Source organism: Artemia franciscana, chromosome 19, assembly GCF_032884065.1.
Source record: "Artemia franciscana chromosome 19, ASM3288406v1, whole genome shotgun sequence".
Lineage (NCBI taxonomy): Eukaryota > Metazoa > Arthropoda > Branchiopoda > Anostraca > Artemiidae > Artemia > Artemia franciscana.
Window position 1 is genome coordinate 4,373,236 of NC_088881.1, and position 56,200 is coordinate 4,429,435.

At 34.4% G+C, this 56,200-nt stretch overlaps 2 protein-coding genes across 2 annotated transcripts; both read left to right on the forward strand.

Annotated features, from left to right (window-relative positions):
- The first annotated feature begins 930 nt into the window (after positions 1 to 930).
- On the forward strand, positions 931 to 14,052 carry LOC136039669 (uncharacterized abhydrolase domain-containing protein DDB_G0269086-like). The gene is made up of 7 exons (XM_065723567.1): positions 931 to 1,077; positions 3,195 to 3,248; positions 5,290 to 5,357; positions 8,259 to 8,310; positions 11,034 to 11,314; positions 12,741 to 13,014; positions 13,926 to 14,052. The coding sequence occupies exons 2-7, from the start codon at positions 3,215 to 3,217 to the stop codon at positions 13,970 to 13,972; spliced, it is 756 nt and encodes a 251-aa protein (XP_065579639.1). The 5' UTR covers positions 931 to 1,077; positions 3,195 to 3,214; the 3' UTR covers positions 13,973 to 14,052.
- Positions 14,053 to 37,619: 23,567 nt separating this feature from the next.
- On the forward strand, positions 37,620 to 55,429 carry LOC136039670 (uncharacterized transmembrane protein DDB_G0289901-like). Its single transcript, XM_065723569.1, has 6 exons — positions 37,620 to 37,668; positions 42,165 to 42,217; positions 44,692 to 44,752; positions 46,822 to 47,129; positions 50,440 to 50,713; positions 55,282 to 55,429. Exons 1-6 carry the CDS (start codon positions 37,638 to 37,640, stop codon positions 55,332 to 55,334), a joined length of 780 nt encoding a protein of 259 aa, XP_065579641.1. The 5' UTR covers positions 37,620 to 37,637; the 3' UTR covers positions 55,335 to 55,429.
- The last annotated feature ends 771 nt before the right edge of the window (positions 55,430 to 56,200 follow it).

Here is a 56,200-nt window from a genome sequence, read left to right on the forward strand (position 1 = left end):
TTTCATCAAATCATGAGGGAAATCCACTCTCTGTGGAAAATTTATCTCTGACCTCCTGCCCTTCGATGGAAGTTTTTCCTGCAGAACATTCCCCCATGGAGAAACTTCCGTAAAAAGTCAAATATTAACAACATATTGACACCCCAAGACAATTATGCCTTCAAAAGAAATTTACACTTTCTTAAGCTTTTGGGTGTCATATTTTTTTAGCTTATTTTTGCAGATTTTTTTTTACAAGGTTTTTTTTTTTAGTTTGGCACCATCTATTACCAGAAACTGCAAAACTACATGGGAGGGGGTCTATTCTATTAAAATTTGAATTCTCAAATTTTCTTAGTTTTTAAAGATATATATGGCTGTGTTAGTTTTCACCAACACAAACAATTGTGGTTTTAGTTACCATTTGTAAATCTATAATTATGGTCCTATATCAGCCTGCTGTTGGTAGTTCTAGCTAGCAAGGGCATTCTGTAGATTCCTTCATTTAAACAACGGAAATTGTTTCTTTGATGATAATGGTCAATTCTTTACATAAATCTTCTCTTATTTTGTGTCTCGTTTTCCCCGTCTTACACTGCAAACCGTTTTGTAATTATTTTCTCATGGTCATTACAGCTTCTTTACATTATTATTAACACCCAAGTTTTTTCTAAAAAACCCCGTTGCGAGGTCTTTTTTTCGTCAAAACACAACTAGTGACAGAACTAAAAGAAAATGATTTAAATATTACCAATAATGCACCGTTGGAAATATAAAACTATATTTAATTTTCAAGGGTAGTGCTTATTCTTTTTAATGCGGACAAAATGTCCTTTTTCATTGTTATTTAATTTAATGATTTTATCTTTTGTTATTAACCAGGGGCATGAAATTATCCTATGAAAGAGAAAACAAAAGTTTTTGTTCCTGCAGTTTATTCCAGTAATCAATTTGACTTAGTACATATTTCGCTGAATCTGTTCAACAAAATCATTCGAATTTCAAGCTTTCAAAGGTTCTAAAGCTAGTTAGGATATTTTTGTGTTTGGTTTTGCTGCGATAGGATAGCAAATTATATCTATTTTATTAGGAAGCTTGGTAAGTACCCAAAAAACTAGCAAAAACTGTTTTTAAAAAAAGCAAATCTTCTATCATTAATAATAATCAATAGCTCAGTGATTTAATAGCTATTTTTAGTATTACTACTAAATAAACCTTAGTAACTAATACACTTCTTTTAGTATTAATAACTCTAAGGGTTTAAAATATATATATATAATATATATATAATAACTCTAAGGGTTTAATATATATATATATATATATATATATATATATATATATATATATATATATATATATATATATATATATATATATATAAAAGAGGAAAATAGTTGCTATTTCAGTTCCACAGTGAAAAAGACCTCCATATGCATTTATGCAGTTTTATTTTTTCTTCATTTTATAACTTAGTGACAAATAAAAGACAAATGTTAGAAAATGGTGGTTTTCAGATATGAAGAGACCTAAGAGGAGTCTAGGGGGTAATATTTTGTTGTTCTCGGTACTTTAAGTTTACAAAAGTAGTAAAGCTGCTCTGGATGCATTTGGTATTTGGTTTTGTTTTGGACAGACAGTAAATTACATCTATTTTACTTGAGACCTCGCAAATATCTAATTAAGTAGCCAGCACATAATTAGGTAGTATCATTATCAAAGACAGTGGGCAAATGAAGATGTTAGAAGCAGAATAGCCAAAACTCAGGGTATTTTTTTTACCGTCGGAAAAAGCTTGGAAGAATAGCAAGATAACTCGGCGAACCAAGATTACAATATCGAGCTACTGTGATAACAGTGGCCAGGTATGGCTCTGAAGCATGGGTTCTCCGAAACACAAGGAAGGATTTGATAGATGTTTCACAGAGAAATTGCCTACGGATTGTTCTGGGTACCTATCTGACAGACAATAGCTCCAAGAGTAAGCTACACGAAAATGTGTCCAGTCCCGCTTTCTAGGACTATAATAAGAGATAGATGAGTAAGACACGTTCACCGGATGAAAGATGACATATTACAAAATATCATTCCTAACTAACAACAGGTCGTCCCCGAATAGGGTGGGAAAATGTACTAAAGAAAGATTTAAGAGAAATGGGAGCTTCTTGGGAGCGTGTATAGAGGGAGGCTTTGAACATATTGGGATGGATTAGAAGTATACTTAGCTGTGTTAGACTCAGGCGGCTTGGTGCTGCATGCGTTGCTAGTAGGGACTGGCTCCTTCCGAACTCTCTAGTACAGTTTTTTTTTACTACTTTTACCGGCTAGATAATTTAGAAGAGGTAGTAGCTCTTTTAAGGATCTGTTTTCTCTCCCATTGATATTCTTTCTGTGAGCTTCTTAGTTCTATGAGAAGGCGTGGAGAAATTTTCAGGGAGGTAAATTTTAAGAGATACTTGCTAATTAACACTGGTAGCTGGGCACCCTAAATATATCATAACAGTTTATGTCCCCCCCCCCCCCCTCCGACAAAGTATCTAGGCTAGTTTCTAAATGACACACCGCTTTTGGAAAACTATATAATGGTTTCATTGGTTTGAACTTTCTGAAAGTGCTTATTCAAATGTACAGAATACTCCAGGTTACTGCAGCTCCACGCACGTTTGCAGTGCTATTAGAACAGTGCTATTAGAACAGTGCTATTCAGTGCTATCAGTGCTATTAGAATAGCAAATATTATTTTTATAGGATGGGCCTTCAGATATCTAGGGGAGATAAGAAATACTGTTCTGTCACGAGACAGTTTCACAGTCACTTTTCAGGATCTCGTTAGTTGAAATACTAAGACTTTTTGGATGAGTAGGCACTGCCCTCTTGTTGCTCTCATCCTCAGAGACCTCTCCCTATAAATGCGTGTTATTTATGATTTTCTTAAAATATTACAAGTTGTGCCGTCAAGATTTTCAAAAAAGAGAAATTTTACTTTTCTAACGCTAGTGCGTTGTTTCTGACTACTCTTCATCTTTTTAAAAACATGGGCTCCAAAGATACTGCACCTCCCAAATGTCTGCACACTTGCCTTCAAAGAATTTTCAAATTACAATATTCAGTAGTTTATATTCCTCATATACATTCTATATATCATATTATATTCTTTATAGTTGATCCTTTATATTGTTCATATTTTTTTTTTTTTATATATATATTTTTTTTAGGTATTGTGAATCTACTGACCATGATCAAAACTATGATTCTTGGACTTGCATTGGGTAAGTATCGTTTTTTTTTATTACATTAGATAAATTTTTGCATTTTATTCTGATTAAGAAACTGAAATCAAACGGATAATTTCAGTTGTTTTTAAAATTAATTATTAAAGCTATTAAATTAGTACAAACAATGTTTAAAGTTATAAAAGTTGTCAAATTAGTTATTAAAGTTATTTCTAAATGAAATAAATTCATTCGCCTCATTAAGTTTCAATTCTCATAGAGCTCATGTGATTGCTCAACAAGGAATTCATGGTTTCATCAAATGAAAAGTCATATCTTAGGTTAAACAATTAGTAACAAATGTCCCTCTTTATATTATGGTATAACAAGTCCTCGTTCAAATGACTGGCTGGAACAGTATACAGTACATTGAATGGATCTAAGATTTACTTGAGGATGTGTTGATTCAGTAAAGCTCAAGATCGTGTACCCACAGTGAAACAGCGGGGAGGGGATTGCTTGTAAAATCCTCGTTATTTTGAAAATTTGGGTTTCTTTTACAGGCGCAGAAGCTCATAGGATGAACCAATGAAGATGATCTAATCAGCAGAGGTTAGCCCATCTGGTCAATAAATTTTTTTGCAATAATATACTTAGATTTTGAAAATACCAAAGTCTGGTGTTGGTAACAAAACCTAGGATTGGCAACAAATTGGGGTTGGGTCACAAACTAGGAGACTTTTGCTGCAAGATGAAACAGTAAGGCAATAGTTTCATTTGTCTTGAGGCCTAATTACAGTAATGGGGTTCTCTCAAAGAACCAACCATCATTAATTATGATTAGTTATTTGCTGTTACATTCATCCTGGCATTGCTCATTATTTCAAACTTTACCCCCTATTAATATACATTACTTTACCCCCTATGTACCCCTATTAAGAAAATGGTGTTAAAATTATTGTTGTTTCCAACTTTGTAATGTAAAGAAGTGACCAATATTTCTATTACTTGGCATTTGGAAAGTAAATAATAATAAATAACTGACTATATTTAGTCAAATAACTGCCATCTGAAACGGACTCTTGGCTAGTATTGAACCCACTCATAATAAAATTTATTTAATTGGCTAATTCTAACTAACTGAGATAGTAAATTGTCACCGTATGGTCAAGGTTTCTTATTTGCAAGCCTTAGTTTCTTCTTAATTTGTGTGTGTAGCCCAAGAACAAATATGTATGGAATCAAAATTAATCACAAAAGCTTCCAATAAATACAGATTTGTAGCTTAAGAATCTAGCTGAATTTTCTTATGAATTGGTCTGGTATTAGATAAATCTAAGCGTTAAAACTAAGCATCAAGGCTATTAAAACTGACTTTTAGTCGGTTATAGGGTTTCAGGACTGACTTTTTAGTCAGTATAGTCAGTTTCATCAATATCAATTCACTGTGCTATTTCTTCCTTCTCTCCCCAAATTTGGGTGTAATATTTATTTGTGTGGAATTGGTTTTATAGTTATAGGGTTATCAAAACTTCAGTTTAGACTTTGAATTTTCCTTTGACAAGTGAATTTCACGCCCACCCAATGGAAAAATGCCTTCCTACGGCAAACATTTTGCAGTTTTTTTTCCAGATTGTAGTTGAAAAATGTTTTTCTCTGGCTTTAAAATAAATAAATTTACCTGTTTAATCATTGCGCAAATTTACTAAGAATAAAATTCTTTATGCATTAAAATTAATAATTTTATAAGATAAACATGAGATTTTACTTCTGTCATACACACTAGACAAATTTCACTTTACAGCGTCACTTAATCCTTTCCGTATGACGAAATTTAACATTTTCTACCTAAGTTAGCTTTATAATCTAGGACCAATTTTAAACTTTCTTAACTTACCATGACAGTATTTCGCTTTTAGTCAGATATACCGGCTAAAATTCATGCGACAACTTTGCTCGACTTGGTCATTTTGTCATTTGACCACTTGTTGTCATGAACAATTGGTCATTTTATTCGACAAATTTGATCATTTCTTTTATCATAGTTCTGCTTTCTGAACTTAACATGACAGTAATCTCATCTGATTTTTTATTTTAGTTGCCTGCATTGCTGCTGCTGAAAATTCCACTGCAACCGATGATGTTAAGTCAGCAAACAAAATAATAGTAAGTCAAAGTTGTTATTAGTATCAGCGGTAGTCATATTGATTAGTCAAACAGTTCGTGGTAACGAATTGTAGTAAGAAGCGACCCAGCTCAATAGTAAACGGAACTCTAAAAAAACGGATTTTTGATACTAATAGATACATAAAAAAAATCAGATTTTTATGATGATTTTAAATATATAAGTTTCATTAAATTTAGTCTTACTCTTCAAAAGTTAAGAGCCTGGGAAAATTTGCCTTGTTTTGGAAAACAGGGGAAAAACCCCCTAAAAATTATAGGATCTTAATGAAAATCACACCATCGCATTCAGCGTATAGAGAACCCTCCTGTAGAAGTTTCAAGCTCCTAGCTACCTAAAAAATGGAACTTAATATTTTTTTTTGCCAGAAGACCGATCACGGGTGCATGTTTATTTGTTTGTTTGTTTGGGTTTTTTCCCCAGGGGTGATCGTATCGACCAAGTGGTCCTAGAATGTCGTGTGAGGGCTCATTCTAACGGAAATTGAAAGTTCTAGCGTTCTTTTTAAGTGACCCAAAAATTGGGGCTACGTAGGAGGATCTTCCCTTGGAGGAATTCATCATGGGAGAGGAGAAACTCCATGAACGGGGTGCAGGATTTTCTAGCATCATTAAAAAACAAAAGACAATGACAAAATAAATATGAAAAAGTTTTTTCCACTGAAAGAAAGGACCAGCATTAAAACTTAAAACGAACATAGATTATTACGTATATGGGGGGCTCATCTCTTCCTAAATACCTCGCTCTTTACACTAACGTATTTTTAGTAATTTCAACTATTTGTTCTACAGCCTTTGTGATTCAGGGATCAATCTTAAACAATTGGAACAAAATTAAAGATTTAGTGTAAAGAGCGAGATTTCTTCCTTCTCTCCCCAAATTTGGGTGTAATATTTATTTGTGTGGAATTGGTTTTATAGTTATAGGGTTATCAAAACTTCAGTTTAGACTTTGAATTTTCCTTTGACAAGTGAATTTCACGCCCACCCAATGGAAAAATGCCTTCCTACGGCAAACATTCAGCAGTTTTTTGCAGTTTTTTTCCAGATTGTAGTTGAAAAATGTTTTTCTCTGGCTTTAAAATAAATAAATAAACCTATTTAATCATTGCACAAATTTACTAAGAATAAAATTTTTTAGGCATGAAAATTAATAATTTTATAAGAACCCGTAAGATTTTACTTCTGTCATACACACTAGACAAATTTCACTTTACAGCGTCACTTAATCCTTTCCGTATGACGAAATTTAACCTTTTCTACCTAAGTTAGCTTTATAATCTAGGACCAATTTTAAACTTTCTTAACTTACCATGACAGTATTTCGCTTTTAGTCAGATATTGGTTTTTGGTGCCATCGAAATTAGCGATCAGTATACCCATTTTTGAATACTTTTAAATTTTTTTTGGTACCGATATGACAGGCGTATAAAAATTAGACGATGTTGCATACATTTGTCTGTGATTGCTGCCAAGACTAGATCTAAAGAGGCCCTATCTGTGTATCAAAAACCACTATAGCTTTTCCGATATTTCTGTATTTGTTAGGATACATTTTTATTTTGATGCTTTCATTTCCACAAAAGCTTTGTAGGTAATATTGTTTACTTGTTTTGAAATATGTATATTAGCTTGTCTTTGCCTTGCTCTTATTATTTTTTTTATTACTTCGCTTATGCTCTATGTAGCATAACGTTTTCAGTAAATTCATTTGCCAATTCAATAGAGGCCAGATTTTGCAAAATATCGCCGCCAGATTTCACCGTTAATCTGGAGTCACGCTTTATATTTAGAACAGAATCTTTGTACGGAAGAACAGAATAAAAGACACCAATAAGCATAAATCTAGCCTTTAGCCCTTTTCTGCCTCAACGGATTGCTTATAGCATGTTTACGTTAGAATTTTGTACAGGTACCATTTCACTTGGAGCAGTTAGAAGGCTAGTTTGGAAGAAAGAAATCATACTTAAGAAAAAGGGTTAGAAAACACCATTGGATTCACAGTCCTTACCGGCGGTGCTGATCATAGTTTCATGGCCCTTCAGCCAGGAAGTATAATGAGGGACTGGATCTCCCCATTGTTCTTGATCAAGCTAGCTTGATCATACATTAGTATTAAGGATTACTGTTACCAGTTTATCTTTGATCATACCAAAGATAAAGGTGAGGGGCATGGCATTGGACTTCACAGTCCTTACCGGTGGTGCCGGTGGCTCTGTTTCATGACCCTTCAGCCATGAAGTGTAATAGTGGGCTGGATCATCCCAATTCACTTGATCATGATGGCCTAAACGGCAAAAATCATTAGACCAAATTAGCTCTGTTTGGCTCATTTTACAGATTGTGTTTCTCAAGTTGAACTGACGCATACCTAATTGTGATTTTCGTAAAATCATTATTTAAATTTGATTTTACTGACGAATTGGCAGAAACAAACCCAGCTAGGGCTGGCTATTGTGATTTTTTGTAAATTGTGATTTTTTGAATTGTGATTTTCGTAAAATCATTATTCAAATTTGATTTTACTGACGAATTGGCAGAAACAAACCCAGCTAGGGCTGGCTATTGTGATTTTTTGTAAATTGTGATTTTTTGAATTGTGATTTTGTAAAATCATTATTCAAATTTGATTTTACTGACGAATTGGCAGAAACAAACCCAGCTAGGGCTGGCTATAGCATTTTTAGCATTAAATTAGTTAATTATTAATTAATAATTGAACTAATTTTAAGCATGTATAGTCACCAGTTTTGGAATCTATAGTTTCATACCCAAGAAGGGTGTATTGAGTTACCATTTGATTTTAGTCATCATATTCGTTTGGGCTTCCACTAGATTGAAACCACTTTAAAGCAAGACCCTGAAAAATATTTTAATTTACAGGACAAACGTGGATTTGGAGGCAACTCTATTGGCTATGGAGCTTCTGCACCAGGTACTAAGTTACTTTTTTTCGCTTTGGAAATCACTTTCATGGTTCAACGTGCCAACGTTGCATTAAAAGTCTCATAATTTTAAAACAAGCTTTTCATTTTATTTTAAAACATCTATAATATTTTAGAACATGTAATAATTTTGTCGTATTTTTATTTACAATAATTTTGAACATAATTTAAAATGAAACATCTTATAAAATCATAGTTTTTAGGTATGAATAGACCTAAGATGACCCAGAGGTAGAAACTGTTTTTATACTTATGTCTTCGGTACTTTAGGCCCTTAATGCCTAGATCGATATTAATTTAGTAGCTTGCAATTAATTGAATATTATAGTAGCCTACAGAAGTGGCGAGTATTGTAAACGATCATTACGGTGGGGGGGGGGGTGTTAATGCATATTTCCTTTATACAGTTTTACTTGTATTTAAACTCGTAAAAGAAAAACGATAAAAAGGAAGGGAGACCAAATTCTAGGAGTACCACTGCACCAATGTACTGACGAATTGTTGTAATTCCAGCTTCTAGATACTTCATGACAAACAAGTACTAGTGGGATATCCAGAGTTTGTGCCACAGTAGTCTAAATCTAGACCCAACGATCCTGTCCAAAAGATCCAGATATTTTGGAACAAAATTTTTCCCAAAGTTAAAAAAAAATTACACTAATGAAGATTATCATAGGTAATCAAATTAGAAAACGTCAAAAAATCTTGTACTGTTGCACCAAGTCTTTCCAAACGACTTCCCACTATTTAACACTCCTCTAACTGTTACATGTATTTCTTTTAATAGACAGATTTTTCATGATTTATTTGTGGTTTCTTTACTGTCCCACATATGGGCATGCTGGAGATGGACCCTTCCTCCTCTCCCTCCTAGAGATCTCTTTTAGAAAACCATGTCATAAATACTACAGGAAACTTGATGTTTCGATAAATTTTCTATAATTATTTTGATTTTAAGCTAAATTAAATAAAAAAACAAGTTTTTTTAACTGAGAGTAAGGAGCGACATTAAAACTTAAAACGAACAGAAATTACTTCGTATACGAAAGAGGCTGCTTCCTCATCAACGCCCCGCTCTTTGCGCTAAGGTTTGACTTTTTCTCTCAATTCTTCTTTTTAAAACGGTAAAAAACTTTAGCGTAAAGAGCGGGGCGTTGATGAGCAAGCAGCCTCTTTCATATGCGAAGTAATTTCTGTTCGTTTTAAGTTTTAATGTCGCTCCTTACTTTCAGTTAAAAAAACCTGTTTTTTTTATTTAATTTCTGAACGTTTTTGAATCAATGCATGTTTTGATTTTGGCTCTCCGCAGAGGAATTATTAAAACGAAATTTGTATTTTATTTTTTTTGGGCTAAATGGCTTTCTCATAATTTTGATCGAATGATTTTGAGAAAAAAAGAGTGGGGGAGGAAGCCTAGTTGCCCTCCGATTTTTTGGCTAATTAAAAAGGCAACTAGAACTTTTAATTTTTTACGAATCTTTTTATTAGTAAAAGATTTACGTAACTTATAAATTAGCTTACGTAAAGAACTTTTGTATTCTTATATTTGTATTACATATATGAAAGTGTTCGCCCCCTCGTCAGTACCTCGCTCTTTACACTAAAGCTTAAATTTTGTCCCAATTCATTAAGAATGACTTCTGAATAAAAAAAGCCGTAGAATAAATAGTTGAAATTACTAAAAATACTTTAGCGTAAAGAGCGAGGTATTAGGAGGAGGTGAGCCCCTCATATGGGTAATAATTTCTGTTTATTTTAAGTTCTAATGTTGTTCCTTACTTCCAGCTGAAAGAACTTTTTCATATTTATTTTTTCATTGTTTTTTTTTAAATAATGCTAGTAAATCCTGCGCTCCCTTCATGGAAATTTTCTTCCCCCATGACAAATTATCGATGGAAAGTTCCCCCAGTATATCCCCCTCTTCTCAACCCCTCCCCCCAACCAAAAAAAAATCCTCCTGAAAACGCCTGTACACTTCCCAAGAACCATTACTATATGCAAGCACTGGTCAAAGTTTGTAACTTGTTGCCCCTCCCACGGGGAATGTGGGGGAGTAAGTCGTCCCCAAAGACATAGTTATAAGGTTTTTGACTACGCTGAATAAAATGGCTATCTCCGAATTTCGATCCGTTGACTTTGGTAAAATAATTAGCGTGGGAGGGGGCCTAGGTGCCCCCTACTACGCTAATACGAACTGTTTGATAAATGTGGAAAAGCTGTTAATTTTTCACTTTAAAATGCATATTTGTGTAACTGCTAAGATTTCGTCAATTTGTCTTTTTTGCTTGACAGATTTGTTTTAAATTATAAACTCACTTTTTAAAAATATTAGATCTTAGCTTCTCTCACAGACCTAGTTTCTGGGTAGGCCTACAAGAATGTACTTTTTGAGAGCATTTCAAATACCCTTCCATTGGTTGGAAAATTGGTGTGACTTTCCATTGCGCTTGATTGAAAATTGTAAGTCAAAATGACAAAATCATTAGAGTAAAAAAAAAAAATGTAAAATGGAAGATTCAGCAAGTAGACAGAGGCAGTAATCATGAAAGAGGAGCAAAAAAATTCATTTCAACTTTATAGATCCTTTTAGTCCTTTAGCTCTGACAATTGTCGTGAATTGTCTGACAACTGTGCATTTGTGAAACATAGTGATGCAATTATCATCTTTATGGAAATTCTAAGCTTTTTGATCAAATTCATTTTTTTCTTTTAGCTGTTCACATTGGGGGTTATGGTGGTGCCTCAGGTATTGCTCAACAAGCAGCAAACCAGGCGAAAGCGGCTCAACAAGCACAGCTGAGTGCAGCTGCTCAGGCTGCTCAACAAGCAACAGCTTCTTTAGCCGCTCAGGCCGTTCAAGCAGCTCAGCAAGCAGCTGCTGTAGTTGCTGCTAAGCAGAATCAGGCAGCCCAAATTACTCAGGCTGCACAAGCTGCCCAGGCTGCTGCTCAAACTGAAGCTTCACTTGCTGCTCAAGTATCAGTTGCTGTGCAGGTAAGCTAAGAAGAAGTGATGTTGTTTTGAACAGCCGTCGACAAAGTTATGTTATAGCCTGACTTTTATTTTGTTTTATTTTGTTCAAAAAGAACTTTCTTTTCAGTATTTGGTAAATAATCGTGTCTTGCGAAATACTTGGTATAGTATGTTATTAAACTCACATCGCAAGCCAAAGACAAAGAGGGGGAAATATTTACTTACCCCTCATTACCACAGTCTATAAATTCCACCAAAATTGTATAATTTTCGTCTCTAATATTTATAAAAAGGATTAATCGCTGTTGATTTTAACTATTCTCCAAAAAATTTAGTATCTACTTCAGACTAAATCATCAGAGATAGTTCCATTAATCGAAATGTTTATCATTTTGGTAAGACCATTTTAGATACAAGACCAGAAGACCATTTAAGACATTTCGGTTCAGCTGCGGTAAGACCAATTGTATCTGCAGTCCAAAGTGATCTTACCTGTGAACAGAATTTGGTTGCGTCCGAACAGTGATTATTTAAACTAATAATTGAGTATTTTGTTCATATCCTTGAATAGAATACTGCTAAAGCATTTCTTCCCCTGTTTCTGGCTAAAGAGTATGTGCCGGGTAGTTTTTTAGGTTGCTTTACTATCTCTTTGGGTTGTTAAAGGATTTATACTTAGTGTTTTGACTGTCTGTTTAGCTTTTGGATTTTATCATAATCTCCCTTAGCCTCTGGCTCGTGAGCTATAATTATTTTCTGAAAGTGGGATAAATTGCCAAGTCTAGTGACATTTCACCTTTTGAGATCAGACCATGCACAAGGGAAATATGGGATTTTGGGGTTTGCTAAAATATTTACTCGGATATTCACTTTCTCCAGATCCATTACCTGATTCACTAGGCTCTTGCTAATCGGTGTTAGCTCGTGAAACTAGAAGTATTTTAATCAGTTGAAATATCTTTTTATGCAATGAGAGAGAGGGAAATATAGTCTTATAGGCAGTTGTGAATCATTTCACCGGCAGTCTTAAATATTCTGGAGCATGGGAGAGGGGAGAACAATCCTTTCAGTTTCAGAAATAGAATTTCCGAAAGACCTTCTAATTTTAGAAGAAATTACGTATTGTTTCTTCCGCTTCATTTCTATAGTCCTTGGTATTTACTATCCCAGGCATACTTTTCATTTTTACCATCGATCGATAAGTCGGCGGTGCTAAAGTTCAACGATTGTTAGAAAATAAATGGGTTTGTGGAGTTCTTAGTCATGGTTTTTGCGAATATTTGAGCTTTTCGTGCTTAAATTGTGCATGAATTGTGAATAAAGCTTTCGTGCGAAAGCTTCATTCTATGGTGTTTAGAGAAGAATTAAACAAATTTGTTGAAAAAGCATAGCAGAGTCATCAGAAGGGAGCATGATATTCTTATGTATTTAATTCTTGTATTTCTAGGCTGCTGAATCTTCAAAAGTCCAGGCTATTCAGATAGCCCAAGCTCTTGCCTCAGCTGCTGCAGCAGCACGGGCTCATGCTAGCCAAGCAGCAGCAACGCTTCAGGCAGTCTTGAATGTCCAAGGCATCCAAAATCAGATGGCTCAACAAGCAGCAGCAAATGCCCAAGCTTTAGCAAACAAGCAACAAGCAGCCCTTGCTGATTTGGCTGGAGCCCAACAAGCTGCCAATAAAGCAGCATCAGCTGCCTCAGCAGCTCAGTCAAACGCTATTGGTAAGTTGTTTTGACAGAAGTAGTTCAGATAGAATTTTGTGTGTGCTAGAATTGAAGTTTGAAATAATGGCCATGGTTGGATTTCAACTCTATTATTTTGGTAATAAGTTGGTCTTGTTAGATTTTGCAAGTCCTACGAGCGTGGCCTTCCAGAAGTCAATGAGGCAGGTTGCCTTCTGTTTTAACTCGGTCCTACTTCCTCATGTACTTCCTAATGTCTGGATTTGGCAACAAGCCCTAAATTACACATACAAGTGGATCAGTAATAATTTTCAGTATCCAATTTTGTTAATATGCATCATGTAACTTGCTTGAGTATATAACAAATATATTGTAGACTGCCAAAACATAATTTCCTCAGTAGTTCAATTTTAGAAATAAACTAAACGGGCCCTTCTAGAAGAAGAAGAAAACGTTAAAATTAAATAGAATTTCACTAAAATGGCCTACCCTATGGTATCAGACTGGACTAATCCTCTGCTTGGGAATGAGTGGCCTTGGATCCAAACCCCCCTAGCACAGGTCTAGGTGACGGGCTAGCATCCTTTCCCTATAAAACATCAGCATCTAAAAAATCATTTCAATACTTTATGCAAGATCAATGGCTTGAGAGAATTGTTACCCTTTATCCTTTTATAAAAGAAGTAAAATAATTCTCAGGAGAATTTTTCCGTGGAAGCACAAGGGCACTTTATCTTTCTACAAAAATAGTATCCCCTTTTTTGAACTTTGGAGTATTATCACCACTTGTCTTCTAGTAGATATACTATTCTGAATATAAAAACTTTGAATGAAATACTTTATGAGAATATAAATACTTCATACTGATATCTTTTTCATTTTGTGTAGAAAAAATAAAGTGGTTTTAAAACTTTTAATTTCCACAATCAGTCCATTTTTCTTTTTTTTAGGTGGATCCTATGGCTTTAGTTCTGGAGGCGCAGGATATGGCCATTGATGGTGACAAGAGTTTCAACGACTTTGTGTTATGGTTGATTTGAGTTTTTATATTTTTCTTAAATACAGTTTAATTGTTAATTTTTTGGCGTGGAAAAGAACGAATTATTATCGAAATGTTTATCGAAATGTACATTGTTAGATAATCAGTAAGCTGTTCGAACTGTGAAATCTCTGGCTAAAAAAAGAATTTCAGTTAGGAAGCAAAAAAAAAAACTTGATTTTACTCCTTTTATTTCTACCTTCTTCTTCTTTCTTTTTTCTTTCTTCTTCTTTCTTTTTTCTTTCTTCTTTTTGAATGCTAAAGACAGCTCGGTGAAAATCGTTGCCGCAATGCTCGCCTCATCCTTTTCGTTTTATTCACTGGCTGAAAATTATCCTCGCTTTTAATTTTTTTTGTATTTCGTTTTCTTTGTTTTTTTGTGGAATGTCATGAAGATCATGCGGAACCCCTTCTTGTGGGCTAAATTTGCCCACGCCGGAGATAAATAGTGGTCATTGCCTTTGCATCTTTCAAACTAAGGAATATTTAGGGTATTTTGATCTTCTTGTTATACTATGCAGATTCTAAGGCCCCCAAATCAAGAAAATCTTTCAACAGTGGAACTACCCTCCACCTTTCCTTTTCCCACACAAACTAAGAATTGGAGCACAAGCTCCAAATAAGGTATTTTGATAACATGGATGTATCTGGTGTTATTTAGTATAAATTGTATTTTTCCTCCCAACAGTTACACACCCAGTTTGCCACATGGCAACACTCCCTGGAAGTTTGAATTTAGCGCCACAAGCCCATTCCACTGTGTTGTTGATAAACAATTTTGAAATCTTGGCAACGCATCTCCGATTGACCCTAACAATAAATTGCCCATGAATTATATAAATCCCGTAGGAGCTAAAAGTGCCAAACAACTTTGGTGGATCGGGAAAAAAATCTTCAGCCCCATCTTTCTCCTTTCTTCTCTCACAAGTACATGAAGCGGTCCCTGAAGGTCCGCGGACCTAAGCGGTCCCTGAAAAACTTAACTAGATACCTTAAGCTGTTTCAGAGACATTGCACATAAACATTTTTGACAACCTTGAAAATCCTGGTGTCTTTTAATTCGCTTTAAATAATTAATTTCTTAGACCACACTGCTTTTCCATTTACAAAAAAAATTAATTAATGCGCTTTACTGTTTGACTGTGAAGAGATTACGCGTCCGGTAGAAGCTTATAGCGCAAGAATGTTTTTGTGGATTGAAGACAAAGATTTTTCACTCTATACCGTTTCGCCAACGCAATAATTTATATTCCTCTTGCCATGTCCTCCCCCTTGTTTCTCTAACATTACCGTAGAATATAATACCCTAAACTGTCCTCAAGATTTTGCACTTGTAAAATTTCGACAGCTTTAATTTACCTCAATTCTCCTAAGTTTTTTGAAAGTTTCAACTTGGTCCCCAGAGCCATTCCAGGAACACTCCAGATAATTACAAAACTCTAATGTATATAGTGTCTTCAACGCACTCAGGTGCGTGTTTCGTCTTCAGAGTATAGGTGCTCTAACGATAAATACGTAGCTCTTAGCTGATCGGTAAACCAAAACTACACATGACCACCTTTTCAACTATACCCTTTATGTAAACAATGGATATTTAAGCAATTTATGATCATTGCCCCGAGACTGTGGAGGCTTGTTGACCCTGAAGGTATACTTATTAGACATTTGAATTTTGCTGAACAAAATAAATATCTCAAAATTTTCACCCAATATCAGAAGAGATTAAGGGGAACGAGTACTTGAAAATCCAACAGAGGGAGGGTGGTTGCCCTAAAGTTTTTATCAGACGTTATACAAAAAGAATTAGAATTTTAAATTTCAAATCAAACGAGCCCCTCCCTAGTTTCTACAGAAACTGCTGCAATAAAAATCGATCGTGGAGAAATTTCTTTGGCTTATTTCAGGCCTTTTTTGATTTTGGAGCAACTGAATCTTTTCATATTTTGCTTCTGCGTTGGGGTTCCCTTATTCCAAGGACGGAGTGTCATTATAAAGCCAATCGAGGAAATAATTTTAGGCCTTTTTACTAGCCTAATAATGGGGGAGGGGCTGTGACCAGGATATTATTTGAATGTTAAGCACCTCTGAGCCCATAAGCTTACGGCTTTGAGTACCAAAGTGATCAAGGACAAAAAACTTGTTGTTCTATTTTTTGGACTCTTAATCCCTCCTATAATAAAATGTTTTCCCTGAGGGCTATGGGGGGTGTCATCTTCGAAGCCTTTGTTTCAGGACCCTTCAGCTACGCTGAACAAAATTGCTATCTCATAATTTTGATTGAATGTGTTTTAGAAAATGATGGGTGTTAAGGGGTAGAAAATGTAACTTCCATTTTCAAGTCAAACGAGCCCAATCTGGAAGTAAGAAGTTCTAGGGGACTAGAACTTTCCCTTTTATACCAAAAGAGACTTGTCTAAGTTTTTACAACCATTGCTTTCATAAAATCTCATATTCCCCAGAGCATAACTTACAGGCCCTGCCCCCAGACTCTGGGGTTTTATATCAAATCCAAAAGCCATGCAAAATCTTATATTCCTTGGAACCTTTGCTTTGAGTTCTATGGGTGGATGCCATCTTCAAAGAGAGAGTTTATGGACTCTTCAACTGCACTGAACGAAATTGCTATCTGAAAATTCTGATTAAATGTGTTTTAAGATATGATAGGTGTGGAGACGGGGAGGGTGTGGCTGTTCTCATATTGCTTTGACTCTTAATAATAGAGGCATTATAAATTACAATTTAAAATCAAGTTAGCCCCGTCCGAAGTCTAAACGACCTCCCACTCCATAAAATCTTATATGCCTCCAAGATATAACTTGCAACCCGTGCCACATGGCTATGGGGAGACGTATCAACCCTGGAGGCATTGTTGTATGTTCTCGGGACAATTTTGAACAAAATGATTTTCGCACAAGTTCAATAAGACGCGTTTGGTGAAAAAGGGGTTGTAAGGTTGGGCGGAGGTTAGTTGTATTCTATCACTTTTGACTCTGAAAAAGGAACTAGAAATCTTAATAAGGGCACTATAACTTCCAATTTCAAATCAAATGAGTCATTTCTGAAATTTATACCACCACATATCCCATAAAAACTATATATACCCCCAGGGTATAACTTACATCAAGACTCTGACATCACCCCATATCTCTCAGGGCAAAGGCTGGGTGCTAAGCCCCGGCGGCATATAAGGTTCTTATAGAAAGGATGGTCGTATGTACTTTGGAGGGGGCTCATTGAACTGATATTCAAAAATTCTAGTAGTACAATTAAGGCTATGCGTTTAAAGGAGAAAATTTTAAAGAATATTGAGAGGGAATTTAAACTAAATCAAAACTCAAAGGGCTATTAAGTTGGATCTTTAAGAAATGACCTAAAGGGGAACATCAAATGACAAAAAAGTGATATATGCATGCCACTGCTAACACCACTACCACTTTTACTTACACTACTACTGCTACTAAACTACTCCAACTACTGCTTCAATAGCAACACCTTGTAAGCCTTAAAATATTAAGGGCAAAAGAAGGTCAAAAGCGCACATAAACAATTTTGGAACGGCTTACCATTTCAAGGTGAAACCTCTGAGGCATCATGAAAGGAATGTTCAACTGGCCAAAAGGCAGGATGCACATGCTACTACCGCTGTTGCTGCTGCTACTACTACTAGTACTAATACAACACTTACACTGCAACTGTTTCTCCTACTATCACCGCAACTACTATGATGCTTGTACAAATAATGCTAAGTCTATGAAGGTGAAATAATAAGTCTACCCCCGTTTATATGGATCATTTTGATGGACTTCGTCTTAAGGAGCACAGGAAAGGCAATTGGAGACGACGGAATCAAATGGGGAGGAAAAAAGCTCCTGAACTTAGATTATGCTGATTATTTAAGCATATTAGATGAAAGTGTGAGCAAAATGAATGAATTTTTAGAGGTTTTGTGAGTGCAGGGTGCTAGAATAGGCTTGAAAATTAATATGAAGAAGACTAAGTCACTAAGGCAGGAATAAGTGAAGATGAAAAGGTGACGTTTGATAACAAAAATATTGATCAAGTTGGCAGCCTCACTTACCTTGGTAGTATTATTAGTAAAGACGGTGGGAGCAGTGAAGATGTTAAAAGTAAAATAGCTAAGGCTCAGGGTGTTTTTTCACAGTTAAAAAACGTTTGGAAGAATAGAAAGGTAAGTCTGCAAACCAAGATTAGAATATTGGAAGTTACAGTGATTACAGTGGTCAAATATGGCTCTGAAGCATGGGCGCTCCGAAAAGCAGATGAAAATTCACTAGATATTTTCCAGAGAAATTGCCTACGGATTGTTCTTGGTACCCGGCTGACTGACCGTACTTCAAACAGTAGGTTGTACGAAAAATGTGGCTAAATCCCGCTTTTTAGGGCTATAATGAAAGAAAGGTTGAGATGGCTAGGCCACGTTCTGCGGATGAAGGATGACAGATTACCGAAGATTGTCCTTTTTGGCCAACCACCTGGGGCTACACGGAAAGCAGGTCGTCCTTGTCTGGGTTGGGAGGATGTCAAAAATAAGGATTTAAAGGAATTGGGAACTTCCTGGGAAGGTGTAAAAAGGGAGGCCTTGAATAGATTAGGTTGCTAGAGGAGCTTGCGTAGCTGTGTTGGCCTCAAGCGGCTTGGCGCTGCAGTGAGTTGTCATTAGTAGTAGTAGTAGTTGTATGAAGGTGAAATATGACCAAAGATTGAAAAAAAAGTTGAACTAATAGAAGAAACAAATAGAACTAATAGAGCTAATAGAACTAGATAGAATAACTAGATAAAAGAAGAACTAATTGAAGAAGACTTCAATTAAAGGGGGAGACTTAACACTTAAAGGGGAAGATCAACTGACCACTACAACTAATATTACTATTACTGCTATCTTTACTAGTTCTACTACTATGATTACTATTGTTCCAACTACTAGGGAAACCAGGGTTATCCCTGACAAGGGGTTACTCCGGACAGGCCATTTGCTTCCCAATGGCCATCTACTAATAAGAATATAAGAAGATAAGAAGGAGAAAAACAATGTTTTTCTATATATTAAAGCAGCTCATTTCACCCACTAGTTTAAAGATTAAAAAAAAAATGAATAAAAGAAATCTTGGGGGTAAGCTTCGTCATTTTTCAATCCTTTGTAGCTTCAAGTTAGGAATTTCTTGTTTTTCCTTGTTACTTCTTGTTTTCTTGTTTCCTTGTTTTCTTGTTACTATTTCTTGTTTTTCCAGAACACTGCCACCTGTTCTGGTTTGTTCAGGACGCATATTCAATCGTTTACAGTCACAGTGTGGTTATTTTGGCCACTTTACTGAAGTATCTGGTATAGCCCCCTTGTGGTCAATAATGTGCATTTTCACTCCAAATGATGATTCACTATGTTATTTTGCCTAGCAGTAGAGAAGTTTAAACCTCAACAGATAATAGAAATTAAAGCTATAAGGGTTCTTGAAATTTTTCTTCATTTTCCTATGCAATTTGAAATTTTCAAACTAACACATATTCTCTTCTTATTTCTTAATATATCGAGCCTTAGTCAACCCAAAGGATTAATTTAAAATCTTAATATTCAATCTTTAGGCAATTAATTTTAAGTTTCACAAGTTCTTGTCACCCACATGCTTCTTCGGTTTTGGCTCGTCGGATATTTTTTTTTTCAAACGAACACAACTTAGAAACAACAGGGATTTTTTTTTCCAAGACAGTGGAATTCACTGTCTTGCTTTCCACTGTCTTAGAAAAAAAGTCTCGATTGTTTTTCAGTTGTATTTGTTTGATATATAAAAGCAGTGTGGTGTTTGTCGGTATTTATGTTCTTTTTCTTTTTTTAACAGGTAGCATAGTATTGAAGTGTATCTCCACACTGACTCTATTAGAATTATTTTATTTCTTAAACAGAAATCTTTAATAGAAATTCACGCCTATGCCAAGACGTTATAGTCGTAAGACGCCAAGTTTCCCGATTATGGAATGTATTAAGCATGTAGCCAAATCCGTCACTTTTGACAAATCACTATGCGAAAAGCTGTGGAAAAATTCGGTATTAAAAGGGTAACCTTAAATGACTATTTCAAAGATCAATAGATGCTGCTATATAGCTATATGATATACCAGCTATAGCAGCTATATTGCAGCTATAGCTATTGATCATTTCCCTTCTCCACCACCCAGAACCGGCTCTTAAAGTGATAAATATCCCTTTATTTGACAAAAAAGACCCTAAAAAGCAAGTGTTTAGTCCTGAGTTAGAAAGATTGGTATTGGAATATTCTGAGTTCCCTAGGGTGAACTTTGTGCAGCGAATGATACGCAGCACTCCTTGCAGCATATTAAAACCAGCCCACTCAAGTAGATGGATAAACAGTGGTCTGTTCTTACAAACAACAGAAGACTTCACAAAAAAAGCGGGTAATAGTAACCCAATTGTTTTTCTCCTAGACAACCATGACAGCCACTTATACCCAGTTTGTTCGACGTGTGTAAGAGGATTGGCATCACAATGCTTACCTTTTGAACCTTCTGGTCACACAAGACGCAAACTTTGAATGTTGAAGGCTTCGAACAAAACAAAAAAAGAACGAACAACTGGCTTTATCTGAATCTGGGCAAACAGAAACCTACTTACAAGGTGGCAGAGCTTTATTGTGATCTATATTTGAAAGCTATTTTCCCTCGAAATATAATTTCATTTATCAGGTATACCAGTTTTTATCCTTTCATTCGTGATATTTTCTCGGAAGTGGCTTTCTTTCCTTCTATAATTACTTGCAGGGCGCTCTTATAGGGGGATGAGCAGATGAATATACTTAATAATTACCAGATTTAGATACCAGTACTATCACTGCTAAAAGTATAGTTTGGTTTCTCAATAATTTCTCAGACTTAGATCATTATCAAGGGCTGATGAGACACTGACAACAGGTCATGGAAATAATTTAAGAGGTAGAACCAGAATATTGACTGACACACCAGAAAAAAAGCAAACTGAAGGACAAGCACATAAAAAAAAGGTAAAGGATGCGTTACTAGACCCTTAAGGTCCGAACTGGTGGTGCTGATCTCCGTCTCAAGGCTATTTAGCCAGGAAGTGCAATGGGAGGATGAGGGCAAGCCATCCTTTGCTTTTGCACACCCTTCCTGTTTACCTTCCCCAGATTTCTCCAGGCTCCCATTTGGAGCTGGGTCGGCTCTGGCTGAGCTTACAGAGTTTTGCCACTGACCTCCGTTCCAAACCAAATAATTGGGTACACTAGGATTCGAACCCTCAACCTCTTGGACAAAGGATCCTAAGTTCAGCGCACCAAGCCATGCGGCTAGGAAGGCTGAAGGACAAGCAGACAGCGAAGAAAGAACAAGTGTGATTATATCCTAAAAACCTGTCTCTTCTAAAAGGTGCCGGTAGGACCAGACAAATTTGATAACAAATTATGAATTACTAGCATAATTTGCAGTGCCGCGCATAGTTTGCAGCACGGCACGCGGCAGGTTTCTATATATGGATTCTCATTGTCCCTTGGGTTCTATTGCAGTTTTTTCAAAGATATTTGATTATTAAAGCAAGCCCAATTTCTAACAATGATATCTACAAAGCTTCAAGTTTTGGTTTTCTTTTTTAAGGGTTTTGAATTCTTGTAATCCCTTGTTTTTTAATTTTTTTCTTTTTTAGTTTTTTTTTCTTTAGTATTTTAGTGTTTTTAGTTTTTCTGTTTTTTTTCTTTTTAGTTTTTTTTAGTTGTTTACCTTTTTTTATTTTTTTTTTATTCTTTTTTTATTTTATTTTTCTTCTTTATTTTTTTTCCGCAACGTGCCTCAGCAACACGTGTGCAAGGTGCTAATTTTTAACTGCGTAAAACTTGTGGATATACAACTGGTAATTCCTCTGATATACTCTGGTAACCAGTCATGCCAATATCCAGAAGAACAAGGTCACACAATGTATGCACAGATGAGATTATAAAAAAAAATTTGGATGTTCAATTCGATGATAGCTCACCTCCCTTTCCCTTAGATAGACGTAAACTGAAAATTGCTCTTTATGAAAAGTGGTATCAAGGTTTCACTAATAGAGTGAGTTCATGGCCAATACAATTCTTTCCATCAAAAGACCATTTAATAGCTGCTTCTAAAATGAATATTACACACCAGCTATCGCAAATTATAACAGGACATTGTCGGTTAAATTATTTTTTAAGTAAAATCGGAAAAGCTAGAAGCGGAGAGTGCATTTGTGGTGAAAGTGAAACTTGTAGCCACTTCCTGTTTACCTGTCCTGTTTATTTCTTACAACGTTTTGGTATGGAACTAGAACTCCATTCTTTAGGAATTAGTTTCCCATTTGGTCTTAGTTCAGTAATTTCTGATAAAGTATTAAGGAATTGCTTGATTAGATTTTTGTATTCCACTAGAAGACTGGTTTGATGTTAATATTTTATATTTATACCTGATTGTTGTCTTTGATTGTAGCATTTATTAGTTTCATTTATTCTATTGTTTGTTTTTTTCTTCCTTTGTGGTGTTAGTTTGTAGACATTTAGCAGTAAAATACTTGTAAAGGTTTAATCACTTAATAAAATCATCATCATCATACTTTGGTAATTCCTCGACACTCATTCTTTTTTACTTTCTCTTTCAGCTACAAGCCTAGTTTCGCGTTGTTCTTTTAATACATCGAAACGCTTTCTTTTGGTAATTTTTCTCTGAGCCACAAGCCTACTCCCCTCCCCTAAAGTCACACGTATGCAAGGTGCTAATTTTTAACTGCGTAAAACTTGTGGATATACAACATTCTTCGCAGTCCCATTGTCTGTGCGTATAAATGGATTGTCTGGTTTACCGACTCTTGAGCATGCAAAATATAATTGTCCATGGAAAAAACAATCCGTATTAGGATCTATACCGCATTTTTCTAATGATTGCCCTTGAGTTTTTGTGATGGTGATTGTAAATGCTAATTGAATTGGGAATTGCAATCTTTTAAATTGAAAAGACAGATCCGTTGGAATCATGGGAATACGAGGAATAAGAACAGCCTCACCCTCGGAAGGCCCTGTCAAGATTGTTGCCTCTATTACGTGTTCCTTCTTTTTTTTTACGGCAAGTCGCGTGCCGTTGCAAAGCTTTGGTGGGTTAATATTTCGCAACATGATTATTGTTACACCTATTTTTCAGTTGTAGCACGTGTGGTGGAAACCCAGGGAGATCCAGCGAATTAAAAAGTTCTGATAAATGGTTAGCTGCTTCATTCGATTCCAGAACTGTGTCGACTGACTTGTAAATGACTCGAATCTTACTCAGAATCAAATTGTGGATTTCGTGGACGTCTTTATTCTTGGCTGCCAGAATCGCTCGTTCACTTAGCCATGTATGATTTTTATAATTGGTTAGAATATTCGGAAATACCTTTTCAGCCAATTCATTTTTTGACATCACTAAATTACAGAATTCAGCAGGTAGTTGTATACGTCCTGAAATTGAGTCTACTGGGAGCTTTCCATTTCCAATTGCCAGGAATCGATCAGAAAATATTTCACCAGAGTCATCGTTTTGCAATCGGACACGCATTGTGCACTCGTCCCAAACATTGAGTTTTCAATGCTGCAATACTTTACCCATCCCAGATGATTTAGAAATGTTGCACGTGGGAGTTTCTTTAGTTTGCATATTCAGAGGCAATTTCAAAGTGCAATGAGCAGTTCTCCCACCAGGCAGCAACGTTGCGGCTATTCCAGACGACACAAGGGCCAACTCTATGTCATTTTTGGATCGAATTGATGCCAGAAGCAATCTTATTAGAAACGTTTACCAGTGGCTCCTGGAACATCCAAGAAGAAGATTTCTCCAACTTCGTTATCGACACAATGCATTATCTGATCATAAATGCCTTTTTGTTCCGACGTTAACTTAGAAATTTTTGTTTGTACATACAACAACTGATCAATCGTGTTGTAACTTTGTTCACGATCCAATTCTACACATGTAGAAATAGCAGCAGTACGATTAGGTGAAGGCATTCCCAAGTGCTTGAGAAGTTTGTTTTATTGCGTTGCATTTCTTATCCATTTCATTGTTAGTGGCTGGATTTATTGATTTAATATTAAAGTGATGGCTGTCGGCTCCCTCCCAAAAAATGATAGGATATTAAAGGGCATCGTAGCATCGATTAGTTTCAGCAATTCTTGTCAACTGATTGTTTCGCCTATAAAGAATAATACCTCTAGTTAAGAACTGATCACTGACCATAACGATTGCCACTCCGTTGATAGCTGGAGCATTATGTCTACGCACATGTTCAGCAGTAGGCGTTTTGTGAGCGGAAATAACAATTTTATGCATATCAGTAGGCATCAAATTGATTGCTGTTTTTAACAGACACACTAAATTATCATTATTGTGGAAAAGATGTTGCAACTGGGAAACGATAGTCCTTTCAACGCCAGGAGAAATTCCGCAACGTGCATTCAATTCAGCATTGCTATCACTGATGAAGTACAGTTGCAAAAATTTTGATGCCCACCTGAGAATGGTAGAAGGGAGCCTCCTCTATGATAAATTTGCCCTTATACTTTGAAAGTAGGCATAAAATGACCTTTATATTTCCTGATGTTTGATAAGAAACGCTTCGATTCAGACGTATTTCCAGTAAGGAAAGTATTCAATGGCTCTGGTGGTTCAGTCAGTTGAGGAAGCTTAACTTTTCCTGAGGCGCAACAAAAGGCCCTTGTGCAATCCCATTTTGATTATGCATCTATTATTTTTTTGAACACTTTTAAAAGTAATGTTACCCCTTTACAGATTATCCAAAATAAAGCAGTTCATATCCTTAAGCCTTTTCTGCCATCGCCATGAAACCTCCCCTTAGAATCCACAACAGAGACCCTTTTTTCACTTCATAATATTCTTCCTGTTCGGCAAAGTATCCAATTTCTAAGTGTTATGTTTAAGATTAAGCTTGAACGAGAAAAGCTCCCCAGATATTTTGCATCGATGGGTCTTATTTCTTCTCCTTCATCTTCACAAGTGGAAACCCGTGGTAAATATAATCTGCGGACTCCTAAGGTAGTTACAGAGAGGTCGCGTTTTTGCCTGAGGTATTTGATTCCTCTACATTAGGAAAGATTGAAAAATGAGATTGATTTTAATGTAAGCATAGATGCTATAAGACGGAAGTTGAAAAGAGTGCTGATTGAAAGTTATAAATCTAAATAATATGAAAAAATGTTTTTTTTTTAACGATGTTTATTATTATTTTTAGGTATTGGGCTGGTCTCCGGGGTTCGCGCATGAGGCCTCCAAATGTCTTATGACTCACTTGGTCTTAAGTTGTAAATTTAATTGTGTCTCAAAATGGTGCGCGGAGGATGGAAATGGTATCGTACGGCACGGGATTTGTTTTTTGTTGTTTGTTTTTTGTTTTTTATTTATTTCTGCCAAGATTGGTTAGAGAACTATTTATTTTTAATTTTGTGCATATTTAGTGTTGCTTAAAGGTAGCTCAATTGCATTCGAGCTATACTCTCAGCCTTGAGTTACCTAATATTTTGTATATATTGGTTATATTAAAAGAACCTTGAACCTTGAAAAAAATTACGTTTTCCATTTTTTTTTTTTTTACGGCAAGGCACGTGCCATTGCAAAGCTTTGGTGGGTTATTATTTCGTAACAGTATTATTGGTAAGCCCATTTTTAGTTGTAGCACGTGTGGTGGACACCCTGGGAGATCCAGAGAATTAAAAAATTCAGATGGATAATTACCCGCTTCATTTGGTTCCAGAACTGTGGCGACTGACTTGTAAATTACTTGCTGGTCTCGAATCTTGGTCAAAATAATATTGTTGATTACATGGACGTCTTTTTATTCTTGGCTGCCTATATCGCTCGTTCACTGATCCATTTATGATTTTTATAATTGGTTAGAATATTCGGAAACACTTTTTCAGCCAATTAATTTTTGGACGTCACTATATTACAGAATTCAGCAGGTATTGGTACATGTCCTGAAATAGAGTCTACTGGGAGCTTTCCATTTCCAATTGCCAGCAATTCATCTGAAAATATTTTACCAGAGTTATTGTTGTGCAATCGGACACGCATATTTATAGTAAATTTTAATGTCTTTACGTGTGCCCATAAATTAGAATTTTTCAGGCAAGCATTCATTTCGCCCGCAGGGGCTGATCTAGGTATTATAGGTAATGTTTGCCTGAAATCTCCCGCAAGCAATATTAATGTGCTACTGATCCATTTATGATTTTTATAATTGATTAGAATATTCGGAAACACTTTTTCAGCCAATTAATTTTTGGACGTCACTAAATTACAGAATTCAGCAGGTATTGGTACATGTCCTGAAATAGAGTCTACTGGGAGCTTTCCATTTCCAATTGCCAGCAATTGATCTGGAAATATTTTACCAGAGTCATCGTTTTGCAATCGGACACGCATATTTATAGTAAATTTTAATGTCTTTACGCGTGCCCATAAATTATAATTTTTCAGGCGAGCATTCATTTCGCCCGCAGGGGCTGATCTAGGTATTATAGGTAATGTTTGCCTAAAATCTCCCGCAAGCAATATTAATGTGCTGCCAAAAGGTTTTCGAATTTCCTCGCAAATCTCGTAATGATTGCTCCATAGCCTCGAGCGATTTTTTTTGTGCCATTGTGCACTCGTCCCAAATAATAAGTTTGCATTACTGCAATACTTTACCCATCCCAGATGATTTGGAAATATTGCATGTGGGAGTTTCTGTAGAATGCAAATTCAGAGGCAATTTCAAAGCAGAATGAGCAGTTCTTCCACCAGGCAGCAACGTGGAGACTATTCCGGACGACGCAATTGCCAACGCTATGTCATTTTTTGATCGAATTGATGCCAGAATCAATTTTATCACAAATGTTTTACCAGTACCTCCTGGAGCATCAAAAAAAAAGATTTCTCCAACATTGTTATCTACACAATGCATTATTCTTATGATAAATGTCTTTTTGCTCAGACGTTAACTCAGAAATATTATTTTTTGCATACGGCAATAGATCATTCGTGTTGTAACTTTGTTCACGATCCAATTCTAGATCTTTTTCTATATAGTGGGTAATCATCATTGCCGGTAATTGTGTTGGGTACTAAAAGTCGAGGATATTGCTTTGTGCACCTTCCTTTGGCCATACATGGTGATTTTGCATTTAGTGCACCGCTAGGTCCATGTATCATATTTTTTACCACAATATCATATAAGCCCTTATTTACATTTTCATCAGGTATTTTAGCAGAAATCACAACGTCAATTTCATTAGAAGTAATTTTATCATGTAGCCAGATTAAAATATGTGCGTGTGGCAATCCTTGTTTTTGCCATTCCACTGAGTACATCCAGCGTCACACTGACCTAAACACTTTAAGTTTTACTATGTAGTTTATATCACTGATTTCAACTTTTGCCGGAAGACACGGGCTGTAATGTCATGTCTATGAACCGCCGATTGTCCTTGAAGTAAAAGCTGCTGTATCTCGTCCCAAGATTGATTACATATAAATGTAATAAATAAATCTGGACGACCATAGAGACGAACAAACGCAATAGCATCTTGCTATTACAACTGCATCACAACTACAGTATTACAACTGCATCTCGCAAATGAATGGATTGTTCAGAGCAGAGCTTGGTCTGAATCAGACGGATAAATAGCAAACGTTCTGATTCAATCTTTGCATACATATCAACGATGTATTGGTGAAACAATTGACGGTATTTTAAAATAATTTTTTTTTCATTGTGACGAATCATTAGTCTATAGGAATAATAATTCATTGCACTGCATTTCTTATCCGTTTGTTTGTTAGTGGATGGATCTATCAATTTATTATTAAAGTGATAGCCGTCGGCTCCATCCCAAAAAATGATAGGATATTGTAGGGCATCGTAGCATCGATGAGTTTCAGTAATTCTTACCAACTGAGCGTTTCGCTTATGAAGAATATTATCTCGAGGTAAAAACTGATCACCGATCATAACGATTGCCACTTAGTCGATAGTTGGAGCATTGTATCTACGCACATGTTGGCCAGGAGGCATTTTGTCAGCGGAAATAACAATTTTATGCGTATCAGTAGGCATCAAATCGATTGCTGTTTTGAACAGGCGCACTAAATCATTATTTTCGTGGAGAAGATGTTGCAAGTGCGAAACGATAGTCCTTTCAACGTCGGGAGAAATTTCGCAACGTGCATTCAATTCAGAATTGCTATCACAGATGAAATACAGTTGTAAAAATTAATGATTCTCACCTGAGAATGGTAGAAGGGACCCTGCTCTATGATAAATTTGTTCTTTTTTTTGAAAGTAGGCATAAATTGATCTTGATTTTTGATTTGACGACGTCATTTGGAAACATGAGTTATATTTTCTGATGTTTGATACAAAAAAACACTTAGATTCTGACGTAGTTCCAGTAAGCAAAGTCTTCAATGGCTCTGGTGGTGCAGCCAGTTGAGGAAGTTTAACTTTTCCTGAGGCGCAACAAATTCTCATTGTTTCACCATTAAATTTCAAGGCCTTGCAATAGGGACAAATTTTAGACATAGTCCCGATTTGAACACATCTACTCAAGCTATTATCTTCGACTGGGCTATACCCGAATGCCAGGCGATAATTTTCAGGTTGCTCTTGTGATTCCTCGGCACGCTTTCTTTTGCCATTATCTCTTTGAGCCTCAAGCCTGTTTTCACGTTGTTCTTGTGATTCCTCGGCACACTTTCTTTTGGCATTATCCCTTGAGCCGCAAGCCTGTTTTCACGTTGCTCTTGTGATTCCTCGGCACTATTTTTTTTTGGTAATTTCTCTTTGAGACACAATCCTGTTTTCACGTTGTTCTTGTGATTCCTCGGCACGCTTTGTTTTGTTACTTTCTCTTTTAGCCGCAAGCCTTTTGATATTAACTCTTTGAGCAGCTTCCTCGGCTTTTTCTTCTGCCATTTTAGGATTTATACTAAAATTTCTCGCACAAATTGATTCCTCGACTGTTTCTTCTGCCATTGTAGGATTTATACTAAATATTATCTTTTAATCGCAACCTCTATATACTTTTAATGACGTCATATACAAAGCCTTATATACTTATAATGACGTCATATACAAACATACAAAATACATACATGACGTCATAATGCTCAATCCTTATAATGACGTCAGTCTTCAAACATACATACAACTTATTTTTATATATATAGATTGACGTCATATTATAACAGATAACAGACAGACGGTGCATTTTTATATAGATAGAAGATGTGCGAGAGGTTCAAATCGGTTTTATATTCGATTGTATTCTTTCACCCTACAACAGTCGTTAAAACCCTAAAATTTGTAGTTTGATGTTCGTAATCATTTATTAGCCCGACTGACAGCATCTTTTTACTGTTATATTTAGTTAGAAGTCCATCTGGGTCAGAACTTAAATAAATAAAAATGTGTACGAGTTCACCCCTAGGAATATCCAAAGTTTCTCCAGTGTGTGGGATGTCCTTGGACAGTGAGCAAAAACAGAAAAAAAATGATTTCCAGATGTGTTTAACGAAGAAACACACGAACGTTGGACCAAAGAAACTTCGGGGCAAAACAAGTAGTTTGAGCCTTTGAAGTCCCCAATCGGTTAAGTACGTTCTTGAATATAGCTTATCAAACGTAGCTGTCCGGGATAACCTGGTCTCCCCTACTTCTATTCCAGCTACTTGCCAGGCTAAGAGCATTAAGGTGAAATTTCAAGAAGTAAATGAATATACGGGTTATGAAAAACACACATCAACAATGTCATTGCAATAGCTAATAGCATTAAGTTGAGTATTAATCATACTGCTATGACTGCAATTGGAAATTTTCAGAGAATTTTTAGGAGGGGAGGTAAACTGAATCACAACACTCTATCTGTATGCAGGTTGTTAAAAGGGCATATCATAAATACCTTAGGAACTGTTATGTTTTCGAAATTAAAACTTACAAGGGTTATTGTGGGGGATATTGAGCTAACCAAAAGACAATATTTGCCTCATAATACTACTTCTTTTACTCCTACAACTACTACTGCTATTATTACACTATTAAAACTACTACTGCTATTAAAACTAAGACTACTAATACTAATTATACTGCTACTGCTACTACTGCTGTTACTATAGCTATTGTTGCTGCTACTATTGTTACTAAGGCAAAGGGTATTAAGGTGAAAATTCAGAACAATATTGAAACTGTATTGAACTAAATCCAAACCTATCATGCCCACATATGTTTTCAAGAGAGGGTATCAGAGATTCTTCAGGAATGGTTGATGGTATTAAGTAGAAACTTTTATATTGAGTTGAAGGAGATGTTGAAAAAATCACAAGTGTGCTATATGGATACTGCTACTAATGCTACTGCTGCTACTACAGCTATTCTTACTGTAAAAGCTAAGGGTATAGAGGTGAAGCTTTCAAGGAATATTTATTAAGATGTTGAACTAAACCAAAGCAAGCTATGATCAGGTAAATTGTCAAAAGGATGCCAAAGCAATATCACAATAACGGCTAATTAAGTTAGAACTTTCGGGGTAAGTTGTGGTGGATTTTGAACTAACCAAAAGATACTGTATGTATACATTAAATTCCGCTTCTATGGTTGCTATAACTAACGACACTAAATGGAATTGAGTAAAGACTTTTCCGGAATGTTTGGGGGAACTTCTATTAAACGAAATAACTGTATGCATGCAGGTATTAAAAGTGTAAATAAACAATATACACAGGCAGTGCTACTCCATCATAGCTAGTAATATCATTGACATTTTAAAGAAGCTAATTTGATTAGAAATTCAAAGTTCTAGTGCTCTCTTAAGAGTCAAAAGTGATTGAAGGACAATCAGCCCTTCAATAGCTCATAATGTTCCAGACAATTTCAATCAGAGTTTTAAGACGACTATTTTTTTCAGTATAGTTGAAAGGTCTGGTAATTATATCTCTAGGGTTATCGAATAGGTCGACCCCCCACAGTTATGTCATTTTCTCATCGTGCTTAACAATAAATGTTGCTTTAAAATTAAATCAAAACGTATTGCGTGTATGCTGGTTGCCAATAAGACATCTCAGCAATATAACTAGAACAACTAAGGGTATTAAGCTCAAACATTCGGGATTACTTCTATTACTACTTTAGCTCCTAAATTCCAACTAAATCAAAAGAGCGTAAGTGTATCCAGGCTGTAAAAGAGCATAGACATAATTTGTTGGGAATCTCTTTTGACTCTGAAAAAAACAACTAGAACTTTTCATTTCCAATCAAATGAGCCCTCTCTGAAGCTTATACGAGCATCCCTTCCATAAGAACCATATTTGCCCCCAGGGAATTACTTACAACGCCTTCCCCCGGGCCCTGGGGGTTTGTGTCAACACAACCGACACAAGATCCGCGTGGCCTTTATTATAGGCAACACTACTTTTTCTCAACTCTACTTTTTAAAGCAGCAAAAAACTTTAGCATAAAGAGCGGGGCGTTAAGGAGGGAGCAGCCCCTTTTATATACGAAGTAATTTCTGTTCGTTTTAAGTTTCAATGTCGCTCCTTACTTTCAGTTAAAAAAAAACTTACTTTTTTAATTTAATTTCTGAACGTTTTTGAATCAATGCATGTTTTGATTTTGGCTTTCCGCATATGAATAATTAAAACGAAATTTGGATATTTATTCTTTTGGCTAAATGGCTTCCTCATATTTTTGATCGAATGAGTTTGATTACTTAAAAAGGCAACTAGAACTTTTAATTTTTTACGAACGTTTTTACTAGTAAAAGATATTCGTAACTTACAAATTAGCTTACGCAACAAACTTCTGTATTCGCATGTTTTTATTACGTAAATGAGGGGTCTCACCCCCTCGTCAGTACCTCGCTCTTTACACTAAAGCTGAAATTTTGCCGCAATTTCTTAAGAATGACCACTGAATCACAAAGGCCGTAGAATAGATATTTGAAATTACTAAAAATACTTTAGCGTAAAGAGCGAGGTATTAGGAGGAGGTAAACCCCCCATATGTGTAATGATTTCTATTTGTCTTAAGTTTTAATGCTGCTCCTCACTTTCAGTTAAAAAAACTTTTTTACATTTAATTTTTCATTGTTTTTTTTTTAATAATGCTGGAAAATCCTGCACTCCCTTCATGTAAATTTCTTCCCCCATGACAAATTCCTCCATGAAAAGTTCCCCCAGCATATCCCCCTCTTCTCAACCCCTCCCCCAACCAAAAAATCCCTCTGAAAACGTCTCTACACTTCCCAATAACCATTACTATATGTAATCACTGGTCAAAGTTTGTAACTTGTAGCCCCTCCCACAGGGACTGTGGGGCAGTAAGTCGTCGCCAAAGACATAGTTATAAGGTTTTTCGACTATGTTGAATAAAATGGCTATCTAAGAATTTTGATCCGGTGACTTTGGAATAATAATTAGCGCAGGAGGGGGCCTAGGTGCCCTCCAATTTTTTGTTACTTAAAAAGGGCACTTGAGCTGTTCATTTCCATTAGAATGAGCCCTCTCGCAACATTCTAGAACCACTGGGTCGATACGATCATCCCTGGGGAAAAATGCAAAAAAAACAAACAAACAAATAAACACGCATCCGTGATCTGCCTTTTGGCAAAAAATAGAAAATTCCAGATTTTTGTAGATAGGAGCTTGAAACTTCTACAGTAGGGTTCTCTGATACATTGAGTCTGGTGATATTGTTTTCGTTAAGATTCAATGACTTTTAGGGGATGTTTCCCCTATTTTCTAAAATAAGACAAATTTTCTCAGGCTCGTAGCTTTTGATGGGTAAGACTAAACTTGATGAAACTTTTATATTTGAAATCAGCATTAAAATGCAATTATTTTTATGTAGCTATTGGTATCAAAATTCCGTATTTTGGAGTTTTGGTTACTATTGAGCCGGGTCGCTCCTTACTACAGGTCGTTACGACGAACTGTTTGATTCTATTTTTGCTCATTTGTATTAAATCACAGAAAAATCGATATGATACTGAATTTTTAATTCAACGAAGGAATTTACAAATAGTAAATTTCTTAAATATAATTTTAAAAATATTCAAAGTAAATTTCTTTAATCAAATGTTTTTATTCGAATTCCTTCTTTAAAAAGACAATCATTCAGAGAACACCGTATCACTCCCCCTATTTTTTCCCTTTTTTGAAAAATTGTTAAGTTTGTCAGTATTATATTATTCCAATACCATTTTGAAAATAATACAAACCTTTCTAGTTGAAATTCTGAATAATATAGCCTTGGCATACAAATCGTAACTGCAAGTCTATTGACAATAATTTACAAAGAAATTGACTAATTTTAACAAGTGTTGTCAATACCCTAACACGAAATGAATAAAGAAAACTATATCAGAAGGACAAATTTGGATACCTCATTGATTTTGCTTATTGTTCTTGTTCAAGAGCTTGGAACTGATTGAATACCTAAAATAATGCATTACTGGTATTCCAACAAATTCAGTTTGGTATAAATTCTGCGAAAATCTGTAGCTGTTATCATTCTAATTCAGTAACCAAAAGTAAGTTGTTTGTTTTTTGATTTGCAAGATTTGGGGAAATTATATTGAAATAACTGCTTTAATTTGGTTTTAATTAAAACGTATTAACTGGGGCTTGAGAGGAAACCTGGAATTGATTACTGAGTTGTTTTTTTTACAAATTCTTGGTAAAGTTCTCTTATTCTGTTTAGACTGACTAATAAATTTTCAGCAGAACTTCTTATTTTATATATTTATTTTAGGAGATATGAAATTTTAAATAAAACAAAATATATTAAGTCTATAAAATATACTAAATTTTGTCACATTAATTAGTAATTATTATAGAAATTATGTTTAATGATCATTTACACTCCCTCAGAGTTTTAAATACAAATAACTGCTAAAATAAAATATGTTAAATTGTAAATATGGATAAAGTAATTAGAAATAAAGAGTTAGCTTGTTCTATTCTTTATTATTAACTGAAAAGTTACTCTAAGATTTTTGCAATGAAAGCTGTTAAGCTAGTGCCTACAAAAAGCTTTTATATCAAATTTTTTGATTTTTTTAATTCGTAAGCTGACATAATTGTACCATTCAGATTTTTCTTCAAACTGTATAATTAGCACCATAATTTTTGCTTTCCAGTCCCTCCCCTCTACCATTACCGAAGCATAGCCCTGGGCTATATATAAAAGTTTCACATTGAAAACATCTTGTTTTTTGTATGAGGGAAAAGCAGCAGCCTATAGTTTACTTCGATACTGATTTTGCTGATTTTCATAAAAAGTTCCCTTATTTTCCTGATTTAGATTAATTTTATGCTTGTTTCTCATCAAAAGCTGGTCCATAATACTAATTAGAAAAAAAAAACCTGCAGATCGTAGTATATATCCTACGGCTATATTCATGCAATTGGGGAGAGAAGTTGAGTTGCGACACAAATGCAACACTGCGATTATTAGACTCAAAAAGAGCGTAAACCAGCGAATAAAATTGTGTGTTTATATTTCATCTTGTACATTAACCCTACATTTGACAAACTTACCGTTAAAACAGGAAATATCTTACAGTTATTTACTAAAGGTTCATAAGACTGCTAAACCCAAATCGTTCAGTTTCATTTTTATTTCCATAGCCCTGTGAAAGAGCCGAATACTTACTTTTTATTATTAACCTAACTTCTTTTATGTTTCTATGATAACACTTCGAAACCTGACTTTGATTAGCTGGTTAAGACTGTTTTCAAAATTCATTTTTTTCATTTGTTTTTAACAAATAGAAAAACCACTAAAAGAATTTCGCCAGGGAGGAGGGTAATCACTATAAATAGTTTTGTTTCTGGTTTTTGGTTTTTGGTTTCTGGTTAAAATGGTTTGAATGCGAGTGTTTCTCTTTTTTTATATTTTAAATATGTTCTTGTTAGCCTAGAAAAGAAGGGGCGTATCATCTTCCTACGCCCTCTCTGGCGATGCCCATACAGGCTATGTGGAGAAAATGGATAGAAAACATAAAATCCTCAACATTTTAGCCAAATAAAACTCGTATTAAGTAAAAGCCCTCATATCATAAAATCCAAAGAAATTATACTGAAAAGAAAGATGGGGGAACTACATTGTTTTAGCCGTAACTCCTTAGTATCGTTCCCATCCCTAAAACCCAACAAAAAATAAAAACAAACTAAAAACAACAAAATTCTGAGTTTGTACTATTAGTGTAAGTCCCTTTAATGTTGAAATGAAAGTGCTTTGAAATCTGACTTTTTTTTAATTTGTTGTAACTTTTTGGATTTATTTTGACAATCCATCCTTTTAAAAATAGCTAATCCATCCTTTAGCCAATAGTGATAGCCAATAGCCAAAAACAAAATACAATACATCCTTTAAAAATCAAATTGTCACTGTCACTTATTAAATTTTGTTTTATGTCTGTGATACCAGAAAAATTCCCTTACAAGCTATTAACAACCAACAATGAACAACTGTGTAATTTATTACTGTGTGATTGACTGAATAAATAAGTTTATTTTTTTTTTCTGATGAAAAAAATAAGTTAATTGACCGTGATATTATCACGGTCAATCTTCCACTATTAAAAGTCCTTTGTAGAGGCTAATATCCTTGCTATAGGCACTGCTAAACCAGGAATAGCTCCAGGGAGGTATCATTTAGACATATATCGCGTCATTTACACTTTACTAAAAAAAAATTTTTTAAATGTTTCGTTTACATAAAGTTCATATAGCTAAAATTGCTGAGAATTTCAGGAATTATAATCATGTATATCAAACCAATTTACATTCAATAATTCAATTCGGTATCTTTGTTATTAGAATTATCTGTTTATTTTTTTTTTATTATTATTATTGATGTTATAGCAAGAAACAAACTGCCCCAAAAAGATATTCTTTTCAGTAAGACTCTGGTTATTAAAAGGGTTAGGATCTTTACATTATTCCTGCTAATGTTGGTGGTAATTTCAGTTTTTTTTTATATAGCCTATATATTTTTCACATGATCATTCGTTGTAATTTATGTTCGTTTTAAGTCTAATTTGTCCAATGGCAGTGATTTCTGCCCAGGTTGAATTATTATTTGACCTTATATCTGCTTTTCTTTGGTTAATGTTACCCTTTACTTGTGTGTCAAAAACATCTTTTGTGGAGTTTTTATTTCAATAATTAAAGTACCACTTTATCCTAACTAACTTTTTTTCATTTTCATCTATTCAAGAAAATTATTTTGGATTTATTTTTGACAATTTAAAGTAGCTTATTAGATTGCCACTGCCCTAAAAGCTTTAAAAAAGTTAAGTCAATGAAATCAGAAAAATTCCCTTACAAGCTTCCCTTAAAAATCCCTTAAAAAGGGAAAATTAAAATCCCTGAAAAATCTCTGGCACCTGCTAAGCTCTGACATGCTAAAAGGGAGAATCCTCTCTAAAATACGAAAGTGTAGTAGTTTCCTTATTTCTTGCCTTAGCCTCGTTTTTATTTTCTCCCTCCATGAAAAAGGAAACGGGTGAGTAAAGACAAAAAGAAGGTGGGGTTGTTTAATGGTAAATCCTCTTATTCAAACATTTCCTTTTTTTAATTTATTATTCCTAATTTATTTGTCCATTATTTATTTTTATTTATTCCCTAATACAAACAACAAATGTTTAAAAATGAGGAATTATTCTGAGACATAGGATATTTACAAAATGAATTTTTTTGGCTTTATATCTAAGAGGCACCATCAGAAAACCACAGATAAATATAAAATAAGACTTAAAATAAAATACATAAACGATTAAAACTAAAATTTAAACAAAAAGGAAACTTCAAGGAAGTTTAACTAGGACTGAAGAAACAACATGGAACAAGGCAATTAAATCAGATAAAAACAAATCAAGGGTATGTTTTAATGCAATTCTTGCTTTTTTGGGAACTAACCTAAAATGTCTTTTTGACACAAGTTCATTGGTATTGGTTATCGGTTTTGTAATATAATTTGTTAAATCATTTTTAATTATATTTTTGCATAATAGTGAGAGAGTAATTCCCCAAATCCCTATTAGAGAGACATTATTATTTAGCTTAAGTTTAATTTCCATTGCCTCTCGATCAACTGGTTTAATATCCAAATCATTAATACTCTGGAAGGTATTTTCAAAAACCATTATATGACTAGGGTCTTCGAAAAAATGGCTACTTAGGGTAAATAGTATATGGTAAATGGTATACGGTGGTATATGCTATATGGTAATGGTAAAAATGGTATTTTCAAAAAGTATTACATGATTAGCGTCTTCGGAAAAATGGCTACTTAGGTTAAATGGTATATGGTAAATGGTATAGGGTGGTATATGGTATATGGTGATGGTAAAAATGGTATTTTCAAAAAGCATTACATGATTAGCGTCTTCAGAAAAATGGCTACTTAGGGCAGAACCAAAAGAACTAGAATTAAATTTCGGCTGGTACGATAGTATGGATGATAGATAACGAACTTTTTGCGCTATTTTTTTTCTGTTTTGAGATGCTGATTTTAGCTTTTTTGTTCCAGGACGTCAATTGCAGCAAAATGAAGGTTTTAATTGTTGGACTTGCTTTATGTGAGTATTCCTTATTTAATTTTTTTAAAGATTACCTAGTCTTCACCATCTTCACTGGACTTGGGGGGTCACGATCTGCCCCCCCCCCCATATTTGCAATATAATAGAAATATGCTGCACTTAAATATAAAAATCCTAAAACTAATTTACATAAATATTGATTTTTATTACCCAAAATCTCCATTAGAATCAAATATAAATCCTTAAGAAGGCTATGTCAGACGCAACGTTTTCCTTCAGTGTTTTAAGAGCGTATACGTGTGACTGATTATCTTACTCGTTGGGCGTTGAGCAAACAAAAGAATATCAATAAAAAAAAAATTATATCCAGAAAATGTGAACAATGTAAACAAAAGCAACCAAATGGAATAGTTTAATTCAATTTGTAAACATATTGAATTAAAATGGAATAGTTGTGATGAGGTTCTTTCAGGTTCAGCATGCTCGGTTCATCCATTATAATGGAAAATTCCCCAATATATTTGATACTTGGGAAATATATTGAATAGTACGTCAGGAAAGTGGGAAATAAATTGAAAAGTTGGACTTGTAATGAAAAATAGTGTTCAAGGGTCTCTAATTTCAATCGCCAAGAAACGTATTTGAAAGGTTAAAAGGCCCTTTGTGAGAACCTTATACCTGAAACCTTTGCAAAAGTGTACTCAACAACTTCTTATATTTTTTTCGCGATTGGATGTACAATGTAGCAATGGATGTACAATATATGTATATATATATATATATATATATATATATATATATATATATATATATATATATATATATATACTAGCTGTTAGGGTGGCTTCGCACCCCCCCCTCCAAGCCCTCCCCGCGCGTGTAAGTCGTTACGCGCCATATTAGTTACGTGCCATTGTAGTTGTGTCCCTGTGTCCCACCTGTGAATATAGATAGATATATATTTTTAACTACGTAAAACTTGCGAATTTACAACAATCTTGGCTGTCCCATTGTCTGTGCATATAAATGTCAGGTTTACCGACTCTTGAACATGCAACATATAATTGCCCATGGGAAAAACAATCTGTATTCATATCTATACCTCATTATTCTAATGATTGCCCTTGAGCTTTCTTGATGGTGATTGCTAATCGAACATTCCCTGTGTCCCTGTCGTCATTTATATATCCCCCTGTGCCCCCGGCATCCCCCTTGTAGTTGTTTCCCTGTGTCCCGGTCGTCATTTATATTTCCTGTGTCCCGGTCGTCATTTATATTCCCAGTATCTTGGTCGTCATTTGTGTCCCAGTGTCCCAGTCTGTAATTTCTCTTTGAGCGTCCCAGTTATCATTTATATTCCCGGTGTCCCGGTCGTCATTTGTGTCCCGGTCTGTAATTTATCTTTGAGTGTCCCGGTCGTCATTTATATCTCCCGGTCGTTATTTGTGTCCCAGTCTGTAATTTCTCTTTGAGTGTCCCGGTCGTCATTTATATTCCCTGTGTCCCGGTCGTCATTTGTGTCCCGGTGTCCCAGTCTGTAATTTCTCTTTGAGTGTCTCGGTCGTCATTTATATTCCCTGTGTCCCGGTTTTTAGTTTTCTTTTTCTCCTTTATTTTTCAGTTTTTTTTTCCTTTTTTTAGCTTTTTTCTTTTTCAGTTTTTAGTTTTTTTTATTAGTTTTTTTTTTTTTTTTTGTAGTTTTTACCTTTTTTTTATTTTTTTTATTTTTTTGTTTTTTACCTTTTGTTATTTTTTTTCAGTTTTATAGCTTTTAACCTTTTTTTAATTTTTTTTTAGTTTTGTAGCTTTTTTAGTTTTTTTAGTATTTTCTTTTTAGTCTTTTGTAGTTTTTACCTTGTTTAGTTTTTTTCTTCTTTTGTTGTATTAATGCACCAAACGACGTTTTTACCTTTTTTTTTCTTTTTTAGTTTTTAGTTTTTTACCTTTTTATAGTTTTTTTAGCTTTTTTAGTTTTTTTTTAGTATTTTCTTTTTAGTTTTTACCTTTTTTAGTTTTTTTTTCTTTTGTATTAATGCTAAAGCCAAGGTTCGAGCCTGGAACCACTCGGACCTGGAACCTGGAACATAACGCAAGTAAAACAGTTCAAAATAGGGATGATACTTTTTTATTGACAGTGAAATATAAAATTATTTAACTGGATATTTCGAACACATATACAGTGCTCATCATCAGCAGTAAAACTGTCAATAAAACGTCAATAAAAAGGTCACTGTCAATAAAAAGGTATCATCCCTATTTTGAACTGTTTTAATCGTCAACAATTTCACTGTCAATAAAAAGGTATCATCCCTATTTTGAACTGTTTTACTTTCGTCATGGAAAGGCAGTGTGGTCTTCGAAGTTATCTACGTGGAACATAACGCTTTACCAACTCAGCTACTTCGGCTTGAATACATTCGTTTTTGAATTGGTATATGATGAAATAATTCAGACGTCATATAATGACGTCACCCGACATCATTTATATTCCCAGTATCTCGGTCGTCATTTGTGTCCCAGTCTGTAATTTATCTTTGAGCGCCCCAGTCGTCATTTATATTCCCTGTGTCCCGGCCGTCATTTATGTCCCGGTGTCCCACTCTGTAATTTCTCTTTGAGTGTCCCGGTCGTCATTTATATTTCCTGTGTCCCTGTTTTTAGTTTTCTTTTTCTCCTTTATTTTTCAGTTTTTCGTGGTTTTTACCTTTTTTTATTTTTTTTATTATTTTTTTAGTTTTTTGCCTTTTTTTTATTTTTTTTTTTAGTTTTTTTAGTGTTTTCGTTTTAGTTTTTTGTAGTTTTTACCTTTTTTAGTTTTTTTTCTTCTTTTGTATTAATGCACCAAACGACGTTTTTACCTTTTTTTTTTTTTTTTTTTTTAGTTTTTTACCTTTTTTTTTTTTTTTTTTTTTTTTAGTTTTTTACCTTTTTTTAGTTTTTTAGTTTTTTTAGTATTTTCTTTTTAGTTTTTTTTTGTAGTTTTTACCTTTTTTCTTTTTTTTTCTTTTGTATTAATGCTAAAGCCAAGGTTCGAACCTGGAACCTCTCGGACCTGGAACCTGGAACATAACGCTTTACCAACTCAGCTACTTCGGCTTGAATACATTCGTTTTTGAATTGGTATATGATGAAATAATTCAGACGTCATATAATGACGTCACCCGACAGACCCACAGACAACTTATTTATATATATATATATATATAATGAAAAGAGAAATCACCAATGCAACAGCACAAACACATTAAAAAAAAAAAAAAAAAAAAAAAAAGACAGAAGGAGAAAAGGAATACTGTTTTCCTACATTAGTGATTAATATAGATCAGCACTTGAACGAGGCCTTAACCCTACTCATCCATACAATCACATAGGTCAAACAGCATAACCATACACAATCAACCATAAAGAATAATCCATGGACAGGCAGTCATGTCATCAATAAGTATAAGTCGTCATTTACCAAACAATAGAAAACTGTAAAGACAAATAATTCAGAGACAACAACCCAACACAAGGGCCCATCAGGAGAATGCACACTCGCCTATAGGGTTTCGGCACTTTAAATTCTCTACCCAGGCAAGTGGCGTGCCCACCATAAATTCCCAATGGTATCCCCGTGTTAGGTATCCCCCCCAAAATATATGCCTATGAAAAAACGAGCAAATGTAGAACAACCAAGTAACACCAAAACAAGCTTATCCTACCTTAATTCTGGCTCTCATGTATTTAAGTTACCAATTCACAATCTATATTAAAACTAAACAATTATTCAAAATTTTTCATATGACCTAGATGAAAATCAAGGAAATGAATGTAAAATAAGATCATTTGAAACGACAAAATATGCAAAACCCTCCGGAAATCCACTGTCAAACATTAGGGACACACCAAACTCAATAACAAGGAAAATCAAAATTAACCAAAGATTTCACTAAGTATTTCAATATAATTATTTTGGTATTTATTTAAAAGTTCTTAAAATCTTACATCTATTTTCAAAATCAATGTAATTACTACAAATCCTTGCATATCTAAGTAACTGTGAAAAAAATGCAGAATATGTGATATTTGAGTGTATATTACTTTCAGGGAACGGGAAATTAATAACTTCAAATTCGAAATCATGCGTTTTATTATACATTTTAAAATTTAATTTATTATTATCAGAAATATTAATATTTAAATCTAAGAAATGATATAGACCAGTACCATGACTAGGTTCAAGAGTAAGCTCTGATGGATATATATTTTTAGAAATATCAATGAATTCCTTACAATTTTAAACCAAAATATCATCTAAATATCTTTTATTATTTGACAAAACATGTTTTAAATTATTTGGATTATTCTTATCCATCATATATTTATATTCGAGTTGACTATATATATATATATATATATATATATATATATATATATATATATATATATATATATATATATATATATATATATATATATATATATATATATATATATATATATATATATATATATATCCGCTTTATTTCATCTTTACCTTGTATTCCTTTTAGTTTGCTATGTGGCTGCAGAGGAAGACAATAAAGGATTAGAAGACGGGGGAAGAGTAAGTACAAATTACATATTATTAGCTGAATAGCCATTTCAGCTACTTAAAGAGGGGGAGGGGTACAGGTGGTTACCTCTTAAATCTAATGTGCTTTTTACGATTTCTTTTAAATTTTTGTTTGTTTTTATTCACCTTTTTGTTCACCTAGGTATATGTTCCATGTAAAAAATTTCTATCTTTGTGCCTAGTCGTGTTTCTTTAAGATTCTTAACAATTTTTTTTATCCTCCCTGTTTAACGATGCACACTCTTTGTTTCCATCATTCAGTTCGCATTTTTTTTAGGTTGAACTTGATATTCATCTAGTGGTATTTTTTATTAACCGTGCCGCTTGAGTTACAAAAATGTAATCATTTTTTTTATTTTTTTAAATTTCTACACTATTTAGATAGGGAAATTTCGCAAAAATTATCTAGAGATTTGTCGTATGTTTGGTGCTAAACAGACCGCTAGATAAAAGAAAAATGTTAAAAATTGTCTTCAGACATTACCCTTTTCCTTAAAATTTCCTAGTTTTATTTGAAAGGATTAAAAAGTATAACTTTCTTCTGCTATTAATTGATTTACTGTTAACATTCAATTATTCGAGGTTAGATATGGCTTTTGTATCTAGGAATAAAATTGATGAAAGCTAAACTACATAAATGTTTTCTTAATTCTCTTGTTGTTAAATCTTCAAAATACTTTCGTATGATTACTGAAACAATTTTTATGTAGCCGTGTTTGTTAGGAAATAATCAGGACAAAATTTATAGTTGCTAAAGATGAAAATAAGAGAAGAGAAAAAAATTCAAACAAACCATCCTGTCAGCTATAAAAACCTCAGGGGCGTCGTTACGCATAAAAATTGGAGAGCCCTCCTTAAACCATAAATGACAATGCTACTTCATCTTTTTGACCGACTATAGTTGGCCACTGTTTTGGCAGAGTAGATTTTAACAGGGGTCAAGTTTCACTTTTATAGCAAGATTTCATGTTGCTCAATGACAGAAATTTCGTTATATTCAATTTCGTTTATGGTAAAGGTAAAAAAAGTAAAGAATACGGAATTGGACTGCACAGTCCCTACCGGTAGTTACGATATCTGTTTCTTGACCCTACAGCCAGGAAATGTGATGGGAGGATGGGGGCCAATCGTCCTTTGCTTTCGCATATCCTTTTTGTTTATCTTCCCAAGATTTTTACAGGTACCCATGCAGAGCTGGGTCGACTCTGGCTGAACTTACAGTGTCATGCAACTGACCCTTGTTCGAAACCAAATAATTGGGTACTTTAGGATTCGAACCCTCGTACTCTCGGACAAAGAATCATAAATCAAGCACACCAGTCCATTTGGCTAAGACGGCCCTTTTAGTTAGGTGCATGGCTGTCTGAAACTCGTCTCTTACTATTCCAACTAAGGAAAAGCCCTAGGCGTTTTGTGCTTTTGATTTTTATATGATTTAGGGTTGTTGCAGTATTTTAGTCATGACGGTGGGTGTCACATAGTAGTTATTAAGAGAAGTTTTGTTTAGACTTTTTATTGTCTAAATTATGAAAATTTTACTGCGACAGGAATCAAACCGGCAACCCTTAGATTAGAATTCCAACGCACTATTTACTGCGCTACACAATTTCCTTTATGATGTTTGTTTAATAGCCGACTTAATTCTTGGCTTATATTTTCTTCGGATCTGGGATGAGTAGATTAGTTAGTTTTACCATATTACCAAACAGTTCACCATATTACCATGGTAGCAAGTTAGTTTCCCCTGGTTTGAAAATTTGTTGATTTTAAAAGTATAATCTGATTATTTAAATTGGTTATGAGAAAACTTACATAGCCGTATATATCTTAGAAAATTGCAAAACAAGACTTCCATGTTCAGCTATGTGGTTACAGGTTCCAAATTAAGAAGGTGCAGCTTTCCTTTGCGGGTGAAGTTCTCTTTCGTAGCCAAAGTATTGTTATTGTTTGAACATTTACCACCTGATAAGGTCTAAAATTTAGCTAATTAGTTTTTCTCTTATTTATTTTAACTGTTCAACATGACAACACTAACAAAAGTGTCATACTGCCCTGCAAACTTCGTAATTTTCAAACAACCAAGAGTAGTTTCTCTGTATGGTAAACCCAAAATAGGTCCACGAGAGGGTGCAGAACATATTTTTCTTTTTTTTTGGTCCTTGGAATTATAAATGGCTAAAAGCTAACTGGTCTTGTTCTGATAGGATAAAAGACAAAATTCACTTAGGTCTTGTAATTTTTTTAGATTGCTATTCAAAGACCTTTTTAACTAACCTTTTATTATTTTCAAACTAACCTTTTTATTTTATGGGAGGGACTTCAAACAAAGTTCTATAGCCCCTTGTTTACCATGGTCCAAACTTCAACTTCAGGGAAAAATTATACGTTCGAAATAATTGCCATAAAATTTTTTTTATCTTTTACTGATGAAATAATTTAAAATTTTTTGTTTTACAATTTTTAAGGACAAAAGAGGAGTTGCTGGTCATGGTGGTGGCTATGGAAGCAGGCCAGCTCCTGCACCAGGTAATTCAATTCTTTTTTTTTAAGTGCATATTTAGCTTTCTTAAGTGCATATTAAGCTTTTCTTGAGAATTATCAACTTTGATCTGTAAGACCACTAGGTTCTACTCAAAGATGTTATCGCCTATAGATTGTACCTGACATATCAAAATTTCTGAAGTAATTACCAGAAACTGTTTGCTGATCTGCATCCAAAGGGAGGATCAAAAGGGTAATATATATGTGTAATCACACTTCGATGCTCCTGATCTATATTATTCTGCTGATTCAACATTTGAGCAAAGTGCTAATAATTTTGGCAATTACCTCATATGTGTGAAATTTTAGTTACAAACTTCAGGTATGACAGTGGTATTGTAAAGTCCCCTTATAGCCCCCAAGAATATTTTTAACGGGGCATATGTTCCAGTTTTTTACAATAATAAGGTAATATACCTGTTACTGATTGTTTAAAATTCGCATTATCTTGTTGGCGTTTCAACCACCAGTCTGCGAAAATTTATATTCAGTAATTGGCAATTTTTGGGAGGTTTAAGTGGCTGCTGGCAAGAGGTTCATTGAAAACTTCTACTTTTAGGTAATCAAAAATTGGATACTAAACATTGTTTATATAATTATTTATTTTAATTTATATTTTCCTTGGATTTCATTGGTGTCATTTAAAGCCATTACTTTGTGTTCATTTGCAACTAGCAGGTACATTACCTCATGCTTTACTCTCTTTATTATATGGAAACTTTATAATTTACATATTCAGGAAGCTTGCGTATAGTAATCTTCTTTAAAAGAATTCGATGTGGTGTTTCAAGGGGATCGCTCTCCCCTCCTAAAGTTTATAATGCCCAAAGTGGCTTTATAAACTTGATTCATGTTGCCAGAGATTAGTTGAAAAATAAAAAGTGGGCTAACCATATAGGAAATTAGGAACATAATTGGGACATCAGAGAAAAGGTCTCAACAAGAGTTCTAGGGGTATTGGCATTTTTTTTTTTTTTTTTTTTTTTTCTTTAATAAAGCAGTGAATTAAATTCCTCACAAATGTGCTGTAGTTGACAACAATCAAACATTTTAAGGACCAATAAGAATTTTATTTTACACTGTTTACACTGGAATTCAAACTTACATAGATAATTGTGTTTCTGTGCTTCAAACTCCGTAACCATTTGAAATTCAATAGATGGGCCACTGGTAATGCCATCTTTTAAGAAAAAAACAGAACTTGTTGAAGGTCTTTATATTTCTCTTCTCTTTTTCAAGAATCAACCATATTTTTGTAACAAGAGTTGTAGTAGTCAACACACCAGTCAACATGTTTATTTGATTCCTATATGTTTATTTGTAAACATATAGTAACATATTACTATATTTATTACAATTTTGTAAACTATATAATAAACATATAAAAAGATGTTTATTTTGTTAAATAATGGAGAGTTGCTTTTTTGTGTAAAATTTAACCAGCTCTTAGAGTCTTTTGTGTATTCTCCAACTCGGTTATTTGGAACAAATCAATATATTTTTGTCTTGTGCTTTATAATGAAAAAGAAGGGTTATCTTTTTGTAAATAACTTTAATTCAAATCTTGTATGCAAAGCTGAAAAAAAAGATTTTTTTCAAATTTTTAAAGTTTTTCAATTCCTCGTGTAGTTTTTGTGGAATTGGTAATTTTTTCGAACCAATAAATAAATAAAAATATTTTTATGCAAAACGGCTAGCGCAAAACACAGGCATTTTAAAAACCTGATAAAATTAGAGATGAAATGCAATACTCACAAACAATCAGACTTTATTTTAATACCTGGAACATCCTAATTGAAAAAAATGTATTTGAACAAACTAGTAAATAAAATATGATAATACAAAATTTACTTAAATTTGAAATAAAGAGATGAGATTATATACGAAACAGCCTTAATTCTTATGATGAAAATATATAACAAGTTTTAACCAAAATAGCGGTGAAAACAAATTTCAAATAAGAATGCCGTTAACTATTGCAGTGATATGCATCCTTTCGTCTATTTTAGCGAATAAAAGTTATAATAATTAAATTGACTGGTAATTTTTTGTAGTTCTAAGTTATGGAGGTGGCTACGGAGGCAGTTATGGAGGAGGCTACGGAGGTGCTTCAAGCATTGCTCAACAAGCGGCTAATCAAGCTAAAGCTGCACAACAAGCACAATTATCTGCCGCTGCTCAAGCTGCTCAACAAGCTACTGCATCTCTGGCTGCCCAAGCTGCACAAGCCGCACAAAAAGCAGCTGCTGCCGTCGCTGATAAGCAAAACCAAGTAGCTTTAATCACACAGGCTGCACAGGCTGGTCAAGGTGCAGCACAAATAGAAAACTCACTGGCCTCAAAAGTACAGGCAGCAGCTCAGGTACATTATTTTCTCTTTTTTACCTTGACATTAATTTATTTTAAAGAAAATATAATAATTTTGAAATACTACTACTACTGCTACTACTAACAACTCACTGTAGCACCAAGCCGCCTGGGGCCGACACAGCTACGCACGCTCCTTTTCCATCCCAATTTGTTCAAAACCTCCCTCTTTACAACCTCCCAGGAAGTTCTCATTTCCTTTAAATCTTTTTTATGACATATTCCCACCCAGATGAGGACGACCTGATTACTGTTTAGCCCTAGACGGTTGGCCGAAAAGGATAATCTTCGGTAATCTGTCATCCTTCATTCGTATAACGTGCTTAGGCCATCTCAACCTTTCTTTCGTTATTGCCCAAGAAAGTGTGATTGAACCACATTTTAAGTACAGCTTACTGTTTGAAATACGGTCAGTCACCCGGGTAAACAGAACAATTTGTAAGCAATTTCTCTGGAAAATATCTAGTAAATCTTCATCCGCTTTTCGGAGTGCCCATGTTTCAGAGCCATATTTGACCACTGTAATCACGTCATCAATGAATCTTCCAATAATCTAGTCTTGTTTTTCAGACTTATCTTCCTAATCTTCCAAACTTTTTTTTAACTGTGAAACAAAACCCTGAGCCTTTGCTATTCTGATTTTAACATCTTCACTGTTCCCACCTTCACTGGTGGGAACCACCTCCACCTTCACTGTTTACTAATAATATTACCAAGGTAAGTGAAGCTGCCCACCTGATAAATTTTTTTTACCAAACATCACCTCTTCATGTTCAGTTATTCCTAGCATTAGTGACTTAGTCTTCTTAAAATTAAATTATCAAATCTATTCTAGCACCCTGAACTTGCAAAACCTCTAAAAACTCATTCATTTTGCTCATAATTTTATCTAGATTGCTTATATTATCAGCATAATCTATGTCCAGGAGAGTTCTTCCTCCTTATTTGATTCCGTGGTCTCCCATTGCCTTTCCTGTTCTACTTAAAACAAAATCCATCAAAATGATATATATAAAGGGGGATAGAGCATAACCCTTTTTAACTCCTGATTTAATACACAACCAGCTGCTAACCTCATTTCCTACCCGAGCCAGAGCTGTGAAGTTCTTGTACATAGCATTAATTACTTTAATGTATTTGTCTGGTATACCATACAAGGATAACACCTTTGCTAAAGCTCTTCTATCAACAGAATCGAACGCTTGCTCATAATCTATAAGACTGAGGACCAAAGGTGTTTGACAACTAAGGCATTTCTCAATTATTAGCCTAAGAGTAAAAAATTGGTTGACACTTCCTCTAACTTTTCACTGTTCTTGTCTTAAAACTTTATCTTCAGCATCTCTCAGTCTCAAAAGTATCATATTAGAAGAAATTTGCTACCTACAGTTGGGATATGAGTTTCTGAAACTCCTAAAAAGTCCAGTTTGAATCGTCTGAATTGGTCAGTCAAATTGTCGATACGGTAGTCATTTTTTAATGTCGTAACATTCCAAGCTCTAATTTTCATGTTCCTTAAATCATTGAAGCTATTTAGGCCTCAAGAAAATCAATAATCTCGGATACCAGTGCAGGACGGGCATCAACATATCTTCTCAAGTCTACACTGAAGCGGTTAAGAAGCGGTTAGAACCGGACAGCCTGAAGTCCCAAGGACCTCTAGTATGAATAAAGGCATTGTGAAATACTGGGCCCATCCTTGTCACACCATCTTTTTCAGCACTTGGTGATGCTGTTCTATCAACAAGAGTCGAAATACTGCACAGGAAGTCCCAAGCCTATTACCTCCCAGTCATTAGATATTCATGCCTACAAATATTATGCTACTACAAAAAGGTAACCCATAGTAGATAAATTAGCTAGGAAGAGGTTTTTCAGACTGAAAATGCCCTTCAAAACAGGTCAAACTCAGAAAAACTATCCATTAATTAGAATCCCATGCAAATGCTGTGTCGTTTACTAGGCTATAATTTCCTCGAGTGGTGCCTCTACTCAAGTGGGAATAGAGTTGACCGCAAGGTCCCCAGTCTTGCAGGTACCCCAAAAGGGTCAAGGCACCCTTTTGCAGAGGCCGTTGTACATAGATCTGAACCTTATGTCCTACCGCAGTTGTCCTCCTATAGAGGATCCTCTTACGATGCTGTTCTTCGTCACAATGTAATTTAGCTCATTACTGCAAGAAGGTTTGTAGCCCATGGGACGTGTGGACACATAGATAGACTCTGTTGAGAGTACATTTGAGAATCCTTCTTCCTTTTCCACCTGTATTTGTCGCCCCGGGCAAGGGTGCCCCAGTTTCTATTATGAACCCCCAGGGACAAGGTCCCTTTGGTCCGTGCCTACTATAGAGGTGCCCTACATATCTGTAGGACGATCCCCTATGGCCACCTGGGGACGCACTGAGTGGCCTGGGGGAGGCCCCTAAAGAGCAGTAGACTATTAAGGTTTTTTCTTAATCATTAAGTTGTTAGGAGAAAATTGTAAATAGTTCTAAAGTAGACTACTACACACTCTGAAATTTAGCATCTGAATTACAGGTATCTAAGCTGCATATTCGAGTTTTTTACTGCATTCTGCAGTTATAAGCAGCAGCTAGAGAAATTGCTACTAATAAGAATTATAATCATAACAAAATTGAAAGTTAAAGAGTAAATACGATTAAGAGTAACCGCAAAAGCCAAAAGTTTAGATAAACAACGGTAAGAGAACCAAGCATTAAAACCTGGCTGTTCTTAATTTGGGATACAGCAATTACCGTTTATACAATAAAAGCCGAGTAGAAAATTATTTCTTTCTAGTTTTAAAAATACTTTGAACTGAAAAAAATATTGTAAATAAAACTAATGAAAAACTGTGTTATTTTTTCTTATTAGTCAATTTTTTGTCATTTGGATGCAATCTTTACCCTACCAAAATTTCAAAGAGTATGAAGAAGCCAACCTATTCTATAAAAAACGAATGGAGTTGGAATAAACGATTTTACGAAAGTAAAACAGTTCAAAATAGGGATGATACCTTTATATTGACAGTGAATAGATATAAAATTATTTAACTGGATATTTCGAACACATATACAGTGTTCATCATCAGCAGTAAAACCTTACTGCTGATGATGAACACTGTATATGTGTTCGAAATATCCAGTTATATAATTTTATATCTATTCACTGTCAATAAAAAGGTATCATCCCTATTTTGAACTGTTTTACTTTCGTCATGGAAAGGCAGTGTGGTCTTCGAAGTTATCTAAACTATTTTACAGTTTCTGTATATATATAAATTCATCCTGATATTCTTTTCTTCAGGCTGCTGAGACTTCAAAAAATCAAGCAATCCAAATAGCACAGGCTGTTTCTTCTATTGCTGCAGCAGCGAGCAATCATGCTAGTCAAGCTGCAGCTACACTCCAGGCCATTTTGATCATCCAGTCTACTCAAAACCAAATGGCCCAACAAGCAGCAGGGAATGCTCAACTTCTGGCTGCGAAACAGCAGGCATCGCTTGCTGACTTGGCTGGAGCTCAACAAGCTGCTAATAAAGCTTCGAATGCAGCATCAGCTGCCCAAAGTAATGCAATTGGTAAGTAATTCTACAAAACTTACAAGTCATCTCTTTAAGACAAAAGGTTGGGTAGAAAGTTAAAGCAAAGCTTAGTTTTTTTCAAATGCACCAATTCTTAATATTAGTTATTAATTAATTATTAATAATCCAGAATCAATATCTTTTCCTTATTAATGTCTTATTAATACGAGTTTCTGACGTACCTCTCGTAAATAAATGAATAAATATCTTATGAATAAATCTCTGAAATAAATATCTTATTAGTTATTAATACCGAAATCAATATCTTAGTAATTATTATTTTTTTATTATTGTTGCGCCCTTAATGACCTAGAGAAGATCATCTATAAAACGGTGCAAAGCCTAAAGTCTCCCTGTGAGTCTGGAGAGCTGATGACTAATCAAAGTTCAGCGTAATATCTGAATTTCAGATTCTGAGTGGGGGAACAATTGCTTGGTCTTGCTAAAAAAAAAAGATCCTGAATTCTAACAACCCTTGTCCTACTTTTGTTTTTCTTGGTCCCTTAGTTCCCTCTGTTGATTTAGGTTTTTTCTTTCCGTGTAGTGTTTGCAGTGATGACATTCTAGTGGTGTTTGTGAAGTTCATTTCTATATTTCCTTTTCTGTCAGTATCTCTATTCTACTTCGCTGTTAGGTTAGTTTAATTGTAAGTGGGTAAGAAGGCTTATCTCGCATTGTAATATTATGCCTGCCAAAGTCTGAATGGCACAAACTATATTGAACTTAAACTTGCAAGAATTCTAATGGGAAAATAAATGTCTATTTTTACCGTTCTTGGATTGGAAATATGCTAAAGCAGAAAACTAATATTTTGGGTTTCTTCAGCCTATCATATTTTAAATACAATAATATCATACTTTGGAGAAAAAAAAAGTTTCTTGTATGAAAACTGCTATTTTTCTTTAAAAAAATATTTTCAAAACTAATTAGTTGAATTTACCAATTTTCCATCCACTTTTCTTTCTTTTTGGATGAACTTGATGAACTGGAAGTAAGAAACGACATTAAAACTTAAAACGAACAGAAATTATTCTGTATATAAAAAGGGCTGTCCCCTCCTCAAAGCCTCGTCCTTTACACTGAAGCTTCTACCTTTTTGAAAAGTAGAGTTGTGACAGGGTCAAACTTTAGCGTACAGAGTGAGGCGTTGAGGAGGAAACAGCCCATTTCATATGCGGAATAATTTCTGTGTGGTTTAAGTTTTAATCTTGCTCCTTATTTTCAGTTTTAAAAAACATTTTTTTTAAATTTAATCCACAAAATCAAATCAAACAATCAGATTTCCTTATACTTGGTAACTAAACAATAAACCTACCGTTGTTTAAAAAAACTGACATTTTAAGAATAAATCATCTAGAAAGTAAATAACACAATAAAAAAAAAAAACTATTGTGTCCTTTTAGCACTTTTAATTTTATCTGTTTTAAGCCCCAGGAAATCTAAGGTTCAGTGAAAAAAAATGGAAAACTTGTAACGGTTGGATCTTTGCTAATTTAACATGGAATGATAGGGATTAAAAATACCCATATCCAAGGATAATGAGAGCTTATAAGAGTTGGATCTTCGAAAAATTGGCATGGAAAGATAGGGATTAAAAGCCACTAGTGCCACTTTCAGTGTGCGTCTGGCGACTTCATTGAAAAAGTAGAAACTTAAAAAAATGTAATAATTGATGTAATTAATCTGCAATTATAGAATTACACCTGATAATTTTCAGAAAACGATTGTTATTTGCCATTTTATGTTTTAAAGAATTGTGTTAAGCTAAAACCTAGTCTACAGTAAGCAGGCACATGTTAGCTAGGAGCAATTTTGACATAATTAAGTGGGGAGGCTCACATTAAGCTGGTAGGCCTATTAGTGAAAGAATTTTGCTTTCTATACCTTCCCCTGCATTTTAAACAACCCAAAATAATAAATTTGCAGAAGTTTTAGGAATAAAAAGTCACCAAACGATAGATGACGTTAATAATTTTTTTCTTTGACACTAGCTTTATTTTTCGCTTTTTACAAGTTTCACATAGCCTATTCTTTGGTTCAGTTGGCTTTTAAAAGGTTCGACAACTTTGTCCATGTTATATTTGTTCATTAGGTTAATTTGTATGTGTTATGTTTTTAAGACAGTTCGAACATCGCAACCCTAAATATTCTCAAATAATGTGTGTTGATTCGATTAATTGTGAAAAATAAATTTTTATTTAGTAGCTGATAGAAAGAATAATGCTACTGCGTTAAATCAAATTAAAGTATCAAGGAAGGTGAAAAAATATGGTTGCAGCAGTTGGTTAAGTGAAGGAACACAACCATACATATCTTAAAAATTAAAATCAGCACTTCAGTTTTTAATGAAAGTTCTGTAGTATTCAGTTTTAGGTAGTAGTAGGTGCCAGATTAAAAAAATAAAAAGATACACGGGTGAAAAATTAATAAAAATAAATTAATTAATAATCAACAGATTGTTAATATTGTTTAGAAAGATTAAACAACTTAAAGTGAAAGTGAACCCTTCCTTTGAAGGAAGAGATGTCCTTAGGAATCAACAGATTGTTATTATTGTTTAGAAAGAAAACTTACGAAAGTAAACCTTTCCTTTGAAGGAAGATTTGTTTTTAGCATCAACAGATAGTTAATATTGCTTAGAAAGATTGTTAAAAATGTCTTTTGAAGGACGAGATGTCTTCAGGAATCAACAGATTGCCATTATTATTTAAAAAGAAAACTTACGAAAGTAAACCTTTCCTTTGAAGGAAGACACATCTTTAGCATCAACAGATAGTTAATATTGCTTAGAAAGATTGTTAAAAATGTCTTTTGAACGAAGAGATGTCTTTAGGAATCAACAGATTGTTAATATTGTTTAGAAAGATTAAAAAAATTACGAAAGTAAACCTTTCCTTTGAAGGAGGAGATGTCTTTAGGAATCAACAGATTGCTATTATTGTTTAGAAAGAAAACTTACGAAAGTAAACCTTTCCTTTGAAGGAAGACACATCTTTAGCATCAACAGATAGTTAATATTGCTTAGAAAGATTGTTAAAAATGTCTTTTGAACGAAGAGATGTCTTCAGGAATCAACAGATTGTTAATATTGTTTAGAAAGACTAAACAACTTACAAAAGTGAACCCTTCCTTTGAAGGAGGAGATGTCTTTAGGAATCAACAGATTGTTATTATTGTTTAGAAGGAAAAATTGCGAAAGTAAACCTTTCCTTTTGAAGGAAGATTTGTTTTTAGAATCAACTGATTTTTAATATTGCTTAGAAAGATTGTTAAAAATGTCTTTTGAACGAAGAGATGTCCTTAGGAATCAACAGGTTGTTATTATTGTTTAGAAAGGAATTTTACGAAGGTAAACCTTTCCTTTGAAGGAAGAGATGTCTTTAGGAATCAACAGATTGCTATTATTGTTTAGAAAGAAAACTTGTGAATGTAAGCCTTTCCTTTGAAGGAAGATTTGTTGTTAGAATCAACAGATTGTTAATATTGTTTAGAAAGATTACTAAAAATATCTTTTGAAGGAAGAGATGTCTTCACGAATCAACAGACTGTTAATATTATTTAGAAAGACTAAACAACCTACGAAAGTGAACCCTTCCTTTGAAGGAGGAGATGTCTTTAGGAATCAACAGATTGCTATTATTGCTTAGGAAGAAAACTTGCGAAAGTAAACCTTTCCCTATGAAGGACGATTTGTTTTTAGAATCAACAGGTTGTTAATATTGCTTAGAAAGATTGTTAAAAATGTCTTTTGAAGGAAGAGATGTCTTTAGGAATCAACAGATTGTTAATATTGTTGATTCGAAAAAATATTGTTTGGAAAGACTAAGCAACTTACGATTGCTATTATTGCTTAGAAAGAAAACTTGCGAAAGTAAACCTTTCCTTTGAAGGAAGATTTGTTTTTAGAATCAACAGACTGTTAAGATTGTTTAGAAAGATTGTTAAAAATGTCTTTTGAAGGAAGAGATGTCTTTAGGAATCGACAAATGTTAATATTGCTTAGAAAGATTAGACAACTTTCGAAAGTATACCTTTCCTTCGAAGGAAGAGATACCTCTAGGAATCAACAGATTGTTAATATTGCTTAGAAAGATTGTTAAAAGTGTCCTTTGAAGGAAAAGATGTTATTAGGAATCAACAGATTGTTAATATTGTGTAGAAAGATTGTTCAAGGTGTTGTAAAATCTAACCGATTAGTTTAGCTTATTTATATACACGGTTCTATTTGACAAGACATACCAAATTTTTGTGCTGCTCAAGACACTTTAGGTATATGGATTAACCAATTTCCACGACTTTGAGAAATTAGGCTTTTGAGAAATCAATAGAACCTATCTTAGGCCCAGCAGCAAAATGTTGTAATTCTGATATCCTTGGCGCAATTCAACAGTTCTTTTTTTTTCTTAAATTACATCCCTTAAGGTATCATGCAACATTTTTTACGACCTAGATTTATAGGTTCCAGGCTTAAATTGAATAATTATTTCGTTCGGTTTCATTTGCTTTTTTTGTTTATCTTAGATAGAAAAGTTTCTTAGTAAATTAACACCTTTCATTGTTCTTAGGAGGAACCTATGGATTCAGTGGAAGCGGTGGATATGGCGGATATGGACACTAGTTATTGTTACAATTTAATTTTTTAAGTCTTTAATAAATATTCTACTTTCAGTTTTTTTTGTTTCCGAAATAAAATAAAGACAGTTCCTTTATAAAGTTGTTACTGGAATGGGATTTGAACCCAAGATCCCCTGTAGCTAGCCAAAGCTTCCAAAACTAGACCCACAGAGACACCTGGTGTTCTGTTCATGGCCATTAATGTAGACTTTACCATTCCACAAAATAAATAGTTTTAAAAATGACTAGGGGAGGACAGATATCTTTCCGAGCCATTGATGAAGCTTAAGGCGTTGAATCGACATTTTGATTCCTGGTTCTTTTTTGCTGGGACAGGTAGTAAGCCGACTTCCCAACCTCGCAGCAGCCAGAACTGAACCCCTAGTCCTGGATTGCCAAGAAGAGCTTCAATACAAGAATCCACAAGGGGATTTTATACAGTGTATCTCAGGCAGAGCAATAGTGCTGCCTAAGTAAAGATCGATATGGGCACAATGTATTATTTATTTTATTTATTGTTTTTTGTTTTTTTTTTAGACCAGGGCACTTTGTATAGAAGGAGTTGGCATAGAAATTTTGAAATGGGTTTATTCAATTGGAAATTAAAATGTCTAAAGCTATTTTTAATAGTTAAAAATGATTGAAGGGCAGCCCCCCCCCCCCACGCCCATCATTTCCCGAAACGCATCCAATCACAGTTTTGAAATAGCCATTTTGTTAAGCGTAATTACAAAGGTCCAAAAATTATGTCTTTGAGGATGAAACCTCCCCCGCCCCGCACCCTAGGGCAAGGGTTGAAAGTTATGTCCTGAAGACATACAAGGTTTTTATTTAAGGGGTGGTCGTATAAACTTTGGAGAGGGTAATCAG

What these genes read in the sequence shown, in the direction of transcription:
- LOC136039669 (XM_065723567.1), top strand. Translation starts at nt 3,215, where the DNA reads ATGATCAAAACTATGATTCTTGGACTTGCATTGG. An exon ending in AGTCAGCAAACAAAATAATA is followed by an intron (nt 5,358 to 8,258) that starts GTAAGTCAAAGT and finishes TTTAATTTACAG; the next exon opens with GACAAACGTGGATTTGGAGG. An exon ending in CTATGGAGCTTCTGCACCAG is followed by an intron (nt 8,311 to 11,033) that starts GTACTAAGTTAC and finishes TTTTTCTTTTAG; the next exon opens with CTGTTCACATTGGGGGTTAT.
- LOC136039670 (XM_065723569.1), top strand. Translation starts at nt 37,638, where the DNA reads ATGAAGGTTTTAATTGTTGGACTTGCTTTAT. An exon ending in AATTGTTGGACTTGCTTTAT is followed by an intron (nt 37,669 to 42,164) that starts GTGAGTATTCCT and finishes TATTCCTTTTAG; the next exon opens with TTTGCTATGTGGCTGCAGAG. An exon ending in TGCCCAAAGTAATGCAATTG is followed by an intron (nt 50,714 to 55,281) that starts GTAAGTAATTCT and finishes CATTGTTCTTAG; the next exon opens with GAGGAACCTATGGATTCAGT.